The 72089-nt window shown below is 37.4% G+C and overlaps 3 protein-coding genes across 5 annotated transcripts; all 3 read right to left on the reverse strand.

Annotated features, from left to right (window-relative positions):
• Window positions 1-28517: 28517 nt before the first annotated feature.
• Window positions 28518-28964, reverse strand: LOC138899159 (uncharacterized). Its single transcript, XM_070185281.1, has 2 exons — window positions 28695-28964; window positions 28518-28652 (listed from the first exon to the last, which is right to left on the reverse strand). Exons 1-2 carry the CDS (start codon window positions 28962-28964, stop codon window positions 28518-28520), a joined length of 405 nt encoding a protein of 134 aa, XP_070041382.1.
• A 1912-nt stretch (window positions 28965-30876) lies between these two features.
• LOC104085278 (eukaryotic translation initiation factor 5-like) lies at window positions 30877-34409 on the reverse strand. Of its 2 annotated transcripts, none has more exons than XM_009589280.4 (2): window positions 34273-34409; window positions 30877-32719 (listed from the first exon to the last, which is right to left on the reverse strand). In XM_009589280.4, exon 2 carries the CDS (start codon window positions 32406-32408, stop codon window positions 31071-31073), a length of 1338 nt encoding a protein of 445 aa, XP_009587575.1. In that variant the 5' UTR covers window positions 32409-32719; window positions 34273-34409; the 3' UTR covers window positions 30877-31070. The 2 variants fall into 2 exon arrangements, with proteins under 2 accessions (XP_009587575.1, XP_009587576.1); XM_009589281.4 differs by having other exon boundaries at window positions 30877-32713; window positions 34273-34407.
• Window positions 34410-36021: 1612 nt separating this feature from the next.
• On the reverse strand, window positions 36022-42793 carry LOC104085283 (uncharacterized). Of its 2 annotated transcripts, none has more exons than XM_033653184.2 (7): window positions 42645-42793; window positions 39623-39823; window positions 37785-37881; window positions 37158-37261; window positions 36866-36917; window positions 36668-36703; window positions 36022-36589 (listed from the first exon to the last, which is right to left on the reverse strand). In XM_033653184.2, exons 1-7 carry the CDS (start codon window positions 42776-42778, stop codon window positions 36362-36364), a joined length of 852 nt encoding a protein of 283 aa, XP_033509075.2. In that variant the 5' UTR covers window positions 42779-42793; the 3' UTR covers window positions 36022-36361. The 2 variants fall into 2 exon arrangements, with proteins under 2 accessions (XP_033509075.2, XP_070041827.1); XM_070185726.1 differs by having other exon boundaries at window positions 42576-42773.
• Window positions 42794-72089: the final 29296 nt, after the last annotated feature.

The raw sequence follows: 72089 nt of genomic DNA on the forward strand, positions 1-72089 counted from the left end.
CATGGCATGAATCGATAAAGCCTGCTGCAGCATGCAGCCCGATCCCATAAATATCACTCATAATCAGGCCATCAGCCTCACTCAGTCATCATCCTCTTTAGTCTCTCGGCCTCATAAATCTCACGCCAATCAGCCCAATAATGATAACATGATGTGACAACAAGCGATAAGAGAGACTGAGATATGATATGCAAATAAATGAATATAATTGAGTTTGTAACTGCAATTTAAGCAAATAACTCAACAGTAGAGATGATCCCAGTGGGTCCTAACAAGATAAGAATATAGCCTAAATATGGTTTCTAACATGGATCACAGCTCAATTACTCTAGCACGTAGAAATTTCATGGAGAGAAACAAGATTAGGCATCTACACAGTACCACAAAATCAACCGAGTCATAATTCACACGGTGCACGCCCACACGCCAGTCACCTAGCATATGCGCCACCTCATCACCAAATACATAACACGTATATTCAGGGGGTTCATACCCTCAGCACTAAGTTTAGAAGTGCTACTTTACCTCGAACAAGCCAAATCCAATACCGAGCAAGCCAAACAATACTCTAGAAATGCCATCCCGCGTGTATTGACCTCCGAACGGCTCGAAACTAGCCAAAAAAAACTCAAGAGCATCAAATAATGCTAAAAGAACAAACCCAATCAATAAAGGTCGAATCTTCAATCAAAAGTCCAAAGTCAACCAAAACGTCAAACCCGGGCCTGCACCTAGAAACCCGACAAAACTCATAAAATCCGATAACTCATTCAATTATGAGTCTAACCATACTATTTTCACTCAAATACGACTCCAAATTGATGTTCAAAACTCAAAAAATCACTTTATAAAATTTTTAGACAAACCCCCCCCAAATTTCACTTTAAAATCATCAATCAAATGTCAAAAAGGAAGGTGGATTCATGAAATATAACTAAAACCAAGTATAGAATACTTACCCTAATTCATATGGTGAAAATTGCCTCCAAAATCGCCCAAATCCGAGCTCCCCAACTCAAAATATGACCAAATGAACAAACCCTCAATATTATATGTTTCTGCCCATCTATTTTGCCTCATTTCTCGTACCAAATGATCCCGAACTCGCTTTTGATACCTCCAATGGATTTCTTGTGAAATTCCAGTCAAGTTAGACTTTTAAATCACTCCATTTGACCTTATAATGAAGAAGATATGTTGGTTTCAATATTTGAAAATAGTGTAAATTTTTAAATACGAATTCAATGGCAATTTCGTAATTAATTCGAAACAAATCTAACAACCCAATTCTTAGTAAAATGACCATAAATTCCTCATACGATGTCAAAACTTGATGATTCAAGTTTCTATGGTTCCAAAATTACGATATGAATGTAATGCTTCAATCAAAACAGAAATTGGAGCTCACTTGCTTAATGTCGTACCATTTATGCTTGAAGAAACGACGTCGAAACATAAAAAAACGAGCGCAACATAACCCAAGCCTATGCGAATTTCACCCGAACCCCTCGGGACCCCGTCCAAACATACCAACAAGTCCCCTAACATATCACAGACTTACTCAAGGCCTCAAATCATGCATAACAACATCAAAACCACGAATCGCACCTCAAATCGAACTTAATAAACTTTGAATCTTTTAACTTCCAAAACTCGTGCCGAACCTTATCAAATCAACTTGAAATGAATTCAAATTTTGCACACAAGTCTCAAATGACATAAAGAAGCTATTCTAATTTTCAAAACCACAATCTGCATCCTATATCATCAAAGTCAACTCCCAGTCAAACTTATGAACATTCCAAACCTTCAAATTTCCAACTTTCGCCAAATAGTGCCGAAACCTTCTAGAAATATCCAAATGCAAATTCGGGAATACGGTCAAGTCCAAAAATCACCATCCGAACCTAACAGAACCATCAAAACTCCGATCTGAGGACAAATACTCAAAAGTCAAACTTGGTCAACTCTTCCAACTTAAAGCTTCCTAGTTGAGAATCATTCTTCCAAATTAATTCTAAATAATCTACAAAACAAAATCGATGATTCACACAAGTCATAATATATCATACAGAGCTACTGATACCCTCAAACCACCAAGCGAAGTGCAAATGATCAAAACAGCTGGTCGGATCGTTACAATGAGTTTTAGTGCCAGAAAGCACCCTATCAAGGAGTTGGATTATAAACCCGAGTAAGTTGATCTGCCTCCCACTATTCAAGCACTCCATAAGGACCAGGTCCATGAAAGTAGCAATGTGTCTTCTCTCCTGTCTTGGCAGAACTACTTTTTTGACAAATTCAAATAGCACTTTGTGGGCAGGTTTCAATTCACTCTTATAAATAGCCGTGGGTTGTAGCTCTAAGTCTCTGTCAGCAAATATCTTGGTGATGACAAGTGAGGTAAGTAGGTTTTCTAGGCTGGGCCATTTCAACTTTTTGTAATCATTGTACCCTTCAGCAAGTACCCCTAGAATCTCTCCTGGTTCCTTATCATTAAAGTTCGCCTTCACCCCTTTCACTACATTGGTTACTCTTCCATTCTTGATTTTACAGTTTGCAAAGAACTCCACAATTTTAGCTCGGTCTAGTTTCCCTTCCAGCTGAAGGACCATGTCCTTCCAGCCCTGAATTTCTAATTTCTCCAACAGCAGCACCATTCCTTCCTTCTCCAAATCTCTAAGGAGTATACCCTTCAAAATTATTTTTTTTCTAAACTTAGTCATCTTGTCATGTTCTTCATCGGTCTCCTCTTCTTCCTCACTCTCTTCTTCCACTATTTCCACTTTTCTTTATTTCCTAGTAGACCTTGGTACTTTTTGCCAAGGCAAAGCTTTCTGTATCAACAAATTTTGTAGGGGACTTCTTTTTGGAAGTTTTTCTTTTCTTAGCACTTGGAGTCAAAGCCTCCACTTCCTCTGCCTTATCCTCATCATGAAGAACCAGGTCCATCTTCTCAATCTCAATTGTCTCACTTGGTTCACCCACCTTTTTCTTTCCTTTAGCAACAGCTTTCATTTTACTCTCAGCTAAGGCCCTTTCTAGGTCAACCTCACTCTGCTTCCTCTGACTCCTTGTAGCTCTTCCTCTTGTGGGAGGAGTCTCTACAGGGATCGAAGAGGCATCCTTTCTCTTCTTGCCTCCCATAGCAGTAAGAGGGATTTTAACTCCTGGACTCTTTTTCTTCTTTGGATTATAACTATCAGACACCCTTTTCAAAAGGTCATGGAGGGGTTCCTTCTTAGATGGAACAGGTTCTTGGAACCTTTTCCTTAGCCTAACTAGCCCATCCTCTGCACTTGCATCTCCAGACCAAGTGCCTCCTTTCTTCGCTCAAACTTTCTTCCTCATAAACAACCTCCTCACTCTATATCATCATTACCCCTATTTCTTCAGTCAAACCTACAGGAGTGGGTGAAGATTCAACCACTTCTTCTTCTCCATTTCCCCTCACAATTCTTATTTCACCCTCACTCTCTTTTTCTTTTCCCTTTTTATTTTTACCACTAACTTTAGTAGACTCAGACTCTATACCAGTTATAGTACCAACAAGAACAAACCTTTTCTCCTGAATTTCAGCCATATTAGAGACAACATCAGATGAGATTTTTAGCCCAGAAGTTACCTGTTCTATTTCAGATGAAACAAGTTCTTTCCCCTCAGTTGCAGACTTGAAGGATTCATCTGATTTTTGGGATTTCTCTACCTGGCTTGCTTTCAAGTTCTCATTTATTTTCTTAACTTGTTCACTGCCAGCGACTGATTTACGATCAATCATCTTAACACATCCTTTCTTGGGAGTAGGGGTGGTTGAAGGTATGGGTGATGGTTCTTTGGGTGGTGGAGAAGGGCTCTCAGTCATTTTGGGTTTTCATATGGGTTTGCCATTAGATGAATGTAGAAGGGATGAGAGTAGGTTGAGAGAATTTTGGCATCTTGAATTTTCTCAAAGATCAGAAGTGAAGAAATGGATAAGGTCCAACAAATTTAAAGAGGGAAGAGTTGGAGTGTGTAACGACTGCTTTTTGGAGTTTAGAAGTCTAATCATCCTGAGAATGTCAGTTTGAATAGACGTTGGACTCTTCCCTAGATTCTAAGCAATTATGGCACGTGAGACTCCTTGGTGAAATTGGTTCGTTTGTAACGGAAAGGCTTAAAGGAGGTTGGGATTAAATAGGACTATCTTTTTTATCATGATCCAATTATAGTTAGTTCACAATATGCGGAGTGGAGAATACATACCTTGTAATTCTGATGAACCAGGTTCTTCACTGAAAGTTCTCTTGTGTAAGACTGAATTTTCCAAACAAATAAGGATAATATCATTAGAGATCAGTGAGATATTTTAGCACATAGCACAAGAGTATACTTAATGAAAGTATGAGACTGAGGAATATCTAATCTAGTTATTCACAAAATTCATAAATTATCTAATCAATTATTGATTTAGAACTGGTTCCTTTTAGGTAATCTTAATCATCCCTAATTCTAGCCTATTCCTTTCAAAATGATCTCTACTTAGAGCTTTTATGAAGATGTCAGCTATTTGCTTCGCAGTAGCACAAAATTCCACATTGATCAAACCTTTCTCGTAGTTGTTCCTCAAAAAGTGATACCTAACGTCTATGTGCTTAGTTCTTTTGTGATGAACCGAGTTCTTGGTCATGCTAATTGTACTAGTATTGTCACAAAAGATGGGGATATAACCTACATCAATTTCAAAGCTCATTAATTATTGTTTGCTCCACAACAATTGAGCATAACATGAGGCAGCATACACATACTTAGCTTCATTAGTAGACAAGGCCACAAAATTTTACTTTTTTTGTAGCCCAAGACACAAGACATAAGCCAAGAAAGTGTGCCATACCTGAAGTGCTCTTTCTATCCACAAGAAAACCTGCATAATCAACATCAGCATATCCCACTAAGTTAAAATTACTATATTTTGGATACCATAGGCAGAGATCAGTGGCGCCTTTTAGTTATCTCAAGATCCTCATGACAGCCGTCAAGTGAGACTCCTTTGGATTTGCTTGGAATCTAGCACAAAGGCCTACACTGAAAATAATGCCAGGTCTACTAGCAGTGAGATATAACAAAGAGCCAATCATTCCCCTATACATCTTCTGATCAACATATGAACCAGGTTCATCCAAATCCAATTTTGTGGTTGTTGCTATAGGAGTGTCAATTTCTTTGGAATCTTCCATTTTAAACCTTTTAAGCAACTCTTTCACATACTTCTGTTGATGTATCATTGTTCAATTTGAATTTTATTTAACTTGTAAGCCTAAAAAAAAATTAAGCTCACCTATCATACTCATTTCAAATTCACCCCTATTAGCTTAGCAAATTCTTTATTTAACCTATTTGTAGTGCTCCAAAGATTATATTATCAACATATATCTGAACTACCAAGATATCTTTAGCTTTTTCTTTCAAGAACAAAGTATTACCAATTTTACCTCTCTTGTAGCCATGCTCAAGTAAGAATTTAGATAATTTTTTATACCATGCTCTTAGAGCCTGCTTGAGCCCATAAAGTGCCTTGTCAAGCTTGTACACATGATCAAGACATTCCTTGCTCTCAAAGTAGGAGGTTGCTTGACAAACACTTCTTATTTTAGATAGCCAATTAGAAAGGCACTCTTGACATCCATCCGATGAAGAGTGAATTCCATGTAAGCAACAAAGGCTACAAAAAATCTAATTGCTTCCAATCTTGCAACTGGAGGAAAAGTCTCATCATAGTTTATGCCCTCATCTTGACTATATCCTTGAACCACCAATCTTGCCTTGTTCCTTGTAACTGTTTCATCTTCATCAAGTTTGTTTCTGAAGACCCATTTAGTGCTAGTCATTGTTCTCTACTTAGGTCTTGGTACCAGATGCCAAACTTGACTTCTCTCAAATTGGTTGAGTTCATCCTGCATTGCATTCACCCAGTCTACATTCTGCAAAGCCTCAGAGACATTTTTAGGTTCAATAAGAGATAAAAAGGCATCAAAAGCACAGAGGTTCTTCAAAGAAGATCTGGTTTTGATTCCAGAGGTTGGATCAGTGATTAAGTTCCTAATGGGATGAGAACTTTGATACTTGTAAGGTTTCACAACTAGCTAGTTTTATCTAGATGTTCCTTAAATATTTTGTAGTTGAGGAACAAGTTCATGGACTGGTTCCCTCGAGATTTGAGGATCAATTCCTCTTTGTTCAGTTCCCCTTGTTAGGTTGCCCTGGGTGGAAGGACCTATTTCATCACGTGTTCCTTCCTCTAGTGCAACTTCAGGCTGTACTATTGTATTAGTTAAGTTTCTTACCAGCCCAATTTCTTCATTATCTGATTCCTACCTCTTAGAAAGAATGTTAGTTTCATCAAAAATAACACGTACACTTTCTTCTACACACATAGTTCTTTTGTTATAAATCTTATAAGCTTTACTATGTGAAGAATATCCTAAGAATACTCCGTCATCACTTATGGGATCAAATTTACCTAGGGAGTCTTTTCCATTATTATGCACAAAGCACTTGCATTCAAATGCCCTAAGGTAGGATATATTTGGATTTCTCCCTTTAAGTAACTCATATGGAGTCTTCTCAATAAGAGGTATAGTCATGTACCTATTTATGATGTAGTATCTAGTGTTCACGGCTTTTGCCCAGAATCTCTGAGGCAATTTACTAGCAAGTAGCATAGTCCTAGCCATTTTCTCGAATGTCCTATTCTTTCTTTCAACTAATCCATTTTGTTATAGAGCTATAGAAGCAGCAAAATTATGATCTATGCCATGCTCATCACAAAATTCAAAAAATTTAGCATTCTCAAATTCAGTACCATGATCAGACCTAATTGATGCAAATTGATTACCCAATTATTTCTAAGTTTTTCTAACAAATGAAGTGAACATGTCATATGCTTCATCTTTAGATGTTAAAAACAGTGTCCAAGGAAACCTAAAGTAATCATCAACAAGCACCATAATATATTTCTTACCACCTCTGCTCATTGTTCTCATTGGTCCACACAGATCCATATGGACCAGTTCCATTATCCTGGTAATATTTACCATTTTATTACTTTTAAAAAAGGATCTTACCTGCTTCCCCCTTGCACAAGCCTCGCAAAATTTATCTTCTTTGAACTTAATGTTAGACAGCCCTATCACCAAGCCCTTGGAGACTAGTTTGTTGAGTTGACTTAGACTTGCATGTCCAAATCTCTTGTGACAAAGGAGGGGATCGTTGTTCAACACACTTAAGCAAGTGCGTTCATTATTTGAAAGTGTGGACAGATCCACCACATATATGTTATTCACTTTTTTTCCTGCAAAACTATCTTGTCAGTGGTAAGATTTATCACAAAATATTTTGTAGAGGTAAAGACTACCATGTTACCTCTATCACATAATTGTGAGAATCAGACTTACCTACCTTTCCAACCCCAATGATATCACCTTTCTTTCTATTTTCAAAGGAGACATTACCTTCTTTAAGGTTCTCAAGTGAAAGGAACCGGTTCTTGCTTCATGTCAAGTGTTTTGAGAAACAACTATCCATATACCATATTTGGTTGCTCCCCTTCACTTGGACCTTGCAAAAAAAAAATCATGGGTTAGTCTTAGGAACCGAAACTAGTTTGGGTCCCTTTCTATAGGCAAAAGAATAAATCAAATTCTTTTTAGCCTAACTTGGCAGCCTATTTTTCCCTAGAACAAAATTTTTGTTCTTTTGATCTGCCTTTTCTTTTTACAGTGCAGTCACTCTTATAGTGACCAGTGTTACACAGTGTGTTCAAATTTTATTGACGAGCTTGAAACACACACTTAAATTATGCTCGCTAGTTAAAGATAATATAGTATAATATCGTATCCATAGGGATTGGAGTTAAACAATATTTTTGTAGTTTCTAGCTTGAGTGCTATCCAGGAGAATCAACAATCGATATTTATATGATTTTTAACTAAAATTAACTAAGAATCTAAAGCTATTGACTAATGACAATCAAAACAAAGATAAGCAAGTAAGTTATCAATGGGAGAAAATAGGGGTTGATAGGATAGGTGCAAGATAATTGTTGGGATCTAACTCTAGATAATTCACTTCTAATATTTAAGTGAGTCTCTCGAATTCACTCAATTATTAGTTCAAACGTTCAGCAAAAACTCCTCTCTTGATTAAGTCTTAACCTCACAGGATGAACCAATTTAAGCACGTGAAGATATACAAGAATGCGTAGTGGATTGGTCTTTAGGAAAAACTTTTTCGATTATTCTCCTAACTAGGTTTAATCAATAATTCAACTAGCCTCCTTCAATTACTAAGAAGAATTACTAAACTCAACCAACAGTATAATGCAAAGATATCACAAGTTATTCCTCTCTCGATTACATGAACCAGTGAATATAGATACAACAATTAAATCATCCAAAAATACTTTAATACATAAAACTAGAGTTATAATATACAAACAATCATCAATACACCAAATCCATCAAACCCTAAAGAGAACTACTCCATAGATATGAAGCAATTCATCACAAATAAAGTTAAAGTATATAAAACATAAATTCAATCCAAACTCGTGTCTTGGGTGAGGAAAGAATGATGAAATCCTTGAACTCGTGTTCTTCCAACTCCTCCTTATCCTCCTTAGGTCGAATATCTGTCCAAAGTCCAAAAAATAACGTTTTTCTTATACCAAGTAGGGTCGGGCCCAGACGAAAATACCTTCTCCTAGTCGAAATAGGATTGTCACTCTGTTAACATTGCACATGCGCGCCGCATGGGGCGATGCGCCATTCAGGGCATTAGTGGGGAAATCCAGAGAGTTGATTTCTGACATACAACAGAGATTTGCACTAGCGCGTCACACTATGCCTCGCACCCTGCATTGCATTAGTACAAATTTCTTAGAGTACGACTCAAATCTTGCGGTTTGATGTCCAGAATTGGTCCTCGACCCCCGAACACGATCCCGGCTTAATCCCTTGGACTTTTACTCAAACTTCAAAGCTCCAAATCACTCGAATTCATTCCATAACTTCTACATAGCTCAAAATCACTCCTACAAGGCATAAAACACACAATAAGTGCAAAACACTATCAATTAAAGCTCAAACACAAGTAAAGTACAATTAATTAAAGTGCAATAAGCGATTAAAATATGATATTATAGCCTACCATCATTTATTCTCAAGGAGTGTGAGGTACTTGCTTTTGGGATCCCACTTAGGTGCAGAGTTCCCAAAGTCAAGTCCTCTTTTATTGCTACTATGATGCTTTTGTAGCCATGAAAGTGCATCAGAGGACCTGTTCCATTTATAAGTTCTGTCGAGCTCATTCTTAACCTTGTTCAGGTCCTCCTTTAAGACTCTTACCTGTTCATCCCTTTTATACAACTCATCTTTCATTTTACCTACATTCTCTTCTAAAGTGAGTTGTGTGTCACCAATTGTCTTTTTACCTGTTCCTAATTTTAATTTTATATTTTTTTTATCTAAGTTCTAGGACAGTTGTATCAAGTGCATGAACCTTGTTCTTTAACACAGTATTTTTATTTTCAGTTTCATAAGCCCTAAGTTTCAGGTTTTTGCAGTTAGCCTTCAAAATGACGCATTCTTTTGACAGTTGTTCATCTTCATTATTCACATTTTCTGATTCATAAATCAGCTCTAGTAGTAATTCAGATAATCTTTCTTTACACAAAAATTTACTTTGAGATGAAAGACACTTACCTCGGCTTCTTCATCAGATTCTCCAATAGCCATTAGTGCTCGTTCATCATCATCATAATCATCATCATCGGAGCTTTCATCTGAGCTTTTTCCCCAAGTAGCAACCATAGCCTTGGTTGATCCTTTGTTGTTGCCTTTCTTGGGATGAACTTGTTCCTTCTTCATGTTCCTTCGTTCAGCTCTTTCCTTCTTCCACTCAATCTCCCACAAAGGATAGTTCTTGATCATATGATCAGTCTTTCTACACTTGTAGCAACCATCCTTGGTTTGCTTCTCCGGAACTCTTGCCTTGCTATAGTTTCCACTTCTTGAAGAACCCTTTCTTCTCCTTAGTTACTTCTTGAAATTTTTGGTGATTATTTCCATTCCATCATCTTTCATATCAGATCCTGCAGTGATTCGGAGTGCTAAACTACTTTCCCGATTCCTGCCCCTTTTATGACAGGTATATTTTCTGTGTTTCCTCAATGTGTATGATAAGTTAGAAACATGATTTTAGGACTAATCACTGTTTCACCTACATACATTAAACAAAAAGAAAGTATCTCCCGTTAACTTTTATTGTGCCTATTTTCTGCTTTTTGCATACTAAAGGAAAATATGACTAAGTTTACTCCAAAGTTTAGATACCATATCTTGGAAAATCACTCTATTGGACCTTCATCATGTTAATGTGTTACAAATTCCTTTTATTCTGTCATGTAAGGAAACATGTTTAAAATATTTACTGTCATACTAGTCAAAGGATGAGTATTATAGAAACATGTTGAAATTCTATTAGAGACTTGAACTTTGAATTAGAGCTTTCTTCTTATTTCATAAGCTAGTAACTGAAACTGTTCTTTTAAAATTGTAACACTCCGATCCGCATTTCCTAGTCTATATATATTTTAGAACTCATGCGCTAGACTTTGCTTCAGTTTAGAGATCCTGTTATTAGGATTTTTACCTTGAGCCTGAGTGACATAAGCTTGTTTATTTCCTGTCTAAATTCTGTTAGTTCTGCTATAAGACATTTATTTATATTAAGGTATAAAGAGGGACTTACTGAAGTTTAGCTACCAAATTTTGGGTACAACCCATCATCTGATCGAGTTCTAAAGCATGAAATATTGTATTACCGAGTTGGTTTTTATCAATAGGATGGATCTGTGAAGTACTTTATTTGTTCTCTAGTTGAGTATTGAAATTAGCTAATCCTTTTCTTTTCCTTGTTTTTTTTTTTCGCATGAACACCGGAGCCGAAGAATCCTACTTTAAGACTCAACGACGCCGTAGCACCACATGGAGTCATCCTTATTTGTGCTAGCCTATTGTCGAATCTCACGGCGAAAACCATAAAATTCATCCTTATGGGATGTCGGCGGGGACTACCCGTTATGCTACGTTAATCTTTACTTTGCTAGTTTCTCCCTTGATCTCTATATTGCCAATCTGTTCTATTTTGAGTATAAGATTCTAGTCTTTTTTAACTTGTGATTAGTCTCACTTAGGACTTATATTCAAGCTAATAATGGATTACTTGTTACATGGAGATATGACAACTGGGTTGAGGACTTTAAAATCAATTGTCTGACCAACCCTTTTACCTACTTCCTCTTTTAGTTTATCTCAATAGCACCTTACAATGTGTGAATAATGGACAAGCACGTAATTTTGGGATACTATTTGACGAAAAAATGAGTTCACTATTTTATAAAACCTAAACTTGTTTTCTTGAGCTTTAGATACGTTAGAAGATAGCGTGACTTTAAATAACAATGTTTTAACAAAAATTGACATTTGAATCTTGCACAAATCACGTTTGATTTAAACTTGGATCCTTAATCCGTTTGTGTGGCAAAGATGAAAGCATTTTGGCCTTAACTCATTTTTGTGGTAAGATGATAACTTTCTTTTGAAAAACCAATTCTGCACCTCTATCATTTGAAATCCTTCAAATCGTCCTTTTTCAAGACTTCGACCATTTGATTTCGCAAATGAAAGTTACTATTTTAGTTAATTTAATCAATCACTTTACTTATCCCAACACTTTGCCTTAGTGAATTTTAGTCGATTAACCATTTTAATATGGATCTCAAAGGGTGCCTTAAAAATTTTCCCTTTAGATTAATTGAACCCTTACCTAGAATTTTTAGGTTAAGTAGACCATTCATAGAGTTTATACTTTATTAAATTACTTTAATCAATTTAGGTGTCCTAATTCACCTTAGAAATAATTAAGCGACGACTCTTTAACTTTAAACAAACTCAGAATTGCCTATATGTTATACCTTACTTTAACCAATTTAAAAATGGAGTATAACAATAATCCTGCCAAGAGATGTTAGTTCATTTGTCAATGCAATGAACCTTGTGTACATCTCCTGAATGGTTTCTCCATCCTTCATAGCAAAGTTTTTTATACTGAGAGTACAATAGAGTTCCTCTTGATCTCTTCACCTGAGTTATTTCTTCATGGGCCACTTGCACTGTATCCTAAATTTGTTTGGCAGTGGAACAACATTGGATTCTGTTGTACTCATCTCGACCAAGTCCACAAACAACCCATTTTTTGGTTTTGGCATTCTTTTCCCACTTCTTCAAAACCTCAGCATCGCAATCAGCTCTTGCTTTTGGCACATCTACTTCTTTTTCTTCAAAGTAACCAGTGGACCATCTATGACAATGTCTCATAGCTCATAGTCCTCTCCCTGTATGTGATCTCTCATTCTTGACTTCCACCAAGAGTAGTACTGGCCATTAAAGAGTGATAGCCTGGGAGTGGATTGCCCTTCCCAATTTCCAGGTGGTGCACTCATCTTGATCTTCTCCTAAGGTGTTAGCCTGCTTTGATACCAATTGATGTATTATACTTCAATACCATACATGAGGGGGAGGGGGGATGTTTGTGTGGTGTCCAATTTTTTGCGTGCACAGATTATAGAAGGACCTGCTTTTACTACGAATTCCTTACATTACAGTTGCAGAATAATAAATGCAGAAAGTAAATAACACAAGTATTTTTATGTGAAAAATACCCGGCTCAAAAGGTGAAAAAATCAGGACCTACTTCCCAGTAGGATTTTCCCCAACACTTCACTAAATCACCGAGCAAAATAACAACGTTTACAAAACTCTTGTATACCTACGGATTACCTCTAACCCTATGTGGCAAAAAACCTCAGGCTGTTGCGATAACTTCAAATTAACTCTAACTTGAACCCTACAACTCAAAGTACCTAGTACAAATGCTTCTAGAGAAAGCTGAAAGGTACAACTCAAAAGCCTACTACAATTGAAGATACTTAGAACTGGTTCTTCTATCTGGTTCATGTAGCTTCAGGTTCGCACACTTAATACACACAGGAATTGCTTGCAAAATACCTTGCTATTTTGCTCTCAATTCTTGCTTAAGTTCAGCGTTTGCGTGTGTCTGTAAAAAATAAAACACAACTGATATATATATATATATATATATATATATATATATATATATATATATGAGAGAGAGAGAGAGAGAGAGAGAGAGAGAGAGAGAGAGAGAGAGAGAGAGAGTTAGTAGAAAAAGAAATAACTAGAGTTCTAATATTTTACTCTTCCATAGTGGAAGAGTTCTACTTATCTTCAACTTCTAGCTCCTCCCTTATCTAGGATAGAGTTCTCTTCAAGTAAGGAGTCGAGCTCCTTATCAATTATGCAACATTTTCGTTCATGAGATATCATATATAACCACTTATGCTTATCCCCTTCACGTGCATGCCTTATGTTTGAATCTGTCCGTGCCTTGTGAGAGAGAGAGAGAGAGAGAGAGAGAGAGAGTTAGTAGAAAAAGAAATAACTAGAGTTCTAATATTTTACTCTTCCATAGTGGAAGAGTTCTACTTATCTTCAACTTCTAGCTCCTCCCTTATCTAGGATAGAGTTCTCTTCAAGTAAGGAGTCGAGCTCCTTATCAATTATGCAACATTTTCGTTCATGAGATATCATATATAACCACTTATGCTTATCCCCTTCACGTGCATGCCTTATGTTTGAATCTGTCCGTGCCTTGTGTATATACAAGTATGGACCTGATTCATGCATGTATTCCTTTGTCAATCATCAAAACAAAACTTACTCCGGCCAACACATATGTAGTAAAAAATTTCGATAAAATAATATCCCGTGATACCGCATGCAACAAGGTTTATACGCCCTTGATCTCAACTATTTGCCAAACTCCTTTCCCTCCTATTCCTTTAATCGCTTTGCTTAAGATAAGATTATAAGTTTAGGCCAAAGGATAAGGTTAATATTATGCCGATGTAGTTAACTTCTTAATTCTCCATTGGGCTTTAACATAAATTAAAAGCTACACGTCATTCCCATGTCTTTTCCCACTGCTTCAGCTTTTGTAAATCGGCAGGTTAAATGTTTTTATATTCAGTTGTCAAACTGTGAATGAGGACCTTAAGAACAAAACCAAATTTAATTTGTAGTTTTAATTTTTCCATACCTTTTTCATCATACCGAAAAACATATACGCGTGCACGTGCGTGTCGTCTTCACTTAGGTTCACGAATCACCACTGTTGTTTTGCCAAATTCCTTCAAAACTCAAACTCCATTCACACTTTCTATTCTTTTTCTTTCTTTTCAGATAATAGACAGATTATGTTATACAATCATAAGTTGTATATTTTTGTTGGTTATAATCTCACAATATGGTGAATAAATGTGTTAAATGAGAACATAAAAACTAAAATCATATGGAAGGAAGTTCTCTTGAGATACCTAAAATTTCTGGGAATCTATGGAAATCTAGTGAAAAATAGGATACCTATAATGAAAGAAAAAAATCTGTATAACCTTTGGCTTTTGACCCAAAATAAAAGACTTAACACATAGCTCAACTAATTACACCTTGCCCCTGCCTTGTATATACTACCATCCAAGAAGTAAATATATCTATCTCTATCTATCTATCTATCTATCTATCTATACTATACTATATTAAAAACACGAATGACTTTACCGAAATGTCGTTCGCCTTTTTTATCCTTTAAAACACAGATTTTACATTGGACAAAATAGTAATTTAAGTTATTTTTCTAATATTTTAGATTTTAAAGTTAGCTAAAAATTTGGTAATCAAAATCCTTCCTTATTTAAATTATGTAAAAATCCTAATAGTTAGAAATTTAAACTCAAATCAAAGCTTACTTATATAGACTACTAACGAAAGCTAGGATGACAAAGAGAAAAAGCATTACGCGTTGGAACAAGTACAATCTTATTCTACAATTGTTGTAAAAATTAAAACTTATATATATGCAGCCATTGTTACGGTAACTACTTTAATACTTATTAGTGAAAAATTTATGGAAAGTTAAATACCAAAGGAAGGATGCAATTAACAAAATCTTATGGATGCTATAATAAAATGTCCTACCATTATATATATTTTTTGGGTCAAACGTAGTAATTATATGGGAATTGCTGACCAATATTTAGATGTTCTATCTTAGCCAATAGCTTCTTAATCCGTCCATATTAGAATTATTTAACATAATTATAATATATTTCATATTAATTATTTAAATATTTAGGATCTGAAAATTAACTAAGATTTTTTTATTTGAACTATGTAGAAATTTTTGTTCAGTACTTTAAATAAATTAAATTTTAATTGCCTTATATAATTATTGTCTTATTTGAGCGATGTAACATAATTAACATCTCTTTTAAGTTAGAATTAAATATTTAAAACTTGGAATCAACAAAAAATAAATTAGTTAATGTTAAAACCAAATAATTAAGTCTAAAAATCTAATTCAATTATTTATCAAATTTATCATATAACTAAAATTATTTTTCAAGTTGACAAACCTCTTAGGATGACTAAATTGGTTTTCATAAGGATAGTATTGGCGGTGAAAGAAAATAAAAAAATAGAAAAATTAACATGGAAGGTTTTATAGATAAGCCTTTTAACTAATATATATATATATATATATATATATATATATATATATATATATATATATATAGGAGTATAAAATAATTTTGATTTTATAATACAAACATATTATATAGGAGTCGTACTTATGATTTTAAAAAATATCGTAGGTACACATGCAAAGCGCGTACCATAAGACTAGTACTATATTAAAAGCACGAAAATCCTTAGGGAAATGGTGTTCGCCTTTTTTACCCTTTTAAATTAGATTTTACAATTGTCATTTAATTAATTTTCTAATATTTAGAACTTTGAAATCAACTAAAATTTATTTATCAAATATTTTCCTTATTCCATCTACTTAGGAAGTTCTAAAATTTAGGACTTTAGAATTAAATAAGATTTTATTATAGACAAATTCTTTCTTTATTTGTAGAGCCCCAAATTAACACTTTAAAGCCAACCTACGTTACATACTTTTAGAGTCCGAATTAGGATCTAATATCAAATTTTCAGAGACCTACTATATTTACACACTTTTCTGATATTTAAGGGATTAGATTGTACTTTTCCAGCTCCAATAGAAGTATAATTTTTCGTTTAGATATTTTTCTTGTCTTTCATATGCAAGCAAAGCGTCTGCCTTCTAACACAATTCATACCGACATACTAATGATTTTTTTTCCCACTTTGATATAATGAAATTTTGGGATTTAAGAATCATTAGAAATCTCGATTCATGTTTTATTTTGCAGGTTAACAAGGTAAACGACAATTTAAGTTAAGAGTTTATATATCTTATCTTTAAATTGTTGATTTATGATTTTAGCCCATAAATCAAGTGAGACGAACTACTTGCTTCACAAATATCAAGATCAGCGGGGTTCAAACTTTCAATTTCTCTTATCTCATGTTCTTTTTCTTATTTCTTAGACTTTCTGGTTGTTCTTTTATCTATTGATTTTCTTATCACCTTGAATCCTAATTATAATTTTCGTAATTACCTTGTTGGTGCAGGTTAAAATCAATTCCAAGTATAAAGTTCAATGGTTATGACATATCTCCTAATTTCTCATGTGCTTGTGCGTATATAGTTAAACCTTTGCCAGCAAAAGATGTATAACCTCGACTATGTAAATTCACTATCAATAGACGAAATTGGCATTGTTACAATAAAAGTCTCAATATAGATTGCGTTAACAATACGTACTATATTTGATTCTTTAAATGTGTGATATGTTAAAGTTGTGAAGAATGAAAAACGTGATTTTTTTTTTTTTTTTTTGTATAAAATATTAATTTACGAAGAACATTTATTGTATGTTTGGCCAAAGCAGAACATAACATTTTATCACCTATATAACTTACAATTGACACCATCTTGGTGATATCAATGAAAGCATTTTGACTACTTTATAATTGTTCATTCTTTCGGATAATATACTTTTAACGAATGAAAAAACATATCGGAGACTTTACAAGAAAAAAATAGAACTCATCCTTGTATACTAGATACACGTTTAGAAACATCAAAGTTGGCATCAACTTTACATGATTCGATTCTTTTTATATATATATATATATATATAAGGTAGAAAAGTTGATTCCAGGGATTGAATCAAGGATGTTTCCTATTATTTAGTTAACACAATACACAAGGAAATTCAAATTTAGGAAGAACTTTTGAAATATAAATTAGTCAATAGCAGTAATGTTTTTTCCTGCTCATATTTTGATATAATTTAGGATTATATATGCTTTTTTTTAAAGTTATACCGATGTTACTCATATTACGTTTGGTTAATCATATAATGTTTTTTTGAAAAGGTTAATTTTTCTATAACTAGAGAAAATAAATACTTGAGATAATACATGTTGGGAATTCACCTTGGTTGAGCAAGGTTGACCAAGCCAACCAACTGGGGAATGAAAATAACAATAAATTATGTTATGTTGAGTTTAAAAACTAAAATGCATGTGTTCAATAACAATTTCAAAAGAAAATTTCTTTGTAGATAATCATTGTCTGTAAGTTCGTAATTTTTTGTTAATATAAATTAGCTTAGCCTAATTAATATTCATTGTCACTGCAAGATACTACATATGGCAACATTTTCATAGTAAATATGAAAACATTACAAATTTGATATTGTAATTGTAAGATATATAAAAAAAAAATACATATTTCAAGATACTCGATATGCATCTATAATTACTTCTAATAAGCAAAATCTTATTACCAGCGTTACACATAGGTAAGACATGTGTGTAGGATAAGGGTACAGTTTGCTTATATGAGAATTAAATCCAACTCGACCATTCATGATAAATCGTATCTGAAATATATATGACGTGAAATTTGGCACTACAAAATATTCTTTATTAATTTATATTATAATAAAAGCACAAAATGTTGGCTGGCATTTTTTACACGTACAACAAACGTATCCTAAAATTAGTAAAAGTAAATACATGGAGATATGCAACCTTACTTAAATGAAACATGAAGATTGGACGTGTCCAATCTTGTATTAAAAATTTCTACAAGGGAACATCTTAATAAAGTAAAATGTCTAAGGGGCCGGAATGTGTTAATCATGTTAGAATGTTTACTTCGGGTCCTATATCTTTTTGGAGTCCTTTAATCATGTCAGATATTTATACACCAATAAATACTATGAATAATTTCCACTATTATTTGTTTTCTTCAGTAACATTTGTCCAACCCCAAATTTCAAACAGAAAAACAAATATAATCATTTTGACCAGCTTGATAATTGATTTCGTCCCAATTTTTGGATATCTTATGTGCGCGCGCGGATCTTTTTCTTTTTGGCTTGCATCTTATCTACTAGAAAAGCATGCTCAATTCTCACTTGTTAAAGTGCGAACGGGAACCTTAGTAATATCCTTTATTATTTTTATTTTTAACCTATTTCATATGATAAAAAGAACTTGTTCTATCATATATATACTTTATCCGACCTTGGGTATAAGAACAAAACTACAATTCTCTCAATAATAATAATTAATATCCTCTTCTATTTTTATTTTTATCCAATTTCATATGATAAAAAGAACTTATTCTATCATACTTTGTCCGCTTCTAACTCTCGTACCCAAAATCATTAAGGGATGTAATGGGATAGATGAGATCTCTCTACCATTAAGCAGATGTCTCAGGTTGGAGCCTTTAGAGTGGAGAAATTTTTGTTAGGAATCGTTTTCCCGTTAAATAGCCCCTACGCGCCACGAATATGAATTAGTCTACCGGTTCCGGATACTAGATGGTTATGCCCCACACACAAAAAAAAAATCTTGTACCTAATTGATCCGAAAAGAAATTTTGGGGCATTATATTTTGCTGCCTAACTTCTTTTACCAAATTGCTGCGAGTCGAGAGTTTAGGACTTTAGGGTTCATATTGGGGAATCAATCTTTCCCTAATCCACTGTTACATTTTTATTTTTTAATCCATTAGTAGGGACAAAAACTAACAACTACTGGTGAATTATTTGGATTTTATTTATAGTGATGAAATTGCATTCAGTGTTCCAGAAAGAAGAGTTTTATATAACACGTGCTTCTTTTTATTTTATATTTTTTTATTTGGAGAAAAGGTTATACATACGACGTAATATGTTATATATATCTTGAATGTGCTGTTGAAATATTCTTTAATTTCAGCCGCTGCTTAATTTGGCTTCGTTCAGCTTCCTCCTATAAAGTTTCCACACATTATTATCTTATTTGTTGTGTTTCTGTCATTGTCAAAATATAAGTATATTCATGAATCATGAACCTAGCCTTGTAAGTCAACCCCCAATTTCCCTCACTACAACTTCGTAGGCGTGTTTGGACATAAAAACTGTAATTTTTGACCCAAAAAAATAGTATTTGGAATTAAGTTAGAAAAATAATATTTGAAATTTAAAATTATATTTGGATATGCAATTTACTTGAAAAAATATTATAGTTTTGTGAGTGGGGTAATTCTTTTTTTCTGAAATTTAAAAAACTCAGTTTTGAAATTTTTTTCAAGAACTTGTAAAATTTCATGAACAAACATAATTCTGGAAAAAAAAAAACGAAAAAAGGAAGAAAAAAAACTTATGAACAAACGGGTCCTTCATATGTGAGCTTCCTTCAAAATCATAAGCATTACCAGACATATACTTTTGCTTCCAAATAATATAGAGTTGTTTTGACAAATTAAATTCATTAAAAAAATTTGTTGTTCGAAAGTTATATATTTCTACTCCCTATGATACACTAGTAAACGTTGTATAATATATTGATACACTTATTTATTTAAATATCATTTAATAGATAAAGGTAATTTAGATAAATTCTCTAATTAAATGATGTTATGTACAAAAGCCTTAAAAGACAAATCAATAGGAGTGTCCAAACCGAATCGGAAAATCGCACCAAACCGAAAAGTAAAACCAAACCGATTTAAAAACCTAATTAGATTTGGTTTGATATGGTTTGGTATTAAGTAAAAAAAAAACCGAACCAACCCGACATATAAATATATATTTTTTATATATAAGACTATTTATTGAACTTTCTTTAAAAAATATCAAGAAATATTTGCGATACTCTTATGGGATGTAATAAATTTAAATATGAAGTGCTCCATATTTATTGACTTTATATAAAGGGTTGCATGATCACTTTCTTATCAAATATTAGTAAAATTCGTCAATCTCTTTGTTCTTTCATATTCATATGTCAATATCTATTAAATTCTTATATCTTTTTGGAATTTGAAATGGTATTTTTATAATTTAAAATTAAACAGAACATATCATTATATATGTTCATATTTATTTTTATATTTAATTATGAAATTCGGTTAACCATGGAAGTATACATCGACATAAAATTATTATCAGACAATTAAAAAATAACTATCATGTGTTTTCAAGAAAATTCTTTTATAAGAATATTTTAATAGATCATATATTTGTCATTTTTTTAATTTTTACTAAATATATATTTATTTATAAAAAATTTAATAAAGTAAGATTAAAATAATATTTATATAACAAAAAAATCTAAAAACTCCGATAAAATCAAACTAATTTTAATCGATATAGTTGATTTGATTTGATTTTAATAAAAAAATCAAACAAACCCGATTCATATACCACCTGTAGTATATGAATTGACCTTGTCCCTCTATAATTTGCGGCTGTCACGTGCAATATTCGTCTCACAATTCCGCCGACGTAAAAGTAGGTACCCTTCCCTACTCTCCCTCTATAAATACAACTCCAAAAATATTACTATTTGTTATACAAATCATATTTATGTTTGTTTTACCAAGAATGGAAATAACTTCATCAATCCCTTGTTCTAAGCTTCTAAATTCTACTAGATGCTTATGGATCAATCCTCCCTCAAGTTTTCTTAGGGGTGCAGACTTTCCCCGAATCCTACGTGAACGTAGAACATTTCGTGCACCCGGCTGTCCTCTCTCAAGTTTCACTAACCTAAATCATAAGTTATGGCTAGTGGTTAATGCAAGAAATAAAGATGGTAGAAGTAATATTGTGGATGAAAACATGATAGTTCTACGAATGCGTATTAAAGAAATGAACATATCATCATCAGAAGCTGGCAAATTACCTTCTAATAATTGGATGGAATGGGAGAAGAAGTATTTTTCACATTATAACGACGTCGTTTTTGAAGTTGTAAGGTTGTTGCAAATGTATTTGATGGAGACTAGGCCTGCTTTGGCTTTAGGGATGTTGACACTTCTTTCTCTTAGTGTGCCTATCTCAACTTATGTTTTGGTCCAACATGCCATGGAAATTGGAAAGAGTTTACTGTTAATGTCCCGTGTTAATTAAGATTTAGAATTAATCTTCCACTTTAAGGTTATATGTATATAGTCCTTTCTTATTTTTTTTTTCATGGAAATATTATGTGTAATTCACCAATTAATGAACATGTTGATTTTAATTTCTATAAATTAGAGCAATATTGTTGGATCTCTAGTTACCTTTAGCTAGCTAAATCACTCTTCACTTATTTCCGTGGCAAGCGTTTTCCCCTCAAAAAAAGCATTAGGCGATGAAAATTTAAATTTTTTCGGTGGTTTCGGATGTATGGTTAAAAAATTGGGAAAAAAATCAGTAATAGCCTGATTTATAAATATTAATTGAAAATTAGTCACAGTTTCAAAAGTAATCGATATTTAGTTTAGTTATTTTTTCATGTAAAAATAAAATCTGAACAAAAACAACCTTAAAATCCGGAAAAGTTCTAGCATAATATGTCGGTATTTGAATTTTTTACATATGAGATTCAATATAATATGCTGAATTCCAACATAATATGCTAGAAGTTTATACGCAAGAGCTCCATAATCTAACATATTATGCTGGAACTTTTTTGTATTTCAACTAGGATATTTTTGTTCAAATTTTATTTTGGCATAAAATAGTGGTTATTTCTTAATAATTTTATAAATACTGATTATTTTTTAATTACTAGTGCAAAAACAAGTTCTTAGATCAAGAGAATTCGACAAATAATGTATATTTATAATATATGCACATACACACATGAAGAGATTCTTTTTACCTCTACTTATACCAATAATTTATCCAACCTTGTAGTTCATCCCAGCTTTTGATGGCTAGCTTGGCCTTGCTATCCATCATTCTTATCTAAATTTTCAAGGTTTTTTTTTCTCCTTATAATCTGATTTTCCATGTGTTTTTCCACTTCACCAACGTTTCCAATTTCACCTTAAATATTTTTACTGCTTCTGTTCGAAGTCTTCTTTAGATTATTAGTTTATGAGAATAATTTAGAAAGTAGCATAAGAATAGGAAATTAGAAAGGCATTATTGTTGTCAAAAGAAGGCAAAGTAATCTCTTTGTTTAAAGCAGTTATAAACTACGTTACTGTGGACATGAAACTGACATAACCAATTTTTAAATGATAGATAATAATTTCTGTTTCATTTTAGATGAGTTAGTTTAACTCAGCACGAAATTTAAGAAAAAGAAAAAGACTTTTAAAATTTGTGATTTTAAAAGCTTAAGGGTTAAAAGTTTTGTGGGACCATGACATTTGAATGGTTATAAAAGCTTCTCTCATTAAGGGTACAATAAATAAAATAAAGAGTTTAAAGTTAAATTATTTCTAAATTAATAAATATGTCATTTATTTTGAAACAGACTAAAAAGAATCTAATTTTAAACGGTTGGAGTATGGCATATGAATAATGCATCATATATCTAAAAGTAAAACGTGAGATATGCTTCACCTATCTCCATAAGATATGAGGCAATACAACATCTTTAAATCACTTAAAATAGGCAGGAGATGTTCACGTGCCCACTCTTTTGGAAGAAGCAACCTTAAAATAATAAAAAAGGTTTCAGATTAATCATCGAATATGCTTCACCTACATCTATAAGATATGATATAACTGCCAACGGGAGCATATACACTTGTCCTTTGCGGTGTCACGGAACCTCATTTTATTGAAATTTTTACTAACTATATCTAAGAAAATAAAAATATTGGAAATCTTCAAATTATAACACTACTTATGAAAAACCTTGTATATGTCACTAACTGTCCACACAAACGTCCATCCTACATCTTTCTGGAAAAGGAAAGATAGTGAAACCAAAGGTGGAATCCGATCATAATAAAAACATATAAAAGTTCTTCTCATGATCAAACGAAGCCCATAAAGTTAACAAAACAAAAAAGTATTGTTAAGACTGAGATTCGAAATAAAAATTGAAAATTCCATGGCTAGGACTAGAAAGGTTGAGAGAGAGAGAATTGAGGTTTTTCTTAAAAATGAAATGAAATATCTATTCTGTGTCTTTACAACCCATGTGGGCTTGTCTATATATATAACGCGTCCAATTGACCCAAACACTAAACTACAACTCTGCTCAATAAATACAAAGTGGGCTTCGAGACCCAATACAAAGAATGAGCAAAGAATCAAATAATGTGGCCCAATACTACTAACCATTTGCACTAATCTCAACACCCCCCACCCCCACCCCCGACAAGTTGGAAGGTGAGAGAACTCCCAACTTGTGAAGATGGACATGATGAACAGCCCCTGTCAAGGGTTTAGTAAACATATCAACAAATTGATTAGTACCGGAGGTATGACACAATTAAATCAGGCCTTCAGTGAGCTTGCCTCTGATGAAATGACAATCAAGTTCGGCATGTTTAGTGCGCTCGTGAAAAACTGGGTTCTTGACAATATGTATAGTTGCCTGATTATCACAGAAAAACTGAATTGGACTGGGAACCTGAATACCAAGATCAGAAAGAAGCCGGGAGACCCATATAATTTCAGCAGTAGCTTTGCTCATCGACCTGTATTCTGCTTCTGCAGAGGATAAGGAAACTACAGACTGCTTCTTTGATTTCCAGTCCACTAAACTTCCTCCCAACAAGATACAAAATCCAGACACAGACTTCCTACTATCTGGACAGGCCCCCCAATCATTGTCACAATCACTATTTTAAAAGGCGTTTCTGGGGTGAGCCCCGAGGCGAGGCATACCAAAAATATCCCGGGGCGATAGTGGGGCGAAAGTCTCAAGAGGCGTACGCCCCGCAATTTGGGGCGTACGTCCGGGCGTTCGAGGCGCGTTTGTTTAGTAAGGAGTAAACCCAAGAAACTTTTTCAAATTAAAATAAAATTTGTTGAATTAGTCCTTCATATAATACCCAAATTCTCAAAAGTCAGTTTGGTAATTACTCAAAATATTTAAAAAGGAACTCGAAAGTATTAAATTTAAAAGTAAAGACCTTTTTTATTGATTTAAATCCTAATTCATGATTTTTTTAATTTTTTATCTTGTCCGCTAGTCTGCTAATATCTCCCAAAAGCAACGAATATTTAATTTTTTTTTACAAATACAAAGAGAACTATATTCTTCTTCATAACAGCAAATTCAAAGTTCAAATTGCAGGTTAATCATCCTTTTTGTTCCTCCATATAGAAAACTTTATTCTTTTAGACTCAAATTACTTGTGCTTGTAAGTAACGTATAATAGATTGTTTTGATTAGTTTTTTGTGGGGATGGAGCACACATATATATAGTTTTCTTTAATTTTTATGCAATTTTACTTGTTTATAAATATTTACTGTTATTATATTATTTTATAAAATATTAAAAATTAAATACCTATGGGACTTACGCCCCGTGCCTCGGGACTTATGCCCCACTGAGGCATATGTAAAATGCATCGCCTTACGCCCATGCCTTTTAATACACTGGTCACAATAGACACTCAAAGAAAAATCAGTAGAATCATTGAGAAATATATCAAAATTAGAGGTACATTTGAGGTATCTAAGTAGATGCAGAGCTTCTTACATGTGAGGAAGGCAGGGCTGCTGCATAAACTAACTTAAGTGTTGTACTGCAAAGGAGGTGTCAGGCCTAGTGTGAGTGAGAAAATTCAGCTTCCCAATCAGACATCTGTAACTCTCAGGGTTAGGCAACACATCACCTTCAGTGGCCTTTAGTTTCCCATGCATCTCAAGGGGCAGACCACAAATGAACAATCAGAAGAATGGAACTCCTTGAGAAGGTCATGAATGAACTTTTTTTGATGAAATAAAACCCCATAATCAGTATGCAACACCTCAATCCCCAAGAAGTAATTGAGATTGCCTAAATCCTTAATTTTAAATTGATCATGGAGAAAAGCTTTCACAACAGATATTTTAGCTAAATCAGTCCCAGTGATGATTATATCATCCACATACACCACCAAAATGACAAAGGACTCTCCAGAACCCCAAGGAAACATAGAATAATCACTCAAGGAATGCACATAACCCCTAGAATACAAAGCATTTGACTACTTGGTATACCACTGTCTAGAAGCTTGCCTTAGTACATATAAGAATTTTTTGAGTCTGCAAACTAGAGGGGCTGAAGAAGAAGAGGAAGAAACAGACAAGCTAGGTGGAAGTTTCATGAAGACCTCCTCATTCAAATCCCCATGTAGAAAAGCATTGTTTACATCTAATTGAAACAATGGCCATTTATTTTTAACTTTCACAACAATTAAGGTTTTAACAATAGACATCTTTACAACATGTGAAAAGGTTTCATGAAAATCTATTCCTTCAACCTGAGTGTCGCCCCTTAACACAAGTCTAGCCTTGTATCTTTTTATTGTTCCATCAGCTTTGTATTTGACCTTATACACCCATTTACAATCAATGGGCTTCTTACCCAATGGTAGCTGAACAATTTCCCAAGTTCCATTGGCCTCTAAGGCCTCAAATTCCTTTTTCATAGCATCCTGCCACTCAGGACTTGATGCTGCTTGTGAGTAAGTGTTAGGCTAAAAAACATTATGCTCATCAAAAGTAGAAACAAAAGTGGAGTTAGCAGACTTAAGTCGTTGTGAAGGAAAGTGGCAGACATAGTTTTGGAGATAGGAATGAGGGTTATGAGGTCTGGAAGACTTTCTAATCACAGAAACCGCTTTACTAGAAACAGGGAAGAAGTGGACACGGGTGACAAGGAAAGAGAAGGAGAAGGCAAGTCAGCAGTGGGGAAAACATGTGGAGAGGAATCAGGAGTTGATGGGGGTGAATCAGGAGAAGCATGGTATGATGAAGTAGGATAAAAAAAAATCAGACTAACGAGAATGGTTGAAACAAGTAGAAAAATGTATATTGCACATGGGAGAGTGCTTTGATATTTTTTGAATAAAAGGGAATATATGTTTATGAAATATAACATCTCTGGAAACAAAACAAGTTTTGTGTTTCAAATAATACAATTTGTATCCTTTCTTTGCAAAGGAATATCCTAAGAAGACACTGGGGGTAACCCTTGGTTGAAGCTTGTCTCTATGAGGTTTTGGGACAGTAAAGTAGCATAGACACCCAAAAGGTCTAATATTGGAGTAAACAGAGAGTTTGTTGTAGAGGATTTCATAGGGACTTTTGTCTTTTAACAAACTGGAAGGGAACCTATTTATCAAATAGGTGGCAATGAGAATGCAATCTCCCCAGAATCTAATGGGGGAGTCCAGACTGAAATGGAAGGGCCCTAGCAGTTTCTAAGAGATGCATGTGCTTTTTTTCTACAACCTCATTCTGCTGTGAGGTGTGAGGACATGATGTTTGATGTATGATCCCTTTCTCAGAGAAGTATGCAGAACCAACAGTGCTTGATCCTAATTCCAGAGCATTATCACTCCTTACAGTTTGAACCTTTAACTAGAAGTGTGTTTCAGTCATGGCGATGATGGCTTTTAAAAGGTCAAATGCATTACTTTTGGCACCCATTAAGTGGGTCCAAGTGGCTCTGGAGAAGTCATCTACAATGGTCAAAAAAATACTTTGATCCAGTATAAGCGGGAGAATGATAAGGACCTCAAGTATCAATGTGTATTAACTGAAAAGGTTTTATAGTTTGTATGTTGCTATCAGGGAATGGCAGTCTGGTTTGCCTTGCTAAGGGAAAAACTAGGCAAGAAAATGACTTTTTGGGAGAAAAATGTAAGGCAAGTGCAGGAATATGTTTCATTCTAGAAAATGGAATGTGCTCTAGTCTATAGTGCCAAACAACATCCATTTTATTAAAATTATTCAAGTTTGCATCAGCATGTACATGTCTCTTATTAGAACCAGCACTAGTTACATTTGCACTAATCTCAGAAGGAAAAACACATACATCATGCATAACAGAAGAAGAAATAGGAGAAGTGGGAATGACAGAAGAAGTAGCAGAGGTGGCAGAAGCAACAGGAGGCATAATAAGCTTGTAGAGATTTATGATCCAGTTTACCAAGAACCAGAGGCATCTTCAGTGAAGGGGCTTGTATAGCACAAAGAGTTCTGGTAAACAAGACAATCCCATTGAATTAATCTAACAACTTATATACATAAATTAAATTATATTTGAAAGAAGGAACATAGAGGACATGATGAATTGTGAAGTTAGGAAATAAAGTCAATGATCCGACAAGGTGAACTTTGACCTTATAACCATTAGGTAAGGATACAAGGCAAGGAATTGGTAAGGGTTGCAAGTTGAAAAAAAAATCTTTATGGGAGGTCATATGATCAGAGGCTCCAGAATCTATGATCCAAATAAAACTATCTAGTTGAGAAAGCATACAAGATTTGAGCAAAACACTCTCAGATATCAGCTTACCAGCAAAATTGGCAAAAGCCATGATATTTAGAGTTGAGGATGAATCAGATATGTGAGTATGTTGAAGCATCATCATCAATTGTGAATATTGATCCTTAGTGAGACCGGCACCATTGAGTCAGAGACAACCTCAGAAGAAGTATCAGATTGAGACCCTCCACCAGGAACAACAACATTAGAAGGGGAACCATGCTCCAACTCAACATGAGCAGCAGTTTTCCTTGAGGCAGTTCCCTTAGTAAACTTGAAGTTGGGAGGATACCCATGCAACTTATAGCATTTGTCAATGGTATGTCCTGGTTTCTTGCAATACTTACAGGTTGGAGGTTTAGAAGAATCAAAATTGACTCTGTAAGGGTAGACTTTCTTGGATACACCAGCATTGAATGAAGCAGAACTAGGAAGAAACTGAGGAGAAGTGGAAACTTGTCTCTGTTTTTCATCTGAGAGTAAGATGCTGTAAACAGTGCTAACAGAGGGAAAGGGTTTAATCATGAAAATGTTGCTCCTAGTCTGTATGTATGTATCATTTAAACCCATCAGAAACTGGTAGACGTTTTGGACATACCCATCCTTCTAATAATTAGACTTGGCACCACAATTACTACAAGTCCTGACTCTAGTGACTGATAAGGCAGCAATGACCCTTGTGAGATATGGGCTCACTCCTTTTTGAGTTCAAAAATTCTGGCAGCATCAGCCTGACCATATCTCTCTTCCAACTCCCCCCAAATGTCCTTGGCAAGCTCAGAGTACTCAACACTACGAGCTATGTCCTTAGACAAAGAGTTGAATAACTACGAAACCACAAAATCATTGCATCTCTGCCACTGTCTCACCAGGGGAGAGGTATCACGGGGTTTAACAAAGACTCCATTGACAAAGTCAAGTTTGTTTCTGACAGAGAGGGCCACTAAAATAGTGTGTCTCCAACTCCCATAACCAGTGCCATCAAATGGCACTAAAACTAAAGAGGTTCCTAGTACATCAGAAGGATGGACATATAGAGGATGACAAGGATGGGTATAGTCATCCTCATGGAAAGCAAAGCGAGAAAATACAGGTCTAGACAGGATAGGGGTAGGGGTAGACGAATTATCGTCTGACATTTTCTCAAAATATAAGGAAAAGAATATCAACAGATACTATGCATGCAATCTATAGGTAAGTAAAGTTACCAAATTCCTTCGCGAACCGGAAGGAACAACGGCCTTGTTTATTGGAGAGAACTCGATAATCCACTGATGAAGACACAATCACCAAACCCTAGCTTTGGCTTGAATTTGATGAAATTCAAAATCAGCTGAGGAAATCCATAACTTTTGATGAGATAAAGTAGAAAGTAAGAGAAAACAACAGCAAAATGCAAAATTTGACGGAAAAACTGGAAAATTCCGTCAAAATTAGTCAACCACAACGAAGAGAATCAGAAACGAAAAACTCCAACGAAAAACCTCGAGGGTAAGATCGGACGAGAGGAAATCAAGAGCTCTAACTGGATTTTAGCTCTGATACCATGTTAAGACTAAGATTCGAAGTAAAAATTGAAGATTCCATGGCTAGAGCTAGAAAGGTTCGGGGAGAGAGAATTGAGGCTTTTCTTATTACTGCTCAGAAAATGAAATAAAATATCTATTTTGTGTCTTTACAACCCATGTGGGCTTGTCTATATATATGACCCGTTCGATTGGTCCAAACACTAAACTACAACTACAACTATAACTCTGCTTAATAAATACAAAGTGGGCTTCGAGGCCCAATACAAAGAATGAGCAAAGAATCAAATAATGTGGCCCAATACTACTAACCATTTGCACTAATCTCAACAAGTATTGACATAATTAGGTTACTTAAAGTCAATTGTCTATAAATGGCTACATAAAATTACTTATGTAAACATTTCTGGTTGACATAAACGAGGCGAGAAATAATTTGTTGTATTTTGATATTTCATAGTATTTTGATATTTCATAGAATTCAGAGTAATATTCAGGCTGAAAAAAATCCATAACTCAGGATTCTTGATTTATCACTAATGACTAAATTACATGAAGGACATGCATTTCCCCTTGTTTTTCTTTTAAATGAATATATGACATGTTTCCAAAGTTGGATTTTTCGTTTTCTTTTTGGGGTCAGTAAAAAAGAAAAGAAAAATACAACTTTCCTGCCTTACTTCGATTTGGCTAGCAATTATCTAAAAGGTTTGCTATATATATATATATATATATATATATATATATATATATATATATATTATGCGAAATAATTTTGCAATATCAGATCACTTCAAAAATAATTAAAAAGTACATGCACTTACAATTGAATATTATATTATGATTTATGAGTGCATATTTACTTGTTCTAACAAGTCATCGACTTTATTTTCTACATTACCTGATTAGACTTATTCTAAAATGTTACTTATTGTTATAGACCATCTTAACATGATGATGTAAAATGCTAATACGAACTCATCAAATATAATAATTTGTAATCTGTAGAATTCGTAAACTGATGAATAAGGAAATACATTTTATAGTAAGTCGAAATTGTACTGATTATTTAGCAAGGAGTTTTATTAGTGTCAACCATTTCACATTTGTTCTACTTCAAACACAGATATGAAGCTGGTCCAAGGAGTTCAAGAATATTAAATCTTCCAAGGAGTTAAATTGATTAACTCGTTGGCATATCCCTTCACTTGGTTTGCAACACCAGAAAATTAATTAGACAGGCACATTAAACCGATGCTTTTGTTATAGACTGTTCTCCATTGAAGTATAATTAACTAGCATAAATATTTGAACGATTATTTTGAAGGAAAAATAATCGAATAACGAAAGGAACCTTACAGGTTCTGGTTTGCCTATTCAATCACAACATACCTGGCTAAGTACAATTACTAAAAAATATGAATGTGAAGTTGCTATATGATTTCAGAAAACCTAACATAAATAACCATTAACAGGATATACTTTCGTTTCTAATGGCATGAAATGATAGGGAATAATAAGGAAATAATACTAAATAAAGGAAGTTTTATTCATGTAAACAGTCACAAAAGGAACTTCCCAAATAACACAAATATCACAAAATAACAAACATAAGCAAATAACACAAACTCGATAAAATAACATTAACATGTGAATTTCCAAAATGGCAAAATCTCAGGCACAAACCAGCAAAATGGAAAGGTGGAGACACTTGGGATCTCATTCCTCCTCGGACTCGGACTCAGCACTCTGTAACCATTCGACAAAGGGTTTGACATTCTTCCAAATTTTGGAGTCCTTGTTCCCAGCAGCACCCTTGCCGTACCACTGTACTATATATTCCTCCTCCAACACATCAGCATCATATAAAGCTTTCAAAACCAGAGCCACTTCCTTCAGAGCAACTGGGTATTTCCCACAAAATTCTTCTATAGCTCGAAGCAATCGTAGCTGTGACTCCTCGTCTTGAGAAACAGCAGCAAGGTAACTTTTCTTCTTAAGAACCTCCTTGGCAAATCCTTTCTCAACCCCATCCAACAGTGCCTCGTACAAAGCAATGATAACTTCCTGAGGAGACCCAGAGAGTGAACCCAAACAGCATTGCAATTGGCCGGCAGTAACTCCCTTTCTTATATTTGTTTTCACCTCCTCAACGAGCCTCTCATGGTTTGACTCTCCATTCTCGGTCGTAGGATTCTTAGATGGTACAGCAGCAGCTGCTTTAGGACTCTGGGCTTGAGTAGCTGCCTTGGACTTCTTCTCTGACTCAATTGTTGAAAGCATAACCATCTCAGCAGTTGCAGCATTTAGCTGTTCTTGTATACGCTGCTGAGCAGCTTCTAGTGATGTATCAGTCTGCCATTGGACGTCATCATCATCATCTTCTTCGTCCTCCTCTTCTTTCACATTAACATGGTTTCTAGGTGGTGAAGCACGATCCTCATCAGAGCCACCATGTTTCTTTTTAGAGCTAGGTTTTGCACAAGCATCTTTGGAGGAAACTTTTTTCTTTGTCTTCAGCTTCTTCTGCTCTTCATCAGCAGCCTCGCCTTCCTTCATTCGCTCCTTCTCAGCTCTTCTCATTGCCTTCTTGTCCTTGGAGCCCTTCTTAGGTTCAGGCGGGTTCTTCAGTATAAAAGTTGTGAGCTTGTCCCTCATGTCCACATTAGAAATGAAACCACATGCAGCGCATTTCAGTTGGATCATCTGAGTCTTAGTTATTATGACCTCTGTTTCAGGGTTTCCACAACCATAGCACTGCACATATTTCTTAATAAAGTTCTCAAGAAGACCAGCAAGTTTAGGAGTTTCATGAGCTCCATTGACAAGTGCAGTTCCAGTTCTTTCATCAAATTTTGACTGAGCCCCAAGCTCATTTCCAAAATATTTTGTAGTATAGGATGGGGGCCTTGCTAAAGCTTTGGCAATATCAACCATGTTCACCACATTTGTCTTGATTCCATTCCCGCGCCCCTCTATCTTGGTAATCATCCTGGGCATCTTATACCTGTAGAAGGCATCATCATTGTTGCTGGCACCAATATTCTGCAAAGCCATCTTTGATGAGATATTCCCAGATAAGTGTTAGCAATCTTCAGAGAAATATTCAGCAGAACAATTGTACAGTGTGTCGGGAGAAGGTTGTGCCTTGCAGCAACCACAGAAGTCAATGTGTTCTTCCTGTAGTGATCCGAGATGCATACAGTCAACCCAACCTGAGAAATGACGGTTCTTTTTTCTTGACGTAGGACAATACTCTCCAAGCAATCCAATGGATCCCAAATAGAAGATGGCTTGCTCGGACATAAAAGAAGTTTCACTTAGACCACTACAACTTTGAAACTCCACAAAAGTCACACAACCTGCAACTTTCAAAAAGAAGAACCACGGGTCAAATACGGGCAGAGAAACTAAAAAAAGACTACTACACTGCATTATATTAATAAATGAGAGGTAAAAAACAAAAATAGTGACAGACAGCAGATTAATCGTTAGCAGACTGTTCCACCCTTAAGATTCAAAGTTGAGTTCCTTTATGTCATAGCAGCTTGAACAATTAAAAATTCTATAAAAATTTGCAACAAATGGCAAAACCCATAAAGATGAACAAACAGATCAACAAAGGTACACCATGATAAATTAATCCGCCAAAGACCATCAACATTTCCTTGGGTCATTTATCAGTCTATATAAGCTTCTAAGTTGCATACTCCAGAAACACTTGGAAGAGAAACCCAAGATGCAAGCTTTCAAAAATTATTTGTCACCAATGCCCGAATTCTTTTTTTTTGATAAGGACCAATGCCCGAATTCTTTATACTTCTTTAAACTGAATCATCAATAGCTGGAATTTATACTTTAAAAAACAATAGAATATCTCTAGAGGGTTTTGGACTAGTGACTAACAGCAATTGAACTCGTAATTTAAAACAATTTCTGAAACCCCTTTGCTACTTCACTTGACTTTTTCCGTATGTAATGGAGATTCAACAGTTAAAGTTTTAAGTTATAATCACAATAAAATTGTATTTCTCTATTTACAGTATAATTTTTCAACAACTTCCTCCACTTAACTCCGCCACCGCATGCCATAAAGCCATCCAGTGCTTAGGTAAGACATCCTCAGCTTTAGGAAAAAAAACAGCACAAAAATAGGCAACAACTATCAAAAACAGTCTCAACTCCTCTGCCTCTCCACTCCACAGACCCTCCAAAAACCCTTAGCAAATAAAAACTATCAAATAAGCTAATTCTTTTTCAATCTACTCTGACTACAGCTTAAAACATACTCTCTCCGTCCTTTTTGTCTATCCAAATAGAATGCCGTCTTTCTATATTTAGAAACAATTTAACTTTAAACTTAGATTTTACCCTTTCTGAGAAGATTAATATAGTATATATGGCTTATTTTAGACCACAAGTTTCAAAAGTTTTTCGTTCTTTCATTCTTAAATTACATGCTCAACCAATCAAACTCACACAAATGGGATGGCGCGAGTACAAAAACCAATCATCAACACCAAACTAATTGCAATCTGACATATGAACTACCATCTATATCCATTCCACACTATTTCACCTTATTTCACTCCGATTCACAAAAAAATTATCTTTTAAGCCAAATCAGGGCTCCTCTAAAGCTAGAGATCCTGTAATATCAGTTACTAAATTCTCAATAAATCAACTAAAATAAAATAGATCGGAAAGGAGACGAGTAAAATAAAATAGATCAGAACGAAGATGAACTTATATATAACATAAATAAATACGCAACAAACATCGATTCAACAACTCCAGAATAACGTTACTCAAATCAATGAAAAAGCTAAGAATAAGATTTAAAAAAAGAGCTAGAATGCAGCTTTCATGATGAAAATAGGTAAACGATATACAAAAATAAGAAGAAAAAGTAATCAAATACCTTATAGATTGGAACGAGGAGGAACAAATCTACAATAGAATGAAAAGAGGAGAGAAATTGGAACACGTAAAATAGGGTTTAATATTAATATAGAGGAAAGGGAGAAGTGATGAGGAGGAGAGGCGGCTCTAAAAGATATGTTTATATAGGGTTGGGAAGGGTATTATACCAGATACTTCTCTGCCTCTCTACGCCTTAAAAAATTTATTTTCGGATTTCGACTAACCTAATTAATCTTGGCCGTTAATTACACCGACATATTTTTTTACCAAGACAGACTGGTTGGTTACAGAAGTAGAGGATGATTTGGTTGCCAAACAAGTTATGTAAGATTGTTATGCAAATGAATAATTATACCAAAATTGTTATGAGATGAGAGATAATAATATGATTGTTATGTATAGATTATATATTCAAAGGATATTTTTATCGTTAGATAGATTTTCTTTATTCTTCTAGTATTATTAATAATAAAATAAATGTATTCTTATTCATTTTATCATAGATAAAATATGGTATTATTATTAGCTATATAAAGATTAATGCTGACAACCAAACCTTTTATTTAGTTATTATTAGAACTATGATAAATGTTGTGCTAGTTATTCAGAAATTATATTCTCTTATATGACCAGACAAACATTACTTCCCCCGTCCCCATTATGTATTATTTTTCGTTTCTCGACATTCAGACTATTTGAACATTGTTCTATATTTCAAAATATACTTTTAATATGAGAAAAATTATAATTTATAGTAGTTTTTAAATTTTATATAGTTTTTGAATATTTCTATTGCTAATTATAATATTAAAATAATCTAATCCGATTTAGCTTCCAAAATTAGTCAAATTGATTTTTGAAACGTAACAAGTGACACTTATTTTGCGGGGAGGGAGTATTACTTGTGCAAAAAATTTATGTGCCAACTGGCGTCTGGAGCATGAGATAATATGGGTTCAAATATTTTTTTACTTCGACATTCCACTAATAACTGTTACAACACATGTGTCGGATAACTCTGTCCACTACAGCTAAAACGGATAAGAAAAAATCACCTAATCGCTTTTGCTCCGGCTAGGATCTAGAGATTCAGATATTTTCAATAAGCCAAAACTGTAGTTAAATTTTTTTTTCTTTTTATTTATTCTGCTGGTCTAGGTAAAATTGTATTCTCTGTAGCAATCGCGTGTGCAAGTTTTTGTTCGTTATAGCAATCGCTTGTGCAAGAACCTAATCTTTTTTCTTTCTTTTTCTTCACTTAATCTTTTTCGGTCCTTATTTGTAATAGTAGCTTTGATTCACCACTGGGTATTTTTCGTATTTTTCTCGTATTCCTAGATTTCTATTGCTATTTGTTGTTATCTTTGTTTCAGTTTTATAATTGCATTATCTATTCCTATTTTTGTATTTTCGCTTCGGTTATCTGATCGGTTTGTTTGTTATTACCCCTCCCCTTTTCCCCTCCCGAGCTGAAGGTCTTCCAGAAACAGCCTATCTAAGGATAAAGTCTACGTACACTCTACCATCCCCGGGCCACACTTGTGGGATTGTAGTTGTTGTTTACGTAATCTTTTTCAGTTTACTGTTAAATAGCAATCGCTTGTGCAAGAACGTAATCTTTTTTCTTTCTTTTTCTTAACGTAATCTTATTCACTTTACTGTGTTCCACACGTTACCTCTAAAACTCGGCCAAGATGGAAGGCCTCCGACAATTATTGTGGCTTCATATGTGGAAGAATCACCAAACTAAGCCTAAAATTAATTCTTAAGATAGCATTCTTTCAACTAAAACGTACAATGTAATGATTAACACTGAATGCCAGAGTTAGCAGTTGGCCAAAGATATCTTTTGGGGGTTGAGAAACATTAACATGTACAGAAACTGCATCAACTACTCCCAACCTTGCATAAATCAGACAAGGAGTACTCACAAACCTGTACAGAATCTACATCAAGTTCTCCCACCTTGCATTAATCAGGAACTGAGTTTCCACGTCCTTCCAAGGATACAAAGTTGCTGATAGATACACGCCCAGTTATAGGAGCAACAAGAGTCGATAAACCAAAAATAATTCAAGGATACTAATTCAGTTCCTCATGAATGCTACAGTGGCTACACGTGAGCCTACTGATCCTCCAAATGTGAACGTGGGATATGTCCGAACATGATCAAGGTAACGGAATGGAGGGGGATCTAGAGAGGCCTCTTGGTCTCCGACTGTTCCTGGTTCTTGACGTGCAGCATTTCTTCTTTGATTAAGGGTTTCCACTTCTTCTACCAATTCATCTTTCGTGCTATTACATGATGTAATGACCTACAACAGTGATCGTTCAGCAGAATAGCAGATGACAGTTACTTTATGAACATGAGACAAATAAATAAATAGTTATACCCAATTTAGTAGAAAAGTCCCAGCGTTAAACTTATCCTGCCAAGAAGATTTGTGAATGCAATATAGCTCAGTATCAATATAGTGCTAGCAGAAACGTCTGCATCTTTCTTTTCCCATTAGAAGGGGCATGAGGTAGGTTCTGATTAGTACGTTTTACAACCATTTTAGTAATTAGAGGAAGGAGATATAGAGTCTCACCAATAATCCACCAGGAGAAACAATCTTCGAGACAGAATCCCAGTACATAATCCTGAAATGACCACATGATAAGGCGACATGTGAAAGAAAGCACTACGGGTAAAAACATCAACTTTTACTAAGGAATAGGACCAGCCTCCCCCTTCCCCCCCCCCCCCCAAAAAAAAAAAAGGTGTTGCTAATTAGTTGCAGCTACATAAATAAAATAAATCAAGATTAAAATGTTTTTTTAAAATGTTAGCATAGCTTACCAAAAGAAACAGATAAGAATTTTAAGATACAACAGTACTACCTTTTGATAGGACCATCAGGATGCAATCCAATGGCATCCAAGGCCCCCTTATCCAAAACAAGCCGAAACCTTGTATCCAATTTTGTTTCAAGCACGTCATCAACCTTGACATCAATCAAAAAGTTATTTAAGAAAAAGATCATTTTCTAGCAAAGAAAGAACACAAGTTAGATAAGCACACATAAGTACATGAAATTAATGATACACTCGACCATAACTGGTAGCACAGGTTAGGTGCGCTACGCTACTGCAGAATTACTAGAGGTAACAAATTTAGCACATTGTCCCATACTTACACTACTGCCACTACAGGAACTTAAACAAGGTTCATATCATGTGTCCACTATTTTTGTGAAATGTCCATATCACGCAGCAACATTGAAATATACGTCATTTTTATTTGAAAGTAATTGCACATGCAAAAACACATATGTAATCAACATTGTATAAATAGAGATCACTTGGCATGCAGAAGAAAAAGGAGCAATAATAAGTAACATGAAACTAGCAATGCAAGCTAGAGAAATACTGCTTTTTGCTTATGTTTGTTTTTCAAATACTGGATTCCAACACTTCTATGTACACTGTATAAACTGTTTACTTGTCAAAGACAAAGTTCAGCTTTACCAAGAACTTGATATTGGTGAAACCATCGTGATCAGCAAGCCTTCGTGCAAGGTCAATTGCTCCTTCACTATAGTCGGTTCCAGTTAGATCTGAGAACCTAACTCCACAGCAAATGCACACTAGTAAGAAACTAAGCTTCAGATGTAAGTTTAACAAAACCACAGCTGCATTTGAACAGACTGAAAGTAAAAGTTTACAAAGATTAAAAGTACTTATAACAAACAGGTGATCTAGTTAGATGTGGTTTTTAAATCATGATACCTCTGCATTTTCAAAGTTAAAAAGTGTACCTGTAACTAGAAAGCAGTAAACTCTCATTAGATAAAGTAACCACTAAGATCTCTTAGACATTGACAACCCTAAGCTCCCTGCCCATACCGGTGGGTTGAACATGTGAATTTGAACCACTTGATGCATTTTCATGATAAGCATATATAACAGGAAAAATTACTCAAGGGGATCCTGAGAATTGAAAAAATATATAGAAAAGAAATTATGGAAAGAATCTATAGGGGATGAGGAAGAATGAAATGCACCAAAAGGAATTAAATGAATACTGAACCGATTTAAAAAAAAAAAAAAGAATTGAGTACTCAATAAAGAGAAAATGTATATGTGAGTGTTCATTCTCGGTTTTCCAACAACAACAACAACAAACCCAGTGGACTCCCACAAGTACTCATTCTCGGTTTCCCAGAATTCAAATATTTCCTCATTGCCCATCAAGGTAGTTTATCACTTCTTTTCTAATTTTTGCCTCCCTATTTCAAAGCTTTCCTGCATACTTGGACAAAGCAACAATGAAATCAAACCGATCTAAATATACTTGAGGCTTCTCAACTTTCAATCAAGATTACTTAGTCAACTCCAAATAGAATGCAAACTACACCTACTTAGAGGACAAGAAGGGATTAAAAACTAAATTAAACATTTGATGATACACTAAATTTAAGCAAAATGTCATAAATTAAAAAGATGAACTTGATTTGCAACTCATTTAGTGCCTAAACATGAAGATAGGTGTCTACTACTTGAGGCAACATGAATATATATTACACACCACCACCTCAAAAGTGAATGATACTATGAACAAGTAAAAATGCTGTATAGGAATGTGCATGCATGTAAGACGAAAAAGCTTCTGAAGTACCCGGCATATATTTTTTTTTTTTTTAGTTTTTACTATACATAGGGGGAGCAGAAGTGGAAATGGGCAAGGTGGAAGTTCGGGTAGCAAACCAACTAACCGGGTTACCATGATTCCCCGTACTACAGCATACTAGGATTGGGCCTAAAAGAACCAAGAAGAGGGGAAAGAGGCAAATGACAAATAATACATATAAATAAGGAGTGGAAGTATCTTAAAGGAATATATACGCATGGTATCTCATCGTTCATCAGTATGCCTATTCCTTTCGCAAATTTGCTTTCTGAATTGGATATTGTGTTTTAAATGTCCATTGCTTTACATATGACATTTCTTCTTAAACAAATCTTCTAATCCTGCAAGTGAGGACCCCAATATATGATATGATTTTGATGGAAATATTAAAAATCAAGCAGGGTAACTGATTATCATGAAAAATTTATCCCATAGATTAGCGTTTTAAAAATAAAAATAAAGAAGATACAGAAATCCAAAGTTATACTTCACTGCTTCTCTACCCCCATGCTTAACAATTACACGCAAAATTTTCAATGCAACATTATGGAACTTCACGAGTTTGTAGCATATGCACTATATAGTTCAGGCAGAAAAGCTCATATAGCTGTTACAGAATGACAGAGTCAACCGATAGCTAGCTAAACAATAATTGCTAGGAGAAAATCAACTTTACCCCTGCTTAACAAACTCTTGAAGAAGCAGACCATTGCCAGTGCCAATATCAAGCACACTCCAATCAGCTAAGTCCTTCTCCCCTAGCCCAACAGACTCAGGGTTGCCATCACCTACTTGATTTGACAAGTGATTTTGACAATTGTCAGTGCACAGAGCTTTGGTCCAGGAAGCAACAATTTCCATAACATTAGCACCAAACCTACAGAAAGAAGGGAAAATAATAGATTAAAATATCATTTTTGATGAACGGCTTTTTTTATAATTATCATTTTTTAGGAACATAATGATCCAATGTTATTATTTGATATGATGATGACATGAGTTGAGCTTAACTGGAGAAGTGAGGATTCATATAGCCGACCCAACCTGTTTCAGACGCTTAGTTGTTGTAATGATCCATAATCACTATCTCACCACTACTTTCTCTTTCAGGTTTTCTTTTAGGGGTTGGGAATGTTAATCTTTGTAAAAGACAGCAAGAAAGTCCCAAAATTGCTTTCTGTTGAAGTATGTGACCATCACATCTAAAAGCTTAAACTGATAGAGAGAGCACATTTTTATTTATTTAATTATTCTTCAACACGCCCCCGACAAGAGTAGGTTGCTTTAATGGTGAGCACCCTCCACTTCCAACCAAGAGGTTGTGAGTTCGAGTCACTCCAAGAGCAAGGTGGGGAGTTCTTGGAGGGAGGGAGCCAAGGGTCTATCGGAAACAGCCTCTCTACCCCGAGATAGGGGTAAGGTCTGCGTACACACTACCCTCCCCAGACCCCACTAGTGGGATTATACTGGGTTGTTGTTGTTGTTGTTCAACACGCCCCCTCACGTGCAATGTTGTCAAAGGTGCGCTTAAGGCCTGAAGCAAGGCTCAAAACATGTTTAGCGCTTCGCCTCGCTTAGCAGACGCTTCAGTGTCGTCATCAAGGTCTAAGGTATACTTTTCCTTGCCAATGAGCGTAATCTTGATGAGGCGACACTAAACAATTGATATTTCACTTTATCGTAATTCTTTTTAAATTTCTTTGTCCATATATTTGTTGTTCATACTTATAATTATTAATTTTGGACTACACATACATATTTGCATTTTTTCTCCATGTGTACCTTTCTTCATTAAATCCCTCGCTTTATTTGCGCTTTGCGCTTAAAACCCCAATGGACCTTAGAGTTTTTTTGCGATTTTCGCCTTTGACAACACTGCTCACGTGCGGGCTTGATTCTTTTTTATGAGCCAAGCACGTGAAAATTCTTTTTGATATTGGGTGGTGGTGAGACTCGAACCCAAAACCTAAGACCTCTGCCTGCTCTGATGCCATTTTGAAGTATGTGACCATCTCATCTAAAAGCTTATGCTGTTAGAGAGAGCACACTTATATTTATTTAATTATGTCTTCAACACTTTCTATTATCCATTAATGAAAAAATATATCCTGAGCTAAATCCAATTCTTTGTGATAATGACTAAGAGCTGAATCCGGAATTTTTCCTCCAGCCAGTCAGCTAGGAGCCAGCAAGTTTGCTTATATATAAAGGCAGAACAAGAATGTTGAGCATTAGATTGAATTCTTCTCATTCTCTTGTCTACTATGATGAGATAATAGGAAGCACGGACAGGGAGAAATACCCTATGACATATTCAAGATAGAAGATCTTTAAAGCTCAGAAGCATTTCTAACCATGTCCCCCTTAATATCCAAAGCAGCAACCTTTGATATAGCTACAAATTGGGCTTATATTAGAGCATTATCTGAATACCTTCTTGCTGACATAATCATGCACCTTATTCCGCACGGTTTTACCAGTATCTTTGGTGAGAAATTCGTAAATAGTGTTAGGCTTTAAGGCATGTGGGAACTCACTATTCAGTAGTTAGTTCTTCTTTTGTGTTAGTTCAAAAGCAGTTACTCCAAAATGACAAATCCACACACATAATAACACGTCTCAACGTTAATGCCCAAATTTCATCTAGCTATAGTAATATATGAATGCGTGACTAAGAGAACGCAGAACAACTAACAACTACAATATGTTAGCTACACTGGGTTAGTGTTAGCTTGAAGCTAAGAAACTTCATGAAGAAAAGCACAAACAAATCCTGGCTTTTCTTATGCCAAGCAATTTTAGTACAGCACTACCGCTCTTTCCACGCATAAGGCAATTAGCAGGTAAAGAAAGAGGGAAAAACGACACAAAATCAGTTCAATTTACTAGATTACTAGAGAAACTTCCACCAAAGGACACTATTTCATCAGCTGCACCAAAACATGAGCAGCAGAGAATTTTATAAGTGAAGCTATATAATATAATCAGATCTGTTAATTTAGATGACCGATCAAAGGACCTTCATCAAAATAAGTAGCCCATTAAGACACAAGTCAGGTAGATTAAGTTTTCCTTTAAATTTTCTTTTTCAAGTACTGTGGATAGGTAAAGCCTATTATTGCTCTCACCCATCTATTATTGCTATGATTATAAGCTCTTCATCGGGTTTAAAGTACAGCAAAGTACAAATTGGAAGTTTGAAACTACAACTATGGTGACAAAAAAGTAAAAGAATGACATGTCAAGTGGATGGATAAAACGGAAAATTGGAAGTTTGGGGAGAGGTTATTAGGCGGGACATGGCGCAGCTGGAGCTGACTGAGATCATGACCTTATATAGGAAGGAGGGTGTAGAGGTCGAAGATTAGGGTAGAAAGCTAGTAGGTATTCGAGCGTTTCTCTTTGTCTTACTCAGTTCGCTAGCGCGTTAGTGTTAGTATGATATCATTTAATTCATAGATTGCTATTACTACCTAGAGTTTAACTGCTTTCTTGGCTTCGATCTTATTTTATCTTGTTGTTATTCCTACTTGTTGCCATTAGTTTTTTCATTCGTTCTCCAGCCGAAAGTCTATCGGAAACAGTCTCTCTACCCTTCCAGGGTAGGGGTAAGGCTGCGTACATCTTACCCTTCCCAGACCCCACTTGTGGGAAATTATTGGGCTTGTTGTTGTTGTTGTCGTCCTGCTAATGCTTACCAAACTTCACCAGCATGACCATGCTCACGAAAATTTGCCAATTCATCAGCATATGCAGAATCCCAAAAGCTCTGGAAACCAAGCATTGAAGAAACTCCTTCAGCATCTTGCTCCTCCTTGTCAGAACTGCTCATACACAAAGATGAAAAATCAGATGTTTGCTTCTTAAAGCTTTAGCAGTTGAAATTTACAGCTGGAGAATTAGTCACAAGTGCAACATCACTGTGCAAAATATTTTAAAAGATGTTTCTAATCAATGATCTCTTCTTACAACTGTTTGAATTACACGACAATCATTTGAAAACATGCAGTTTCAGCTACCACTTTATTCATAATTAACCTTGTAATGCGGCACCAACATAATTATTCACCATCATTTCCAGCACTATTAGCCCCCCAAAAAACTTAGTCTGGCTTAGTGCAGAACAAATGGTTTAGTTTTTACACAACAATCGTTTGAAATGTCAATTACTACGGTAAACAAGGATTTGTTACCTGCATTGCATAAGATGATGGTATGTAACCTGCTACAAGCCGTAAAATACACTTATTACACTGTAACTATATATAACTTAAATAATATGTAGCTTAAGCAATCGCTGTATTCAAGATTAACCTTATAATGCGGCCTCAATAGCATTTTGAACCATCATTTCAAGCATTAAGTAGCTCCAAAATAAAATTGTTTGGCTCAGTACAAAGCGATATGGTTTAATTTTTATACACCAACACTATATAGAATTTTACACAATCAGATTATGTCAATGCCAATTACTACGGTGAATTACCGGCAAAGATGGTAATCAGCCTACTACAACCAGTTAAATACACTTATTATCTACTATCAGCCTCTGTTCCACATTTAATTGTCAGGATAAACTTTTACACGCCCTTTAGAAAATATACTAAGGGGTCGTTTGGTATGAGGTATAAGTAGCTATAGTACTGGTATAAAATTTTAATACCATCTTAATACTTTGTTTGGTTAGCAAACCTAGTATAAGTTATCCCCAGATTAAAATTAGTACCGAGATAACTTATACCTTCTTCTTAGAAATTATGCAATTATCATTTTTAATACAACATACCAAACAGTGGATAAAAAACAATACCAGGATAACTAATCTCAGCATAAGCCGTATTCAAACAAAACGACCCCTAAGAGAGTAATTTGACTAATCTACCCTAAAGTTGAAACAAAAAATAAATTCTTTCTTGACTTTCTAAAATGACAAATATTTGGGAACAACTATTTTTAGTAAAGATGACAACTAAATGAGAAACCAGAAAGCATGTAACTTAAAGAATAAAGAAAACTGATTACACTCTAGAGTAGATTAACTTTCTTAACTATGATGCTTCATGTAAAAACTAATTTGATAAAGAAATTAAAACAAAAACGACTTTAAAATCTATCTAATCAATTAAGAATTGAAAGTGGATTGAGACATAAATTTTGGTTGGGTTCCGAGATGCGATCCCGCATTGACTTTTTATTTCGTTGCAATGATCGTAACTTTATTACTCAAATTAGTTTCCTATAGTTTATATTTATGGTATGAAGTTGTTTTGGCTAGATTTGAGCCGCTCAGAGTTGGATAATAGAGGGAAAGGCCTACTAGTGGATTGCGTTAGCGTATTTTTAGGTAAGTGTCTTGCATAATTTTATGTGGGAGAATTACTCCTTAGGATTGGTGTTGTTTTGTGATAATTCTGATGTGTGGAAGCCGTGTACGCAAGGTGACGAGTGTGTACACGGGCTAAATGTGAAAATTTACCAGTTTTAGCTATGGAGAAGATTTTCATGTCTTAATTGAGTTATCTTAACATGTTATATTCATCATCATTAGTCTAATTTCATATGTTCTACTTGTCTTATCTCTTACCTGCTAATTGCTCTACATGTTTCGTTGAAGTTCTTGTTTTCTTTATTCCATATTCATTATTTAACCGTTGAACTCTTTACTAGAAGTTGTTATTCTTGAAATATCTTGTTGTTGAAATAGGTATTGGGTTATAAAGGTCGTGATTCACATTGAGGCAAAGTATTAAGTTGTGAAATACTATTCTTGTTGAGCTAATCACTACCGGTTACTATTGTTGAAACTCTTGTATACATTATGATTGAGCCATGGGCTATTTATCATGAAAACACCGTTGTCGTTGATTTCTGTGGCAAGTTGTGATATTGGACATTTGAGGTACGAATTGTGATACGTTGTGATATTGATATGCATGCGGTGGTCTAATATTTTGGGGTTGAAACGCATGTGGTGAGATAAGGTGGGCTTGATGCACGTGGCTAATAGGGGAACTACTAGAAGCCATGCGGTGTGATAAGGTGGGCAAAAACATGGGATGCTATTTCGAAAAAAATAATTTTCAAAACTAAAAGCAAGGCTCCCGCGGTGATATAAGGAAAGATTGTGGATTATTTTTGTGATTTGAGACTACGAGGCGGTACCTCGGTAGTGACTCTTGTTGGTATTTCTCTATTACTTCACTTGTGTTTGGTTGTTTCGTTTCCTTGATTTAACATTTCTTGTTTTCTTTTGTGATGCATTATTTTGCCTTGATTCTGTGTAGTTTAATTTTGGCATACTCCTTACTTGTTGCATTTCCATTGTTATGATTATTGCACCATTAAACTATTCGTCCTGTTTCTTATTTATTCCAGTAGGGCCTTGACCTGACCTCGTCACTACTCTATCTAGGTTAGGCTTGACACTTATTGGGTACCATTGTGGTGTACTCATGCTACACTTATGTACATCGTTTGTGCAAATCCAGGTACCTCCTTCCATTCCTGGCATCAGTGAGTTGAGTTCGTACATGGAGACTTCAAGGTACACCTGCCAGCGTCCACAGACCGGAGTCACCCTCTATCTATTTCTTTATTTTCTTTCTATTATTAGATACAGTTGTATAGGGATGACTATGATACTGTTGTAGAACTTGTGACTCGGTATCACCAGGTTTTGGGGAAATTGCATATGTTGAGTTATAGAGTCTTCTTTATTAAAAATCTTGTGTATTTGAGAGTTTACTGTTGTTTAAGTTATATTCTACATGTTTATTAGGCTTACCTAGTCTTAGAGACTAGGTGCCATCACGATATCCTAAGGAGGAAAATTGGGGTCGTGACATGAAAATAAGGTAAAAACTTACCAGCACTAGGCATTTACTTCAAGCAAATAAATACATGATATTTGTCCTAAGTTATTTATCACTAAACTATGGATGATATGCATTTACTCTTTAATTTGTGACTCTCATGGTTAAATTGTTTGATTTGGTATAAATATCGGGCGGGTAAGTATTGTTTTCAACGTGATTAGACCCATTCAAATTATGGAGTAGTTTCAATTTGAAGTTTTTAAAATTATCTATATATAATTAAAAGTAAAAGAAAAACAATCTCATTAAAACAAGTGGCATAACCACAAAAAGCCAAGTGGCATTGTTAAGACAAAATAAACTATCTTTCTAACTAAAAAAATATTTTGATTTTTAAATTTTGAATTAATTGGTTACTCAACGTGAATTAATAAATATAAATATCTTATATTTATCTATAATAAAAATCAAAAATATAAATAAAAAAAATACCCATTCAAATTATGGAGTAGTTTCAAGTTGAAGTTGTAACGACTCGATCGGTTATTTTGCTTTCTAGATCCTCATTTCCCTAAATAAGACTCCCCATATGTGCTTCTACTATTTTATGACTTGCGGGGATTGTTAGTTCGGGTTTGGAAGGGTTCGGGTTGAAATCGGAATACTTAGTTCCTTGTTATTATTGGCTTTAAAGGGGTCAAGTTTGACTTGAGGTCAAAATTTCTAGTAAATGACCTTGAAATCGGGATTTGACGGTCCCAATAGGTTCGTATGTTGATTTTGTACTTGGGCGTGTGTCTGGATCGAGTTTTGGGTGACCCGAGAGCGTTTCGGCGCCTAAAGTTGAAAATTGGTTTATTGAAGGTTTTATAATTCTTTAAATTTGTTTTGGAGTAGGTTTTGGTGTTATGGAGGTTCGTTTGGCATTCCGAACCCGGGAATAGTTTCATGTGGTGATTTAAGATTTGCACGCAAAATTTGGTATCATTCTGAGTAGTTTAAGTATGAATCGGCGCGTTTGGTGTAAGTTGGAAGAATTTGAAGTTCATAAGTTGATTCTATTGGTTTTGGCTTGCGATTCTTAGTTTTAATGTTCTTTTCCGCATTCCGAGGTGCGAGCGAGTCCGTTTTATGTTTACAAACTCGTTGGTATACTTGGGCGAGGCCCCGGGGGTCCTCGGGTGCTATTCGGACGATGCGCAGATCAAGTTTGAATTTGGAGAAAAGCTGTTGGTGCATGTCACCTGGTGCGTTCGCACCTACGGTGGGATGGCCGTAGATGCGTCGCCTTGCTCGCAGAAGTGAAAAGGGGAGGGGTCAGCGAGCTCAGCAGAAGCGAAGCATGTCTGCAGAAGTGAAAAGGGGAGGGGTCAGCGAGCTCTGCAGAAGCGAAGCATGTCTGCAGAAGTGAACTCGCTGTTGCGATGAAGGGGTCCGCAGATGCGAAGGGAGGCAACCTGGCAATGGTTGGAGGTGCGCGAGGCGAGCCGCAAAAGCAGGCTCGCTGATGCGGGACTTGGCCACAGGTGCGACGGGCCATGGGTCGAGCGTGTTCCACAGATGCGGACAGTTGACCGCAGGTGCTGAAAAACCGCTGGGCAGAAGGGTTGCATTTAAGTCGAGACTTAGGCTCATTTCTTCATTTTCTCTCACTTGTTGGTCGAATATAAAGCTCTTTGAAGAAGGATTTTCACCTAGCACTTTGAAGGTACGTAATTCCTACCCAATATGAGTTAAATACATAGATTTTGGGTAGATTTTAACATGTAAAATTGTGAGAATTTTGGGTTTAGATGAAAAACCTAGGTTTTAATAAAAATGGGATTTAACCGCGAAAATGGTTATGGAATTGGGTAAAATTTATACATTTGAGTTCTTGAAGTTATGGGTAACAATTATCTTTGAAAATTTTCGGAATCTGGGCACGTGGGCCTGGGGATAAATTTTAGGAATCTTCCAATTGGGGGTTGGGTAATCACTCTAATAGTTAGATTATGAACTTTTGAACATGTATTGATTAATTTACACAATATTTGACTAGTTTCGGATTGTTCGGCACCGAGTTGAGGCTTTAGAGTGAATTTGAGGCTGGAAAGCGAGCTTTGAGACAAGGTAAGTTTCTTGCCTAACCTTGTAAGAGGGAATTTACCGTGCTTTAAATTACTATTTGTTTCTAATTGTGAGGGCTACGTACACACGAGGTGACGAGAGTCCGTGCGTAGCTACTAATTATGCTTATGTCTGGGTAGTTTAGGATCCAAATCATGAAATACTTGTAATGTTTGCACGCTATTTGTTGATTAAAGTGCCCAAATTATATGGGAACTGGATAGAGGAATTTTAAAAGACCGACTTCCACTTACTTGAGTTTTGAAGGGTTACTTGACCGTTAATAAGATTTGTGCTTCTTTGTGAGTTAGCCTTGTAGTAGATTTTAAATCGGATGCTGATAAAGTATTCTCTCTTCTTGTGAAGCGGGTCGAATGCCTCGACAGTAGATTAGATGCATTTATGGTTCATGCCGCTCGACCCTTTGCAGTATTCACATTATTCTGGATCAAGCCCTACGACCTCGACATGAATCGTGCGTAATAATACTCGGAGCCTAATTATACATAAAATTGTCTTATGGCTTGAAAGGTTAAAATTATCAAATGACGGAAATTAACTTGGGATTTACTAATTATACTTCCTGAGTCGTTCTGCAGTACCTAGAGTCTCTCTTTTATATCTATTTTCTGTCTACTTTATTTCAGACAGTAGTTAGAATTTTTTATATTCTACTAGTTGCTCATACACTTGTGACACCAGGTCTTGGCACACATACTAGTAGACCTTATGGTTTTGGAGTATTTCTGTCTCTATATTAGCCCACTGAGTTGCCTTCGTTTTATTTTATTAAATTTTCTACTCCTTAATCTCTTAATAAATGGAATTTAATTACTTGAGAACTTATTAAAAGAGTAGTTACATGTTTAGTTCACCGTTGGCTTGCCTAGCGGAGATGTTGGGCGCCATCACGGCCTATAGGAGAAACTAGGTCGTGACAACTGGTATCAGAGCACTAAGTTCACGTAGGTCTCACAAGTTATGAGCAGGCCTAATAGAGTCTTGCGGATCGGTGCGGAGACGTCTGTACTTATCTTCAAGAGGCTATAGGGTGTTAGGAAACTACTCTTTCTTTATCTCTTATCATGTAGTTGATGTTGGGCTAAGTATCTTTCTCTTATTCTGTCACAGATACTTAGAACGCGCACGGAAGATGTACCCGATCATAGAGGAACTGCTCCCCATGTTGCTAGAGGCCGAGGGAGGGCTCCAACTCGTGGTAGAGGCCGAAGGCGTCCTAAAGTTGCTCCAGTCATGCCACTAGTGGATCCGGTGGAGGATCCTATCATTGAGGAGCAGGGCGAGGTTCCTGCAGTAGAGCCGACCCCAGTGGATTTCTTGTCTACACTAGGATTCCAGGAGGTCATGGGCCGTATGCTGTGGTTCATAGATTCTATGACTCAGGTTGGTTTATTCCCAATAGACCCGGCCACATCTCAGGTGGGAATGAGAGCACATACCTCTACCACTCAGGATCCTGGGTATGCAGCCGCCGTATATCAGACCCCGGATGCACTACCCATGGGCGGGGCCTAGCCAGTTGCAGCAGCTATACTTGAGCCCAGACCAGCTGCGGCTGGCGATCCGTAGAAGCTATTGGATAGATGGACCAGACTATACCTTCCTATCTTTGGAGGTGAGCGACATGAGGTTCCCCCAGGACTTTGTTGATTGGTGGAGGGACAGACTGCACAATATGAGGATATTGGAGTCCCACAGGGTGGACTTTACCACCTTTCAGCTGGAGGGCAGGGCCCGTAGGTGGTGACAGTCCTATCTTCTCGGCAAACCAGCAGGTTCTCCTCCCATGACTTGGGATCAGTTCACATGCCTCTTATTGGACAGATATATTCCACCCTCTCTGAGGGAAGAGTTACAGTTTCAGTTCGAGCAGCTTCAGTAGGGCCAGATATCGGTGACCGACTATGAGGCGAGATTCTCCGAGTTGTCTCGCTATGCACTTAAGATACTTCCTACCGATGCAGAGAGAGTGCAGAGATTTGTTGCAGGTTTGCACTCTGGTATTTAGGCCACTATGGCCCGAGAGGTTGAGATGGGTACTTCGTACGAGCTAGTTGTGGAGATAGCTCGGAGGATCGAGGGTGTTCGTCAGCGGAGCCGAGTGCTGGCGATGAGGGGTAAGCGGGTTCGATATTCTGGAGAGTTCAGAGGTGCCCCGGCTGGGGGAAGAGGTTAGTTTATGAGGGGTCAGTCTAGCAGGCCCACATATCCAGCACCGCCGCCTCCTCAAGGTGCTCTAGTGCGACCTTATTTCAGCTCTATGTCAGAGAGTTACTACCGCCCACCAGCTATTCAGGGTTCCTTTAGTGGGTATTCAGGCCATCAGGGTCAGACTTCAGGTCAGCAGTCCACCGTACCGAGAGGTTGTTTTGAGTGCGGGGATCTTAGTCATGTGCAGAGGTTCTGCCCTAGGCAGTGAAGCAGGGTCAACAACCTATGATTTCAGCACCAGTTGTCGCACTAGTCATCCGGTCATTGAGAGGCGGGGGGGGGGGGGAGGGAGGGCAGGTGGGTAGGGGCCGTCCTAGAGGTGGAGGCTAGTTAGGTGGTGCTCCATCTAGATTCTATGCTTTTTCGGCTAGACCAGTTTCAGTGGCCTCAGATGCCGTGATCACATGTATTATTTCTGTCTGCGGTAGGGATGATTAAGTACTATTTGATCCAGGGTCTACATATTCATATGTTTCATCTCAATTTGCTCATTTCTTAGGCATTCCTCGTGAGTCCTTGGGTACTCCTATTTATGTGTCCACACCAGTGGGCGATTCTATTATTGTGGATCAGGTCTACCGGTCCTGTATCGTGACCTTCTGTGGTTATGAGACTAGAGAGGATCTTGTTTTGCTTAATATGATCGACTTTGAGATCATCATGGTCATGTACTGGTTGTCTCCATATCATACCATCCTTGATTGCCATTCCATGACTATTACCTTAGCAATGCCAGAGTTGCCTAGATTGGAGTGGAAGGGTTTGTCTGTTAGTGCATCTAGTCGGGTTATTTCTTTTCTGAAGGCTCGACACATGGTCGAAAAAGGTTGTTTATATTATCTAGCTTATGTTCGATATACTACTACATAGACTCCGGTGATTGATTCAGTGCCCGTAGTTTGGGAGTTCTCCGATGTGTTTCCTTCTGATCTTCCAGGCATGCTACCAGATCGTAATATCGATTTCTGTATTGATTTGGCTCCAGGTACCCAGCCTATCTCTATTCCACTGTATCGCATGGCTCTTAGAGAGTTGAAGGAGTTAAAGGAACAACTTGAGGAGTTGCTAGCAAAGGGGTTCGTCAGACCGAGTGTATCGCCTTGGGGTGCACCAGTGTTATTCGTGAAGAGGAAAGATGGGACTATGCGGATATGCATTGATTACCGCCAGTTGAACAAAGTTACCATTAAGAACAAATACCTATTGCCTCGTATTGATAATTTATTTGACCAGTTGCAGGGTGTTCTCTCAGATCGACTTGAGATCGGGGTACCATCAATTGAAGATTCGGGATTCAGATGTTTCGAAGATGGTTTTCCGGACTAGATACGACCATTATGATTTCTTCGGTTACCGATGGCGTTTATGGATTTGATGAATCAGGTGTTCAGGCCATATATTGATTCGTTTGTCATTGTCGTCATTGATGATATTCTGATCTACTCACGTAGCATGGAGGAGCACGAGCAGCAATTGAGAGTGGTGCTTCAGACCTTGCGGGAACAAAAGCTATATGCTAAGTTCTCCAAGTGTGAGTTCTAGTTAGATTCTGTGGCATCTTAGGGCATGTTGTATCAGGTGAGGGTATTAAGGTAGATCCCAAGAAGATTGAGGCGGTTCAGAATTGGCCTCATCCTACCACAATGACTTAGATCAGGAGCTTCCTAGGGTTAGCAGGTTATTATCGTCGGTTTGTGGAGGGCTTCTCATCTATTGCAGAGCCTTTGACTAGGTTGACCTAGAAGGGTGCTCCATTCTGATGGTCCGATGATTGTGAGCTTTCAGAAGCTCAAGACCACATTAACTTCAGTACTGGTATTAGTGTTGCCTTCCGATTCGAGGATGTATACTGTGTATTGTGACACTTCACGTGTTGGTTTAGGTTGTGTATTGATGCAGGAGGATCGAGTTATTGTATATGCTTCACGTCAGATGAAGCCCCATGAGAAGAATTAACATGTACACGATTTGGAGTTGGCCTCAATGGTTCATGCTCTTAAGATCTGGAGGCATTATCTTTATGGGGTGTCCTGTGAGGTATACACCGATCATCATAGCTTGCATCATTTGTTCAATCAGAGGGATCTCAATTTGAGGCAGCGTAGGTGGATTGAGTAACTAAAGGATTATGACATTACCATCCTTTATCATCAGGGCAAGGCGAATGTAGTTGCGGATGCCTTGAGCAGAAAAGCGAAGAGTATGGGTAGTTTGGCATTCATTTCAGCAGAGGAGAGGCCACTAGTGCTGGATGTTCAGTACTTGGCTAATAGACTTGTGAGGTTGGATATTTTAGAGCCCAGCCGAGTTCTTGCATGCGTCATCGCCCAATCTTCACTATTTGAGCAGATCAAGGCTCATTAGTTTGATGATCAACACTTGTTGGTTCTTAGAGAGACGGTACTACAGGATGGTGCCAATGAGGTTACTATCGGTGAGGATGGTGTTCTATGACTCCAGGGTTGGCTCTGTGTCCCTAATGTTGATGGATTGAGGTAAAAGATTCTAGAGAAGGCACACAATTCTCGGTATTTTATTCATCCAGGTGCTACGAAGATGTATCGCGGCCTGAGGTAGCATTATTGGTGGCGGCGGATAAAGAAGGACATAGTTGAATATGTAGCGAGGTGCCTTAATTTCCAGCAGGTTAAGTACGAGCATCAGAGGCCAGGTGGCCTACTGCAGCAGATGGTTATACTTGAGTGGAAATGAGAGCGCATTACTATGGATTTCGTAGTTGGGTTATCGCGAACCTTGCGAAAGTTTGATACAGTTTGGGTCATTGTCGATAGGTTGACCAAGTCAGTACACTTCATTCCGGTGGTGACCACGTATACTTCAGAGAGATTGGCCCAGATTTACATTCAGGAGATTGTTCGGTTACATGGTGTGCCTGTCTCCATTATATTAGATAAAGGCCCTCTGTTTACTTTGCATTTCTGGAGGACAGTACAAAGTGAGTTGGGGACCGGGGTAGAGCTCAGCATGACCTTTCATCCGCAGAGCAACAGGCAGTCGGAGCAGGCGATTCAGATCTTGGAGGATATGCTAAGAGCCTGTGTGATTGACTTCAGAGGGCAGTGGGATCGATTTTTGCCTTTGGCCGAGTTTGCTTTCAACAACAGTTATCAGTCCAACATCGATATGGCTCTATTTGAGGCTTTATTTGGTCAACGATGTCGCTCGCCCATCAGATGGTTTGAGCCTGGCAAGGCCAAGTCATATAGTACTGATTTGGTAAAGGATGCCTTGAAAGGGTAAAGTTGATTCAGGAGCGACTTCGCACAGCAAAGTCCAGACAGAAGAGTTACGCAGATCAGAAGGTGCATGATTTATCATTTATGGTGGGCGAGAAGGTTCTCTTGAAAGTCTCGCCGATAAATGGAATCATGAGGTTCGGGAAGAAGGGCAAGTTGAGCCCAAGGTTCATAAGTCCATTTGAGCTGTTAAGACGAGTTGGGGAGGTTTCTTATGAGCTTGCTTTGCCTCCTAGTCTATCTGGAGTTCATCCGGTTTTCCACGTGTCTATGCTCCGGAGGTATCATGCCGACAGGTCGCATATGTTAGACTTCAGCACGGTTCAGCTAGATGAGAGCCTGGGTTATGAGGAGAAGCCAGTTGCCATTATTGACAGGCAAGTTCGCCAGCTGAGGTCCAAGAAGATTTCTGCGGTAAAAGTTCAGTGGAGGGGCCAACCAGTCGAGGAGGCAACTTGGGAGGACGAGGAGGACATGGAGAGAAGATATCCACACTTATTCGGCACTCCAGGTATGATCCTAGATCCGTTCGAGGACGAGCGTTTGTTTAAGAGGTGGAGAATGTAATGACCTGACCGGTCGATTTGCTTTCTAAATCCCTATTCCCCTAAATAAGACTCCCCGTATGTGCTTATACTATTTTATGACTTGTGGGGATGGTTAGGAAGGGTTATGAAGGGTTCGGGTTGAAATTAGAACACTTAGTTCCTTGTTATTGGCTTTAAAGGGGTCAAGTTTGACTTGGGTCAACATTTTATGACTTGAAATTAGAACACTTAGAACACTATTTTATGACTTCGTATGATGATTTTGGACTTGGGCGTGTGTTCGGATCGGGTTTTGGGTAAACCGGGAGTGTTTTGGCGCCTAAAGTTGAAAGTTGGTTTATTGAAGGTTTTAAAGTTCTTTAAATTTGGTTTGGAGTAGGTTTTAGTGTTATCGAGGTCCGTTTGGGATTCCGAGCCCGAGAATAGTTCTGTATGGTGATTTAAGACTTGCACGCAAAATTTGGTGTCATTCCGAGTAGTTTAAGTATGAATCGGCGCATTCGGGGTAAGTTGAAAGACTTTGAAGTTCATAAGTTGATTCTATTGGTTTTGGGTTGCGATTCTTAGTTTTAATGTTATTTTCCGCATTCTGAGAGTGCGTGTGAGTCCGTTTTATATTTATAAACTCGTTGGTATGCTTGGCGAGGCCCAGGGGGCTTCGGTTGCTATTCGGACGATGAGAGGATCAAGTTTGAATTTGGAGAAGAGCTGTTGGTTCCTGTCACATGATGCGATCGCACCTGTGGTGGGATGACCGTAGATGCATCGCCTTGCTCGTGGACGGAGGCAGCCTGGTAATGGTCGGAGGTGCGCGAGGCGAGCTGCAGAAGCGGGCTCGCAGATGTGGGACTTGGCCGCAGGTGCGATGGGTCATGGGTAGAGCGTGTTCCGCAGATGCGGACAGTTGACCGCAAGTGCGGAAAAACTGCCGGACAGAAGTGTCTCATTTAAGTCGAGACTTAGGCTCATTTCTTCATTTTCTCTCACTTGTTGGTCGAATATAGAGCTCTTTGAAGAGAGATTTTCACCTAGCACTTTGAAGGTAAGTAATTCCTACCCAATGTGAGTTATATACTTAGATTTTGGGTAGATTTTAACATGTAAAATTGCGAGAATTTTGGGTTTAGATGAAAAACCTAGGTTTTGATAAAAATGGGATTTAACCACGAAAATGGTTATGGAATTGGGTAAGAATTATATATTTTTGTTCGTGAGGTTATGGGTAACAATTTTATTCGAAAATATTCGGAATCCGGGCACGTGAGTCGGGGGATGAATTTTAGGAATCTTCCAATTAGTGTTGGGTAATCACTCTAATAGTTAGATTATGAGCTTTTGAACATGTATTGATTAATTTATACAATATTTGACTAGTTTTGGATTGTTCGGCACCTGGTTAAGGATTTAAAGTGAATGTGAGGTCGAAAAGCGAGCTTTGAGACAAGGTAAGTCTCTTGCATAACCTTGTAAGAGAGAATTTACCACATATGTGCTTTAAATTACTATTTGCTTCTAATTGTGGGGGCTACATACGCACGAGCTGAAGAGAGTCCGTGCGTAACTACTAATTATGCTTATGTCCGGGTAGTTTAGGACCTAAAATGAAATACTTGTAATGTTTGCACCCTATTTGTTGATTAAAGTACCTAAATTATATGGGAACTGAATAGAGGAATTTTAAAAGACTAACTTCCACTTACTTGAGTTTTGATGGGTTACTTGACCGTTAATAGGATTTGTGCTTCTTTGTGAGTTAGCCTTGTAATAGCTTTTAAATCGGATGTTTATAAAGTATCCTCTATTATTGTGGAGCGGGCCGAACGCCTCGGCAGTAGAATAGATGCATCTATGGTTCGTGCCACTCGACCCTCGGCAATGTACATATTATTCTTGATCGGGCCGTGCGACCTCAGCATGAATCGTGCGTAATTATACTCGGAGCCTAATTATACTTGTATTGTCTTATGGCCTGAAAGGTTAAAATTATCAAATGACAGAAATTAACTTGGGATTTACTATTAGTGAAAGAATTATTTATTCATTGCTTGTTATTGAGTTTTATTATTATTTACATGACCCATACGTATTTAGAATTTCTGCATTTTATTATCGGCCCATAGTAAGTGTCGAAGTCGACTCCTCGGCACTACTTCTTCGAGGTTAGACTAGATACTTACCGGGTACATGTTGTTTATGTACTCACGCTACACTTCTGCACTAATCGTGCAAGATCTGAGGCAGGTGCATCTGGCGGTCATATTGACTTCTTGAGTTGTTCTGCAGCACCCGGAATCTCTCTTTTGTATCTATTTTATGTCTACTTTATTTCAGACAATAATTAGAATTTTGTATATTCTACTAGTTTCTCATACTGTGACACCAGGTCTTGGCACACATACTAGTAGACGTTATAGTTTTGGAGTATTTATGTCTTTATATTTTCCCGCTCAGTTGCCTTCATTTTATTTTATTAAATTTTCTACTCCTTAATCTCTTAAGAAATAGAATTTAGTTACTTGGGAACATAATTAAAGAGTAATTATATGTTTAGTTCACCGTTGGCTTGTCTAGCGGCGACGATGGGCGCCATCACGGCCTATAGGAGAAACTGGGCCATGACAGAAGTTTTAAAACTATTTTAAGATTAAAAAAATAATTAAGCCAAGTGGTAACCACAAAAAGGCAAATGGCATTGTTAAGACACAATAAACTACTTTTCTAACTTAAAATTATTTTGAATTTTAAATTTTGAATTAATTGTTTACTCTATGTGAATTAATAAATATAAATGTCCTATAATTATCTATAATAAAAAATAAAATATAAATAAAAAACTAGCCATTCAAATTATGGAGTAGTTTCAAGTTGAAGATTTAAAATTATTTTAAAATAAAAAAAATAAAAAGAAAAAAGAAAAAATTAAAATTCAAATTGAATGGATAGCAGTTTCTTCCTAAGAAGACAAATATGGATTTTGTAACGATCAGACCGGTCGTTTTGCTTTCTAGATCCCTGTTTTCCTAAATAAGACTCCCAATATGTGCTATTACTATTTTATGACTTGCGGGGATGGTTAGTTTGGGAATTGGAAGGGTCGGGTACAAATCAGAACACTTGGTTCCTTAAGGTTGGTTAAAAAGGGCTAAGTTTGACTCGAGTCAACATTTTGAGTAAACGACCTCGGAACCGGGATTTGATGGTTCCAATAGGTTTGTATGATGATTTTGGACTTGGGCGTATGTTCGTATCGGGTTTTGGATGACACGGGTGCGTTTCGACGCTTAATATTGGAAGTTGGCACCTTGAAGGTTTTAAGGTTCTTTAAATTTGGTTTGGAGTAGGTTTTGATGTTATCAAGGTCCGTTTGGGATTCCGAGCCTGGTAATAGTTCCGTATGGTGATTTAAGACTTGCACACAAAAAATTGAAGTCATTCCGAGTAGTTTAAGTATGTTTCGGCGCGTTTAGAGTAAGTTGGAAAAATTTGAAGTTCATAAGTTGATTCTATTGGTTTTGGGTTGCGATTCTTAGTTTTAATGTTGTTTTCTGCGTTCCGAGGGTGCGGGCGAGTCCGTTTTATGATTTCAAACTTGTTGGTATGTTTGGACGGGGCCTCGGAGAACCCAAACGCCATTCGAACGATGCGCGAAGGTCGTTTAGCCTTGGGTGAATAGCTGAAGCACCCAACTTCTGGTGCAATCGCACCTGCGGAGGGCCAGCCGCAGGTGCGAGCTTGCAGAAGCGAGCTAGCAGCCGCAAAAACGGCCCAGCAGCTGTATAAACGGCCCAGCATGGGCAGAACAGAAACCGCAGAAGTGGGTCATGGCGAGCACCTGCGACTGCACAGGTGCGATGGAAGAAACCGCAGAAGCGGCCAAAGACGCAGGTGCGACACTCGCGTCGCAGAACCGGTCACGCAGAAGCAGGCCAGTGGTCCGAAGATGAGGAAGTAGGCCAACTGGGGAAGGGTCACATCTGCGATGATTTTTTTGCAGATGCGGAGCCGCAGAAGCGGCTGCCCCTTCGTAGAAGCGAAAATCGCTGAAGGCAGAATGGTCCATTTAATGCGGGACTTAGTCTATTTTGGCTCAATTTCTTTCATCTCTTGGGCGATTTTGGAGCTCTTGAAAGGGGATTTTCACCTAGCACTGTGAGGTAAGTAATTTCTATACCAATATGAGTTTAAAACATAGATTATGGGTAGATTTTAATATGAAAAAATTGTGAAAATTATGAGTTTAGATGAAAAACCTAGGTTTTGATAAAAATGAGATTTAACCACGAAAATGGTTATGGAATTGAGTGAAAATCATATATTTGAGTTCGTGAGGCTATGGGTAACAACTTTCTTTGAAAAGTTTCAGAATCCGGGCACGTGGGCTCTGGGGTGAATTTTAGGAATCCTTCAATTGGGGTTGGGTAATCACTCTAATAGTTAGAATACGGACTTTTGAACATGTATTGATTAATTTATACAACCTTTGAATAGTTTCAAATTGTTCGGCATCGAGTTGAGGCTTTAGAGTAAATTTGAGGCCGGAAAGCGAGCTTTGAGATAAGGTAAGTCTCTTGCCTAACCTTGTAAGAGGAAATTTACCCCATAGGTGATTTAAATTAATATTTGCTTCTAATTGTGGGGGCTACGTATTCACGAGGTCACGAGAGTCTCTGTGTAGCTACTAATTATGCTTATGTCCGGGTAGTTTAGGACCCAAATCATGAAATACTTGTCATGTTTTCTCTCTACTTGTTAATCGAATTGCCTAAATTATATTGGAATTTGATAAAAGGATTGTAAAAGACCGAGTTTCACTTACTTGAGTTTTGGCGGGTTACTTGATCGCTAATAGAAATTGTATTTCTTTGTGTATTAGCCTCGTAATAACTTTTATATCGGATGTTCATAAAGTATCCTCTCTTCTTGTGGAGCGGGCTGAACGCCTCGACAGTAGAATAAATGCATCTATGGTTCATGTCGCACGACCCTCGACAGTGTACATGTTATTCTGGATTGGGCCATACAACCTCGGCATAAATCGTGCTTAATAACAATCAGAGCCTAATTATACTTGACATTATTTTATGGCTTGTGAGGTTTTGATTATTAATGATAGGAAATTGACTTGGAAATTACTAAATGTGAAAGAATTATTCATTCCTGCTTGTCATTGAGTTGTTATTATTATTTACATAACTTATGCCTATTTAGAACTTTTGTATTATTATTGTTAGCCCATAGTAAGTGTCGATGTCGACCCCTCGTCACTACTTCTTCAAGGTTATACTATATACTTATTGGTTACATGTTGTTTATGTACTCACGCTATACTTCTACACTAACCGTGCAGGACCTGAGACAGGTGCAACTGGCGGTCCATCCGGCACGCATCCCAGATATCCCGAGGCCTAGTGGTGAGCTGCTTCCTGAGCCGTTCTGCAGCCCCTAGAGTCTCTCTTTTGTATTTATATTTTGTCTATTTTATTTCGGACAGTAGTTAGAGTTTTGTATATTCTACTAGTTGCTCATACATTTGTGACACCAGGTCTTGGCACACACACTAGTAGACTTTATGATTTTGAAGCACTTAAAAAACTATGATTGCCACTCCGTTGTCTTCGTTTCATTTATTGAATTTTCCACTCCTAAATTTCTTATTAAACATAATTTAATTACTTGAAAACTTATTAAAAGAGAAATGACATAGTTTAATTCACTGTTGGCTTGCCTAGCGGTAACGTTGTGCGCCATCACGGCCCATTGCAGAAATTGGGCTGTGACAACATGGTATGAGAGCACTAGGTTCACGTAGGTCTCACAAGTTATGAGCAGGCCTAATAGAGTCTTGCAGATTGGTGTGGAGACGTCCGTGCTTATCTTCGAGAGACTATAGGGTGTTAGGAAACTACTCTTTCTTTATCTCCTATCGTGCACTCGATGTGGTACTAAGTATCTTTCTCTTATTCTTTCACAGATGGTGAGAACGTGCACAACGGATGTTCCAGACCATGGAGGAGCTGCTCCCCTTGTTGCTAGAGGTCGAGGGAAGTATCCAGCCCGGTAGAGGATGAGGACATCCCAAAGTTGCTCCAGCTATTCTACCAGTGGATCCAGTAGAGGATCCTATTATTGAGGAGCAGGGCGAGGTGCCTGCAGCAGAGCTAGCCCCGGTGGATTTCATGTTCGCGCCGGGATTCCACGAGGTCTTGGGCCGTATGTTGCGGTTCATGGATTCTATGACCCAAGCTGGTTTATTTCCAGCAGACCCAGCCATATCTCAGGCTGGAGGGGGAGCACATACCCCTACCGCTCAGGCTCCAGGGCATGCAACTGCCGTATATCAGACCCTGGGCGCACTACCCATGGGCAGAGCTCAGCCAGTTGCAGCAGCTATACCTGAGCCCAGACCAGTTGCGGCCGGTGATCCGCAGAAGTTATTGGATAGATGGACCAGGATACATCCTACTGTCTTTAGAGGTGAGTGACATGAGGACCCCCAAGACGTTATTGATCGGTGCAGGGACAAACTGCACAACATGAGGATACTGGAGTCCCATGGGGTGTATTTTACTACTTTCCAGCTGGAGGGCAGGGCCCGTAGGTGGTGGCAGTTATATCTTCTCGGTAGACCAACAGATTCTCCTCCCATGACTTGGGACTAGTTCACCCGTATCTTTCTGGATAGGTATATTCCACCCTCTCAGAGGGAAGCGTTATGGTTTCAGTTCGAGCAGCTCCAGCAGGGTCAGATGTTAGTGACCGACTATGAGGCAAGATTCTTTGAGTTATCTCGCCATGCACTTATGATACTTCTTACTAATGTAGAGAGAGTGCAGAGGTTCATTGCGGGTTTGCATTCAGGTATTGAGGCCACTATGGCCCGAGAGGTTGAGATGGGGACTTCTTACGAGCTAGTTGTGGAGATAGCTTAGAGGATCGAGGGAGTACGTTAGCGTAGCCGAGAGCAGGTTATGAGGGTTAAGCGGTTTCGGTATTCTGGAGAGTTCAGAGGTGCCCCGGCTGGGGGCAGAGGTCAGTTTGTGAGGGGTCAGTCTAGCAGGCCCACCTATCCAGCATCACCGCCTCCTCGGGGTGCTCCGGTGCGACCTTATTTCAGCACCATGCCAGAGAGTTCCTACCATCCACCAGCTATCAGGGTTCCTCCAATCGGTATTCAGTCCATCAGGGTCAGACTTCAGGTCAACAGTCCACCGTACCAAGTGGTTGTTTCGAGTGCGGGGATCTTAGTCATGTGCGTTGGCTCTGCCCCAGACTTTGGGGCAAGGCAATGCAGCAGGGTAAGCAACCTATGATTCCAGCACCAGCTATCCCACTAGCCGTCCGACCGCCCAGAGGTGGAGGTCAGGTAGGTAGGGGCTGTCCTAGAGGTGGAGGCCAGTCAGGTGGCACTCTAGGTAGGTTCTATGCTTTTCTGGCCAAACCAGATGCAGTGGCCTCAGATGCCGTGATCACAGGTATTATTTCTGTCTGCGGTATGGATGCTTTAGTACTATTTGATCCAGGGTCTACATATTTATATGTTTCATCTCTGTTTGCTCATTTCCTGGGAGTTCCTCGTAAGTCCTTGGGTGCTCCTATTTATGTGTCCACACCAATGGGCAATTCTGTAGTTGTGGATCGGATCTATCGGTCCTACATTGTTACTTTCTATGGTTATGAGACCCGAGCGGATCTTCTGTTGCTCAGATAGGACCGACTTTGAGGTCATCTTGGGCAAGGATTGGTTATATCCATATCACGCCATCATTGATTGCCATGCCTAGAGTATTACCTTGGCGATTCCAGAGTTGCCTATATTGGAGTGGAAGGGTTCGTTTGTCAGTACATCTAGTCGGGTTATCTCTTTTATGAAGGCTCGACACATGGTCGAGAAGGGTTGTTTGGCTTATTTAGCTTATGTTCGGGATTTTATTATAGAGACTCCGGCGATTGATTCGGTGCCTGTTGTTAGGGATTTCTCCGATGTGTTCCCTTCTGATCTCCCAGCCATGCCACCATATCGTGATATTGATTTTTATATTGATTTGGCTCCAGGTACCCAGCCTATCTCTATTCCACCGTACCGTATGACTTCGAAAGAGTTGAAAGAATTGAAGGAACAACTTGAGGAGTTGCTAGCAAAGGGGTTTATCAAATCGAGTGTATCACCTTGGGGTGCACTAGTGTTATTTGTGAAGAAAAAGGATGGGACTATGCAGATGTGGATTGATTACCGCCAGTTGAACAAAGTTACCATTAAGAACCAAGTACGCGTTGTTGCGTATTGATGATTTGTTTGACTAGTGTTAGGGTGCCAGGGTATTCTCTAAGATTGACTTGAGATTAGGGTACCATCAGTTCAAGATTCGGGATTCAGATATTCTCAAGACAACTTTTCGGACTAGATATGGTCATTATGAGTTTCTAGTTATGTCCTTTGGCTTGACTAATGCCCTGGTAGCGTTTATGGATTTGATGAACCGGGTGTTCAGGCCATATATTGATTCGTTTGTCATTGTCTTCATTGATGACATTTTGATCTACTCACGTAGCATGGAGTAGCACGATCAGCATTTGAGAGTGGTGCTTCTTACCTTGCGGGAACATAAGCTAAATGCTAAGTTCTCCAAGTGTGAGTTCTGGTTGGATTCTGTGGCATTCTTAGGGCATGTTGTATCAGGCGAGGGTATTAAGGTATACCCCAAGAAGATCGAGGCAGTTCAGAGTTGGCCTCTTCCTACCACAGCGACTGAGATCAGGAGCTTCTTGGGGTTAGTAGGTTATTATCATCGGTTTGTGGAGGACTTCTCATCTATTACAGAGCCTTTGACTAGGTTGACCCAGAAGGGTTCTCCGTTCCGATGGTCCGATGACTGCGAGGCGAGCTTCCAGAAGCTCAAGACCGCATTGGCTTCAGCACCAGTGTTAGTGTCGCCTTCCGATTTATGCATGTACACTGTGTACTGCGACGCTTCGTGCATTGGTTTGGATTGTGTGTTGATGCAGGAAGGGCGAGTTATTGCATATGTTTCGCGTCAGCTGAAGCCCTATGAGAAGAATTACCCTGTGCATGATTTGGAGTTGGCTATGATTGTTCATGCTCTTAAGATCTTGAAGCATTATCTTTATGGGGTGTCGTGTGAGGTTTACACCGATCATCGGCTTACAACATTTGTTCAAGTAGAGGGATCTCAATTTGAGGCAGCGTAGGTGGCTTGAGTTACTAAGGGATTATGATATTACCATCCTTTATCATACGGGTAAGGAGAATGTAGTTGCGGATGCCTTGAGCAGAAAGGCGCAGAGTATGGGTAGTTTGGCATTCATTTCAGCAAAGGAGAGGCCACTAGATTTAGACATTCAGTCTTTGGCTAACAGACTTGTGAGGTTGGATATTTTAGAGCCCAGCCAAGTCTTGCATGTGTCGTCGCTCAGTCTTTACTATTCGAGAAGATCAAGGCTCGCCATTTTGATGATCCACATTGTTGGTTCTCAGAGAGACAGTACTACAGGGTGGTGCCAATGAGGTTACTCTCGGTGAGGATGGTGTTATACGACTCTAGGGTCGTCTATGTGTTCATAATGTTGATTGCTTGAGGGAGAAGACCCTAGAGGAAGCACATAGTTCTCGGTATTCTATTCATCCAGGTGCTACAAAGATGTATCGCGACCTGAGGTAGCATTATTGGTGGCGGCGGATTAAGAAGACGCAGTTGAGTATGTAGCGAGGTGCCTAAATTGCCAGCAGATTAAGTATGATCATCAGAGTCCAGGTGGCCTACTCCAGCAGATGGTTATACCCGAGTGGAAATGGGAGCGCATTACTATGGACTTCGTAGTTGGGTTGCCTCGGACCTTGCAGAAGTTTGATGCTGTTTGGGTCATTGTCGAGTGGTTGACCAAGTAGGCACACTTCATTTCGGTTGTGACCACATATTCTTCAGAGAGGTTGGCCCAAATTTATATTCAAGAGATTTTTCGATTGCATGGTGTGCCTGTTTCCATCATATCAGATAGAGGCCCTAAGTTTACTTCACATTTTTGGAGAGCAGTACAGAGCGAGTTGGGGACCCGTGTAGAGCTTAGCACAGCCTTTCACCCGCAGACTAACAGGCAGTTAGAGCAAACAGTTCAGATATTGGAAAATATGCTTAGAGCATATGTGATTGACTTCGGAGGGCAGTGGGATCGATTCTTGCCTGTGGCCGAGTTTGCTTACAATAATAGTTATTAGTCCAGCATCGAGATGGCTCCATTTGAGGCTTTATATGGTCGGCAATATAGTTCTCCCATTAGATGGTTTGAGCCCGATGAGGTTGCGTTATATGGTACTAATTTGGTGACGGATATCTTGGAAAAGGTAAAGTTGATTCAAGAGTGACTTCGCACAACAGAGTCTAGACAGAAGAATTACCCAGATCAAAAAGTGTGTGATTTATCATTTATGGTGGGCGAGAAGGTTCTCTTGAAAGTTTCGCCGATGAAGGGAATCATGAGGTTCGGGAAGAATGGCAAGTTGAGCCCAAGATTTATAGGCCCATTTGAGGTATTGAGACGAGTTGGGGAGGTTGCTTATGAGGTTACTTTGCCTCCCAGCCTATCGGGAGTTCATTCGATTTTCTACGTGTCTATGCTCAGGAGGTATCATGCCGACAAGTCGCATATGTTAGACTTCAGCACGGTTCAGTTAGATGAGAGCATGGGTTATGAGGAAGAGCCAGTTGCCATTGTTGATAGGTAGGTTCGCTAGTTGAGGTCCAAGAAGATTTTTGCAGTAAACGTTCAGTGGAGGGGCCAACCAGTTGAGGAGGTGACTTGGGAGGTCTAGGAGGACATGGGGAGCAGATACCCATACTTATTTAGCACTCCGGGTACGATTCTAGACCCGTTCGAGGACGGACGTTTGTTTAAGAGGTGGAGAATGTAACGACCCGACCGGTCGTTTTGCTTTTTAGATCCTCGTTCCCCTAAATAAGACTCCCCGTATGTGCTATTACTATTTTATGACTTGCGTGGATGGTTAGTTTGGGAATTGGAAGGGATCGGGTTGAAATCGAAACACTTGGTTCCTTAAGGTTGGTTAAAAAGGGCTAAGTTTGACTCGAGTCAAAATTTTGAGTAAACGATCTCAGAACCGGGATTTGACGATTTCACTAGGTTCGTATGATAATTTTGGACTTGGGCGTATGTTCGGATCGAGGTTTGGATGACCCGGGAGCGTTTCAACGCTTAATATTGGAAGGTGGCACCTTGAAGGTTTTAAAGTTCTTTAAATTTGGTTTGGAGTAGGTTTTGATGTTATCGAGCCAATTTTTTTGGGATTTAACTCTAGCTAATTCACTCCTAAGGTTCAAGTGAGTCTCTTGAATTCACTCAATTATTAGTTCAACGTTCAGTAGAAACTCCTCTCTTGATTAAGTCTCAACCTCACAATATGAATCAATTTATGATCGGTGAAGATATGCAAGAATTCGTAGTGGATTGGTCTTTAGGAGAATCTCTTTCGATTATCCTCCTAACTAGGTCTAAACAATAATTCAACTATCCTCTTTCGCTTACAAATAAGGATCGACGAATGTAACCACAAGATAATGCAAAATACATCACAAGTTATGCCTCTTTCGATTACATGAACATGTGAAAATAGGTGGAACAATTAAAACACCCAAAAAGATTCAATACATAAAAACTAGAGTTAATATCCACAAAAAATTCTCAATACACCAAATCCATCAATCCCTAAAGAGAACTACTCCATAGATAAGAAGTAATTCATCACCAATAAGTTTAAGTTAAAGGAAAACATACAACGATCCAAACTCTTGTCTTGAGTGAGGATTGAATGATGAAATCCCTTGTGCTCTTGCCTCTCCCACTTCTCCTTAGCCTCCTTAGGTCTTAGATGTGTCAAAAGTCCAAAAAATAATATTTTTCTATATATATATATATATACCAAGTAGGGTCGGGCCCAAATGAACACACCTTCTCCTACGCGAAATAGGACTCTTCCCGGAATAGGACGTGCCCGGCCGCGCACCTGGGAGTGTGCTCAACCATATGGTCGCGCACTTTGGATGGTCTTCTTCCTCACATGCGCGCGACGTCCTGCTTGATTTTTTGTTTCTCTCATTAAGTGCACTAGTGTCCATTGATCCCCAAACCCGATCCCAACTTAATCCTTGGGCTTTTACTTAGACTTCAAAGCTCTAAAATAGCATGAATTCATTCCATAACATCTACATAGCTCGGGATAACTTGTACAAGGCATAAAACACACAATTAGTACCAAACACTTGCGATTAAGGCTCAAACTCAATTAAAGTGCAGTAAATTAGAGTGCGACAAGCAACTAAAACACGCAATTATAGCCTACCATCAAGTAGGTCTTGAAGTTATCGAGGTCCGTTTAGGATTTCGATCCTGGAAATAGTTCCGTATGGTGATTTAAGACTTGCACGCAAAAATTTGAAGTCATTCCGAGTAGTTTAAGTATGTTTCGACGCGTTCGGAGTAAGTTGGAAGAATTTGAAGTTCATAAGTTGATTCAATTGATTTTGGGTTGCGATTCTTAGTTTTAATGTTGTTTTCCGAATTTCGAGGGTGCGAGCGAGTTCGTTTTATGATTTCAAAATTGTTGGTATGTTTGGACGGGGCCTCAGGGCCCTCGGACGCCATTCAGATGATGCACAAAGGTCGTTTAGCCTTGGGTGAATAGCTGAAGCACCCAACTTTTGGTGCAATCGTACCTGTGGAAGGCCAGCCGCAGGTGCGAGCCAGTAGCCACAGAAGAGGCCCAGTATGGGCAAATCAGAAACCACAGATGTGGGTCATGGCGCGCACCTGCAATCGCGCAGGTGCGATGGAAGCAACTGCAGAAGCAGCCAAAGAAGCAGGTGCGACACTCGCATCGCAGAAGCGGGCCAGTGGTCCGAAGATGCAGAAGTAGGCCAACTGGGGGAAGGTCGCATCTGTGATGATTTTTCCGCAGATGCGGAGCCGCAGAACTGGCTGTCCTTCCACAGAAGCGAAAATCGCTGAAGGCAGAGTGGTCCATTTAATGCGGGACTTAGGCTATTTTGTCTCATTTTCTTTCATTTCTTGGGCGATTTTGGAGCTCTTGGAAGGGGGTTTCACCTAGCACTGTGAGGTAAGTGATTTCTATACCAATATGAGTTTAAAACATAGATTATTGGTAGATTTAACATGAAAAAAATGTGAAAATTATGGGTTTAGATGAAAAACCTAGGTTTTGATAAAAATGGGATTTAACCACGAAAATTGTTATGGAATTGAGTGAAAATAATATATTTGAGTTCGTGAGGCTATGGGTGACAACTTTCTTCGAAGATTTCGGAATCCGGGCAAGTGAGCCCGGGGGTAAGTTTTAGGAATCATTCAATTGGGGTTGGGTAATCACTCTAATAGTTAGAATATGGACTTTTGAATATGTATTGATTAATTTATACAACCTTTGAATAGTTTTGGATTGTTCGGCACCGAGTTGAGGCTTTAGAGTAAATTTGAGGCCGGAAAGTGAGCTTTGAGATAAGGTAAGTCTCTTGCCTAACCTTGTAAGAGGAAATTTACCCCATAGGTAATTTAAATTAATATTTGCTTTTAATTATGGGGGCTAAGTACGCACGAGGTAACAAGAGTCTCTGTGTAGCTACTAATTATGCTTATATCCGGGTAGTTTAGGACCCAAATCACGAAATACTTGTCATGTTTGCTCTCTACTTGTTAATTGAATTGCCTAAATTATATTGGAACTTGATAAAAGGATTGTAAAAGACCAAATTTCACTTACTTGAGTTTTGCCGGGTTACTTGACCGCTAATAAAAATTGTGCTTCTTTGTATATTAACCTCGTAATAACTTTTAAATGAGATGTTCATAAAGTATCCTCTCTTCTTGTGGAGCGGGTTGAACGCCTCGGCAGTAGAATAAATGTATCTATGGTTCGTGCCGCATGATCCTCGGTAGTGTACATGTTATTCTGAATCGGACCCTACGACCTCGACATAAATCGTACTTAATAACACTCAGAGCCTAGTTATACTTGACATTATTTTATGGCTTGTGAGGTTTTGATTATTAATGACAGGAAATTGACTTGGAAATTACTAAATGTGAAAGAATTATTCATTCCTGTTTGTCATTGAAGTGTTATTATTATTTACATAACTCATGCCTATTTAGAACTTTTGTATTATTATTGTTAGCCCATAGTAAGTGTCGATGTCGACCCCTCGTCACTAATTCTTCGAGGTTAGACTAGATACTTACTGGGTACATGTTATTTATGTACTCACGCTACACTTCTGCACTAACCGTGCAGGATCTGAGGTAGGTACATCTGGTGGTCCTACCGGTGCGCATCCCAGATATCCCGATGCCTAGTGGTGATATGCTTCCTGAACCGTTCTGCAGCCCCTAGAGTTTCTCTTTTGTATTTATATTCTGTCTACTTCATTTCATACAGTAGTTAGAGTTTTGTATATTCTACTAGTTGCTCATACACTTGTGATACCAGGTCTTGGCACACATACTAGTAGACTTTATGGGTTTGGAGCATTTATATTACTATAATTGCCACTCAGTTGTCTTCGTTTCATTTATTGAATTTTCCACTCCTAAATTTGTGATTAAACAGAATTTAATTACTTGAAAACTTATTAAAAGAGAAGTGACATAGTTTAATTCACTGTTGGCTTGCCTAGCGATAACGTTGGGCGCCATCACGGCCCATAGTAGAAATTGGGTCGTGACAGAGTTTTAGGACAAAGCTCCAACAAAATTGGAGTTTTATAATTATTTAAAATAAAAAACGAAATTAAAAAAAAAAAATTACCAATTCAAATTGGGGATTATTTTCAAGTTAGAGTTTTAAAATCCATATTCATTTATATATAAAAAAAGGAGAGGCAAAAGCAATATATTAAGGTAAGTGGCATAACCATAAAAAGCCAAATGGGATTGTTAAGACAAAATAATATACCTTTCTAACTAAAAAAACCTTTTGAATTTAAAATTTTGAATTAATTGGTTATCTATTTGAATTAATAAATATAGATATCTTATAATTATTATAATAAAAATAGAAAAAAACTACCCATTCAAATTGGGAGTAGTTTCAAGTTGAAGTTTTAAAATTATTTTAACATAAAAAAACAAAAAATAAAATAATTATATGATGCAAAGTAGCATAACCATAAGACGACCAATGTAGATTTTTAGGTCAAAGCTCTAACAGAATTGGAGTTTTAAAATTATTTTAACATAAAAAATGAAATAAAAAAATAAAAAATTATAAATTCAAATTGAGGAGTAGTTTCAAGTTGGAGTTTAAATTATTTTAAATAATAAAACGAAAATAGAGAAATAAAAAACTTTCAATTCAAATTTGGGAGTAGTTTCTTCCTAATATGGTAATCTATACCTATATCAATATCTATCTATATATATATATAAAAAGAGAAGTAAAATATTTATATGATACCAAGTGGCATAACCATTGATAAATTTTTTAAATTTGAATGTGAATGAATTTTAATTAAAATGAACTTCCAACTTCTTAACATCTTATATATGGCCCTTCAGTTACACATAAATCAATGTTAAATCTTTTTTTTTGAGATACTTCCCCTTCCACCATGCCTTATTTCAAGACTTATTTTTGGCAAGTAATCTGTGACGAAGATGAGAGTTTAGTTGAAAAATAAAGTCTTCAGGAAAAAATTATAATGGAGTTGATGATGTTGCTTGCTTTGTTAAAGAAGATCTTTATTTTCATTTATGGTTAAGAAAAAAAGAGGGAATTAAAGGTTCAAAAATAGGTACATTGAATAAGCAAATAAATGGATAGAGAATCAAACGAGATGGTTGTGTGAATGGGTGTAACGACCCGACCGGTCGTTTTACTTTCTAGAACCCCGTTCCCCTAAATAAGACTCCCCGTATATGCTTTTACTATTTCATGACTTGGGGGGATGGTTAGTTTGGGTTGAAATCAGAACACTTAGTTCTTTAATATTTGCTTTAAAGAGTTAAGTTTGACTTGGGTCAATATTTATAGTAAACGACCTCAGAACCGGGATTTGACGGTCCCAATAGGTTCGTATGATGATTTTGGACTTGGACGTGTGTTCGGATCAGGTTTTGGATGACCGGGAGCGTTTCAGCGCCTAAAGTTGAAAGTTGGCGCATTGAAGGTTTTAAAATTCTTAAAATTTGGTTTGAAGCAGGTTTTGGTGTTATCGAGTTTCGTTTGGGATTTTGAAACTAGGAATAGCTCCGTATAGTGATTTAAGACTTGCACGCAAAATTTGGTGTCATTCCGAGTAGTCTAAGTATGATTCGGCGCGTTCGGGGCAAGTTGAAAACTTGAAGTGCATAATTTGATTCAATTTGGTTTTGGGGTGCGATTCTTAGTTTTAATATTGTTTTACGCATTTTGAGAGTTCAAGCAGGTCCGTATTAAGTTTATGGACTTGTTGGTGCAATTGGACAGGGTCCTGGGGGGCTCGGGTGCGTTTCGAACCGCCTGGAGCTAAGTCCAAAACTGCTGAGTGCTGGTTCTGATTTCCTTCTTCGCAAACGCGGAAGGACCCTCGCGTTCACGATGAAGGATTTGGGGACTGGGAACTTTTGCACTTCGTGTTCGTGAATACAGGGCCGCGTTCGCGGAGGCTTGGAACCCTTGGCCTTCACGTTCGTGTTTGGCTGATCGCGTTCGCGTAGAATCCTAGGCCTGGGTTTGGGCAACCCAGTTGCCTTACGCGTTCGTGAGTTGGGTCTCATGTTCGCGAGGAATAGGCAGCCCAGTGCACCGAGTTCGCGAGTGCCCTCTCGCGTTCGCGTAGTGCCTTTTTCCTGGGTCCTTCAGTTTAGCCATCGCGATCGCGTGAGCTTGACCGTGATCGCGATTAAGGACCACTGGGTAGAAACATTTTTAAAACGGGACTTTGGCCATTTTGTTTCATTTATTTCACTTCTTGGGCAATTTTGGAGCTTCTTAGAGAGGGGTTTTCCACCTAGCTATTGAAGGTAAGTAATTCCTACCCAATGTAAATTAAATACATAGATTATGGATAGATTTTAACATGTAAAATCATGAAAATTATGGATTTAGTTGAAAAACCTAGGTTTTGATAAAAATGAGATTTACCCACGAAAATGATTATGGAATTGGGTGAAATTTATATATTTGAGTCCGTGAGGTTATGGGTAACAATTTTCTTTGAAAATTTTCGGAATTCGGGCACGTGGGCCCGGGGGTAAATTTTAAGAATCTTCCAATTTGGGTTGGGTAATTACCCTAATAACTAAATTATTAACTTTTGAGCATATATAGATTATTTTATATAACATTTGGCTAGTTTCAGATTGTTTGGCACCGAGTTTGGTCCTTAGAGTGAAATTGTGGCCGGAAAGTGAACTTTGAGATGAGGGAAGTCTCTTGTCTAACCTTGTAAGAGGGATTTACCCCATAGGTGACTTAAATTGTTATTTGATTCTAATTATGGGAGCTACATACGCACGAGTAGACGAGAGTCCATGAGTAGCTACTAATTATGCTTAAGTTCGGGTAGTTTAGGACCTAAATCATGAAATATTTGTAAAGTTTACACCTTACTTGTTAATTAAAGTGCCTAAATTATAATGAAACTAGGTAAAGGAATTGTAGAGGCCGAATTTCACTTACTTGAGTTTTGGCAGGTTACTTGACCATTAACAGAAATTTTGTTTCTTTGTGTATTAGCCTTATAATAGCTTTTAAAAATCGGATATTCATAAAGTAATCCCTCTTTTTGTGGAGCGTGCCGAATTCCTCGATAGTATAATAAATGCATTTATGGTTCGTGCCACTCGACCCTCAGCAGTGTACACATTATTCTGGATCGGACCGTACGACCTCGGCATAAATCGTGCGTGTTAATGCTCGAAGCCCGAATACACATGATATTATTTTTGATGAATTGAGAGGTTATAAGTCATTTATTTGTTCGGAAATTATTTGGAATTAGCATAATGTTATTGAAAGACTTTTGGAATTTCCTGTTAGTTAAACAATCATTTAATCATTGTTGCTACTGTGTTAATATTATTATTCACAAATTCTATGCCTATTTAGCATTCCTGTATTTTATTCTTAGCCATAGTAAGTGTCGACGTCGACCTCTCGT

Source organism: Nicotiana tomentosiformis, chromosome 9 (genome assembly GCF_000390325.3).
Source record: "Nicotiana tomentosiformis chromosome 9, ASM39032v3, whole genome shotgun sequence".
NCBI lineage: Eukaryota > Viridiplantae > Streptophyta > Magnoliopsida > Solanales > Solanaceae > Nicotiana > Nicotiana tomentosiformis.

What these genes read in the sequence shown, in the direction of transcription:
- LOC138899159 (XM_070185281.1), bottom strand. Translation starts at nt 28,964, where the DNA reads ATGTCAGACGATAATTCGTCTACCCCTACCCCTATCCTGTCTAGACCT. An exon ending in CCCGTGATACCTCTCCCCTG is followed by an intron (nt 28,653 to 28,694) that starts GTGAGACAGTGG and finishes GTGGTTTCGTAG; the next exon opens with TTATTCAACTCTTTGTCTAA.
- LOC104085278 (XM_009589280.4), bottom strand. Translation starts at nt 32,408, where the DNA reads ATGGCTTTGCAGAATATTGGTGCCAGCAACAATGATGATGCCTTCTAC.
- LOC104085283 (XM_033653184.2), bottom strand. Translation starts at nt 42,778, where the DNA reads ATGAGCAGTTCTGACAAGGAGGAGCAAGATGCTGAAGGAGTTTCTTCA. An exon ending in GGTCATGCTGGTGAAGTTTG is followed by an intron (nt 39,824 to 42,644) that starts GTAAGCATTAGC and finishes TTCTTTCTGTAG; the next exon opens with GTTTGGTGCTAATGTTATGG. An exon ending in TTTCTCCTGGTGGATTATTG is followed by an intron (nt 36,704 to 36,865) that starts GTGAGACTCTAT and finishes TCTTCTTGGCAG; the next exon opens with GATAAGTTTAACGCTGGGAC.